The sequence below is a fragment of the Oenanthe melanoleuca genome, unplaced genomic scaffold, assembly GCF_029582105.1.
Source record: "Oenanthe melanoleuca isolate GR-GAL-2019-014 unplaced genomic scaffold, OMel1.0 S021, whole genome shotgun sequence".
NCBI lineage: Eukaryota > Metazoa > Chordata > Aves > Passeriformes > Muscicapidae > Oenanthe > Oenanthe melanoleuca.
In genome coordinates, this window is record NW_026612670.1 from 43245 (window position 1) to 115333 (window position 72089).

A 72089-nucleotide genomic window follows, 5' to 3' on the forward strand; every position below is an offset into this window, starting at 1 on the left:
ATGGCATTTGCAGACTGGTGTGTCTGCAACGGGGTGGGAACAAAGGGAGCCGCAGCCACGGGCGTCATGGCGGCGGCGCCGGGTATTGGGGGAGGGGCTGAGGGACTCGCGGGAGCGAGGGAGGGGGGCGGGGTCGGCGTGACGCCATCAGCGAGGGGCGGGGCGGAGGCGATGACGTTGGCGGGTGGGCGTGCAGGGGCGGAGCCAAGGGGCGGGGCCACGGCAGTGACGGGCGCGGGGGCGCGGAGAGCGGGGGTAAGGGACGGGGACGGGCCAGGACCGGGGGTGGGGAAATCTTACATTAGCATAGCATGTGACATTCTAAACTCTAAGATCTAATCTTTGGGTGCGGGTCAGTCTTTTGTGTCTTTTGGCCTTGCCCTCTGGCCAAAAGCATTGTTTAATTAAGAGTGGGTTAGCTTCATCCAGCCATCCTATTGTGTTTATGGTAATTCAGTAACTAGGGCTTTCCTGTTCTACCTTCCCCAACAATTCCCAGAATCTGAGCATTCATATTTGCAAGATTCCTCAGTTTCATCTTCCTCAACATGTCACTATACAACTATTTTTTCTACACAGATGTCTACTCCTATACAATATTTTTTTCTTATATTTTAGTATGAAATAAAACCACCATTGGATTTACTATCTGTTCATATTTGACCTAGATGTACTGTTCTAGCGATCATCCTGAGCTTGCAAATGCTTTCCTGCACCTATAAAATTAGAAACTTGGAAGAAATAGTTCTTGCATAGTCACAACCAAGAACAGAAATAATGAGGCAAAGTAATGAGCAGAAATTTTAGCTCTGTAAAGGTCCAGAGATGGAGCTTTGGGCAGCATTTATTCAAAATGTCAGCTCTATATAATGAAGAGGTTCATTTTAACACCTGGCCAGTGGAGCCATCTGGACACAACAATGAGAGTACAGCAAGTCAGATGAAGTGTAGCTCCTTGCAGTCTTACTTGTCTCTTCCTTTCCTTCTGGAATCCAGAAAACTAGAGAGGAAGCCTAGCAGGGAAATGAAAGGCCACTCTTGTGCAGAGCTTCCTGATCTATTTTTTCACCAAAGTTTCCAAAGCCCTTGGGGCTGTTAAGATTGAACTTGAAGGACTTAGTGAAAATGTTACTGTTTCCCAACAAATACAGCAGTTTTTAAATTTCCCAAGATATGGGATTTGAAAAAAAGATAAAAGATAAAATTGAATTCAAAATGCTGCTCTTGCTGGAGCTGGAAGTGTTGCTGATATACCATTCCAGCATTTTATCTCCTATAAGAAGAATATCTCTTAAAAACAAATAAACAAGTTTATTGTGACACAGCAGATCTATTAAAAATCAGTCTTTGGGCTCTGATATTATAGCTGTGTTCTGTAGTTTCCCTCTCATTCTAGTAGGCATCTTTTTATACTGGCTTATACCATTCAAATTGACCTGGTTGAGCTGCAAGAAACTTGTGAGAACTAATTGAAACATTCTGAAAAGAAAATTTGATATTTCTTTTAGAAATTCAAAGCAGAAAGAGTAGTTAATTATTAAATGGGGAAAAAATAAAACTCTCTTTCCCTCTAGGAAGTCTTGATCTAACCTAAATTTTTAAATTTTTGTTTTGTAACCTTGTTTTAATAAATAATAAAAATACTAACAATGCTTCTCTGGATTACAGAACTGGAATCAAAATTCTATGATCGAGGACCAAGTGTTTTTACTTTAAAGTGTGGTTTTTTTGTGGGAGATGTGTGTACGTGCAGGCATATTTTGGTTGGGGTTGTGCTTATTTCCAGAATTGACACTGCTGTCAATACTAATTTAGAGAGCACCGTCCTTTACACAGTGCTCTCATTAAGTGTAATGAGGCTCATCTAAAAATCTTAATAATCCTTCAAAATATTATTAAATTCTAATTATTTATGAACAATGCTAGTGTATGTGCTTGAGGTCAGCGTAGCATGTAAGTCATTTAATTAGCCCATCATGTCCTGTTGTATTTACTTGTATTGTTTTAATTAGAATGGTAATTGAGAAGTGAGTATGTATGTTTTCTCTTGCAGTTGCAGTGCCTAAACCTACTTGTTGCTGCTGTAATTGCTACTTGCCCTACAACTTCTACCACCCCTCCATTATTTATTTATTATTAAATTAAGAATACTGAAAGAGCTATTGCACAAAACTTGTTTCAGTGTAACTAGATCGCATAATAATGTAACTGAATGAACAGAGTTGACTGTGAGATGGAGTCTTACCTGTAACCTTCATTTCTTCCCTGCCATGTTGGATCTTTGTCCTGATAAAGCCATGCAAAACCACTGGAAAAGCAAGAAGGTGCCTTTTGTGTCTTTCGGACATTTTTCTAACACTCAATTGATCATGTACTCTACATATCAGCTGTGGTCTTATAAGCTGCATTAGCTGCAGTATCTTGGGGAGTTTTGCCATTGCCAAAATGACTTGAATGTTCTGAGAGAAAGAGGAATGGGGAATAAAAATGTAATTTTTAATTGTAATTTAATTGAATAAAAGTGTAATTTTAAAATGTAATTTTCATCGAAGTGAGGTTTGCAAATACCTGCAGTCTGACTTGGAGTTTGCTTTTAACATTTGAACACTTAAGAGCTAATAATAATTTCTGTTGCAATGGAACATCTGTTAGTTAATCCGAACTTGAATTAATGGAGATCTGAAAGCAATTAGCTAAAGGTTACAAACTAATTAGTGTAATAATATTATTAAACTAGCCCTTTCATAACTTATATTGCAGCCACATTCTGTAATTTAAATACTTTACTTGAAGGGACCCTAAAATCTTGGTTTGGAGAACAAAGTTAATCAATGGAAAACATTTTTGCAAAGTTTGAGATATAAAATCAAATTGCTCTAAGAATATACTTAAAATTAAAACTCAACAACCCCCTTTTCGTTTTGGATTTTAATCTTTTTTGCCACACATAAGGTCAGAAAATGTTTGTTTTCATGCTTTGTACACACCCATATAGTGAAATCTCCCTGGAAACAAATGCTGCAGCTTTAACTGAAGAAGGTACATTATAATTGGAATAAAATGTTAATTTTGTTGAGAATAATATTGAGAGGGATCAGCCCATTTCCTTGACTTCACAGGCTGCTACCAACATGTTGCTGTTTTCACTCAGGTAAAATAATGGTTTGGAGGTTTTTTGTTATTTGAGAATATCCTGTGGCGAGTGATTTCAAAAGGGGACAGGGTTTTTTTCTTTTTTTTTTCTTTTTTTTTTTCTTTTTTTTTTCTTTTTTTTTTCTTTCCTTTTTTTTTTCCTAAGATGATCAGTATGTAGATAGTGGTTGAAAATTCAGAATTCAGTCTGAGAGCGGAAGGATTTTGATTTTGGTGGGTGGGTGGAAAAATGATGGGCAAGTTGACAAGCTCTTTCACAGTTATGAGTATATTGCTCCTTCAAGGGCTGTGCTACCTGGAAATAAACCTTTCACTGAGAAAGCAAACTAAGAAAGTAAAATTTCTTACGGATTTCCTTTTTGTGTTGTGATTAGAGTCATTCTTTAGTTTAATGGAAAGGGAACTTGCAGCTTTCCTGGAGCTAGGTGACTCACGATCCTTGTGAGAATTCTCTTGTGGAAAATAAGTTGCACTCACTCTTCAACCTTTCATTGGGCAAGCATAGGAATAATGCTTGTCATTTATCTGCTTGCTTGTTTTCAAAAAGTGTGAAGAAACTCAATACCTTTGAGACAATTACTGCTTTATTAAAAATATAGGGTCAGGGGTTCCAAAGTCAGTGACAAAGGGAGAAAAGAGACAGTGCACATATGTAGTGTATCACATGATTACATAAGCATAGTTTCATTAAAGATATACTAAAAACTCACTGTTATTTTGGCAGTAAGAGCTAATACATATCTTCCTTGAAGTGCTGTGTTAGACTAGTAGTATGTTTTTCCACTTGTTGTGTGTTGTTAGACTTGTTACTCTTAAGTGCAGGTTGATACGTGTGGTTTAGTGGTGAATGAGATCCTAACCTAACAGGAGTTGCAAGGTCCCAGTAAAAGCTTACCTCTCATTTTGTGCATTTGAAGTAAATAAAGTAATATTTAATGGATAAAACATTTAATGATGATTTTTAAGTGTTTTGAAATAGAAGTACTAAGTGTTTGTCAGCAGGTTTAGCTAAATTACTGGGGTTCGTGGTTTGGGGTTTTTTTTGCGGGGGGGGATTTGGGGGAGGTTTTTTGTGTGTTTTGTTGGTCAGTTGGTTTAGTTTTTTTGTGTGTGGGTTTGTTGATTCAATTTTTCTTTTTCTGGAGAGACCTCTCTGAATACTTTCACACTTTTAAGGAAACACATGTAAGAAAATGGACAGGTGAATTTTATGCACATTGCTATACTTATTTCTTTGTCATCAGGTTTCATTCTTTCATCTGTCTTACTCCCAAACCCACAGCTGTGCATTGCAGCCTTGTGCTTGGTGCAAATCTCTCACTGGTGACTTTGCAAGGTTTGCTGAAGTGACTTATTTGATACAGGCTATAGAACTGACGGGTTTGTTTGTTTAATCAGCTCTTTAAATATCTGCTAAGTCTCTATCCAGAAATTCAAAATAGCTCATTTAATTTTTCTGGGAAAATAAAAAGCAAGGAAGCAAAACAAAACAAAGTAGGTTTGGTGGTAGAGAGTGGTACATTTTATTTATAGTCTCCATCTTGGTTTTTTTGTTTGTCTTTTTCATGGAGGAATGTCCCATCTGAGTAGCAGTTACCACTGTATTAGCTCTCTCACTTTTAACAAAATTGTGTCACATCATTAGCATCCTGAGAGGACACACACCTTTGAGAAAGGAGAAGGATCAAGAGTCAGGATACTTTCATAAGCTTTCTTACAAAGTTTGGTCTGTGTAAAACACTAAACACTAAACACTGTTTGGACTGTAGCCTGTTGGGAACTTGGAGGCAACTTTCCCACCTTTTCAGCAATCAGAAAAAAAGCCTTTTTTCTTTTTCAGTGGAGGTTGCTAGCTCTTTGTTAAGCTGTGGTTAGAAGCTCCTCAAGATCAAGGCTGATGCACACTGGCTTTGTCTACATTTCTCCTGTCATGGACCACCTCCTCAGCTGACTTTGCCTTTCCTCTTTGGAGAGACAGAGCTGCTCAGTATTGGGAGCTGTAATTCTGGCATATGTCATACATGCAAAAAATAGTTCAACCAGTCCTAAAAGCAGAAGACAATTATTCTAATTCTATTCCTTAGAGCATTTAATTACACATGCACTCTCACATGTGCACGGAGTTTTGCATTTTCTCACTGCCCCAGGTCCCTCATGTGTTTGCTGCCTGCCACACTGACACCCTCACCTGTGAGTCAGCAGTCTGGGAGGGAAGGACAGACATTACAGCCATTTTTCTTGCTCCTGTTCAGAAAAGAAGCCTGCTGCTCTGACGCAGAGAATAAAGCTGCATTCCGCAGCCCTTTCTAAAACATACACATTGCACTCAGTGTGATATTTGCTACTTTTTGGCACTGTTCAGTGTTTTGTTCCAGTGCCCTTCCAATTATTACTGTATATTAATTTTGATTAGACAGGAGGCTGCTTTGTGAATCTTGACTTCCTGCCAGTACAATCAAGTGTGAGCCATGGGAATGAGAAGCAAATGTTGCTTTCAAAACCTTGTGAAGAATATATTACTTCCAAGTCACAGTAAATATATATAATTTAAAAAAGAATAAATGTCTTTGTTGGCAGACCAGAAATTGAGATAGGGCATGAACCCTACCCTGAAAAGGGGAGGAATATGTGAAAATTGATGAAGCATCTTTATATACTATTTTGTTTGTGTGTTTTCATTACTCAAACTTTGTATTTTTTAAAATTTTAATCAGCTGTTTGCTTAATTCAACAAGCACTGTGCTATAAATTACACAAATAGAAGCAATGTTAGATAGAAACAAATAGGAATGGCACAGGTTCCTAAAAACCTTATTGGGAAATATAGTAATAGGAATTCAGGTAGAAATGTTTATTCAGGCAAGTTCTATGGTTTGTGCTGCTGGGAATGGGTGAGCACAGTGTCATCCCTCTCTTGTTGTTCCTTTCTCTACACCCTCCCTCCTCTCCCCAACATCTTTGATTTCATCTATGGATTTATGAATTCTGCAAGTTTAACTCTCAGAGCTCAAAAAAGGCAATTGCAGTACACACAGAGCTTTTGTGGGGCCTGAAAAACAAATTTTGAATGCCTTTCTTTTTTTCTTGCTCTGCTTATTTTTCTGGCTGAAATAATTGTCCTTCTTAGTCCCCTTGCTCATCTCACTCTTTGGCTGGCGACTGCTGAGTTGTCATCATACATTACTTACCCTTGAGAGGGTAACTCCAGTGGCCCTGCTTGTTTGTAGCTCAGTCAGCAGCAGGTGCTGGAAGAGCAAAGCATGTCAATATTTCATGCATTTAAAATCAAACACATTGACTCACATATGGCTGCACCAACTAGCACTAATGTAAGCATGCTTCCTTTATGTAGATGCCCTGAACTGGTGTCCCTAATGCACCTTCAGCCTGGCAATGCAAATATGATTGTGAGCAAGCAGTGTGATAAAGAAGCCTTGTCTGGGTTATGAAACTAAATACCCAAAAATTGCAAAATAGCAGATTCATGACTGGGGACTGAACAGGGATTTTGTATGAATCCATTACTCTGACAGGAAAATGACATGTGATCATGGAACTACAGAGTGGGTCATAAGGGAGCGAAGCTTTAGTATGGACAATTCCTAATTTTTTACTCCTGATTTTACAGCTGCAATATTACTTTAACTTAGCTTTCAGATAGAATTTATGCCTATGGGAGTTAGAATGTCATACACTTGTTTTTACCTTTTTCACTGTGCACTGTCCCTTTCTTGAAATCTTCCTTTGGAAGATGATCTTGAGCTCTGAATTTTTAATATCTCAGCATGGATCTCCACAGGCTCTGTCTCTGGAGGGTAAGCATCTGTGCAGATCAGATGAGGACACTTGAGTTACTGGCTATGTTTGATCAAGAAGAAGCAGCTGAGATGTCTGCATTCTTCCAGATGTTGCACACATTTTAAGTATAGTTCTTTCTTCTCTACATTTGCCAATACAGACCTTGTCTCAGCAGATTTGTGTACCTTTGTTCTTTGAGTTGCAATGAGGAAGAGGACTGCTCAAATGGAAATGAAGGAATGCCTCACTTGCCAAACAGCATATCAAGAAAAGCTGCATGTGGTTTATGATTTTCACATTTTCAAGTATTTGGCATTAGAACTTAACAAAACAACAAATCCACCATTTCAGAAAACCTTAGGCTGACTGATTAGAAACTTGGTGTGTAGGAAATGTTAACAGTTTTTGCAGAAAGCAAGCATCCCTTCCCAAAATAAACCAACCAACCAACCAGCCAGTGACAGCACCACAAAGAAGAATCCCAAAAACCTTTTTTATTAATCATGCAGCAAAGACTAGCCTGCTGCTGGAAAAAAAAAAAAAAAGAAAAAGAAACTAGGCTTTGGAACTTTGAAGACAGTTTTTAGTTTTTAATTTTGTTACTATGGGGCTGAGAAAGCTACTGAAGAAATCTGTGAATGTTTAGCTACCCTGGGGAGAAATCAACTCATAATGCATGGACAATTTTTGTCCTCAAATTATTCTAGCTGATTTCTTGTACCATTGATGGGTATGTAGTTTAAATTTAACTGTCTACTGAGAATGAAGATGATAGTACAGAGTACAAAGAAAGGGAAACAGGTAGAAATGTACTAAATGAAAATCTTTCCTCTAGGAAGGTAAATTCTCTGCAAGTTTTTATTTTTCTGGGCTGGAATTTTGCAATTTTGCTTTAGTGTTTCTGTCTTTATAATGATTGAAAAGAATTAAACTTTATTTCTTATTTAATGGGGAGGATATGTTATATGTTATGTGTTATATGTTATATGTTACATGTTACAGGTTATATAGTTATATGTTGCCTTTTTATTTAAAAAACCCCTCCCAATTGGTTTTTAAGTTAGGATATACTAACTGTATTTCCTATATGCAAATTAGAATAGGTTTTTTTAATTGTCATTTCCATTATCTGTTGTAAAACTCTGCTGAAATTTTGAAACAGTCTTGCTTAGAAAATAACATTGCCAGCTAATGTTGAAGTTCCAAAGTAAAAGAGATATAAAATCTGACACTTTATGGAAATATTTTTTGCTTATTTTTTTTCAAAATTTTGAACAAAATAACTTATTTTTCTTATACCTTCCCCTCTCTTTCCATTCCCTCTTTTATCTGTCTGGCAGCAAGAAGTTTGGGGGTCCGAATATCTATCTTGAGGGACACATACTGCAGCATAAATCAAGTTGATGCTGCAAAGTGTCTCTGCTTTGATCGTATTTCAAAACCACAGCAGATAGAAATCAGGTAATCCTCGGTACCATGGACTGAGAGAAGGCAGCAAAGGCTAGACACTGCAAATTAATGTTGCACGCAGAAAGCAGACAAAGGAACAAAGCAATAGAGGCCTTATCAGAATGATGTGCTTTTGGAAAATTTTTAAAGTATATTTTAAGGAATTTTATTCATCTCAGCTCTCCTCTGTTTCCGAAACAACGGGTGTCAGTCTTTGCCGCGATACACTGTCACGTGAAAGCTCCCCTCTGTAGATCCTGCCTCATTTCAAAACCTACAAATATACTTAGGCTCTCAAAATCCTTTCACAGAACCAGGAAACAGCAGCTCTCTGTCACCAGCCTGCTTTGGACGTTTAAAAGAGATTTATTTTGCCACCATGGAGCAATGATTCTGATGTTAGATGTTCACAGGTATATTGAACAAACTGCAGCATGTAAGATTTCTTTTTAATTTCCTCTATGTAACAAATGCCTGTGTAGAGGGAATAAGCAAAAAATGCCTAGCTTTGTTGCTAATCCTTTGTTTTATTATCAGGAGCTGCCCAGGAGTAGCAAAGATTCCCTCTCTCCTACAATGCCCTTCATGCCTTTTGTTAATTTGCTGACTTATGGTCTTTTAATTTACAAGCAGGATTTTCAAAAGTAAATGCCTGATATACAGTTGAGGGGAGTTCGTACATGCAGAGACACAGAAATTCAATGTGGGTTTTTTGAGTGTTTGACAATATTGATCCCACGACTTTCACAACCACCTGGGCAGCTTTGGCAGCAGGAACAAATCGCTAGGAAAATTATCAAATAGGTGATGAATATGTAAATAGTTTACAATGTAGGTGGAGTGGTAGAGATTCCATAATGCCTGACCTGCGTTTTTCTCATTCACTACGCTTAGGTTTTGTCTCCCTTGGGGCAAAACCCTAATTGTTTTTATCATTAAGAGATTGTCTTTTCTGCAAAACAAGCAAACAAACCCCAAATGTGATAGAAATTTTTATAGTAATAAAACGGATATTGGCATTAGACTGTAGCTTTCTGAGATCAACCTTATGCAGCCCTATTTTTCTCAGGGTCAACTAGCAGGAAGGTAACAACGTGTTTCTGGCTGTCTTTTAATGGGAATTTTCAACTATGTTTGTCTAACACACCTGAGGTAATTTAACAGAATAATGCATTCATTTTGGCCATTAACTGTGTTCACTGAGACCACATACTCTGGAAATAATATATTCTGAAGTTTTATCAAATATTAGAGTGGTGGTACCTGCTTTTCTATGCTCTATGGAACAAGGAGTGAATGTTTTGAACTTTGAGTCTCTGTGTACAGCACTGTGAAGCAAGATCTATAAAGTATATAATAGAAAAGGTATGGAATTTAAAATATACAAATGAGATTGAGCCATTTGTTTAAAACATTCCTGAAGGTAGGTTTGTACTTTACTGTAATGCAGTGGTTACAGTCCACCTCCTAATGTGGGATGTCAGGTTTGTAGATGCCTGCTGGCTTTGAGGTGCTCCTGGTAGCCAACACTTAGGTTCTGGAAAAGGCCAACTTCTAACATGTCTTCTTCTTGAAAGCATGTCACAGGAACTGATTTAAATGGATTTGCAAATTCTGAATGCAGACCCTTCAAAACAAAATTCAGTTTTGTAAGTAGTAAGAATACTACGCTGCTTCAAAACAATCTCAAATATTAAAATCAGACTTGCATTAAGCAAGAGTGCTCCATGGCTTTAACCTTCCAGTTTCCTGTGTTGATTCAAAGCTCATTCAAATATTCCAGTGTGACAATCTTTCTGAGACAGGCTGCTGTCTCATGTGTTGCATAATCTGAGGTTAGAGCTTTCCCTGAAGTTTCGCTGGAAAGTTAGAAGGTGTAATGCTGTCCTTTTGTGCAGATGGTCTGTTGAGACTCCATTTCATCATCACTAAAAGTAAAGGAATTTTTAATCAGAATTGATAACTGCTCAGCACAAGGAGCATAAGTAAATCTTTAATGAAAATTGCACGTGGTTTGCTTTACCAGTGGATATGAATTTTGTCACTGAAGGATTCACTGAAATCTCTTTGAAAACCATCTGATTAAATGAGAAAGACCTATAGAACAATTTAAAATTAATTTAACAAACAGCCTGGAGCTTGACCTCATTTGACAGCCAGTTTCATCCAAACTACTACCTTCTGACTTCTAGTCAGTCTGTCTCTTTCAGCTGCCATGTACTCCCTTCCAAAAGGTGGATGCCTTTCTAAGAAGTGGTCTCAAACTAGCCAGTTAGGATCCTGTTTAGGCTTGAAATCTGCACCTAGCAGTCAGCTCAGTTCTCTGAGCTTTAATTCTTTCAGTGTCCTACACAGCAGCTTTTTTTCAGAATGTCTGCACTATGCAAGTGAGGATCATGCGGAAGTACCCGAGATGAATCAAACCAATGCTGCAAAATCCTTGAGCATCCAAGGAGTGGTCTGCCAGATTCCAAAATGACCCTGAAATAGGTATATCTATCTTCTCATGTTACCTTTTAGCAGTAAATCTTTCCTTGGACATTGTACCACAAGGGTATGATTTGATTGTTTTAGGAACTAGAGTTGCCTGAACTAGCTCCAATGGCCATGTTATGATAACAATTTGCAGTTTAGGAGCATTCTATGATCAAGATAAAATCTTCTTTTAATGGCCAACCTATGTGCTAGTCCTCTTAATTATACTTTTAAAGGTATAGTAGTAAACTTAAGGCATGTTTTCTCATAAACTTTCACACTGGAATCTAGAACTATCCATCCACTGTGCATGCAAAAAAAACATGGGGAAAAGTTTTCAAGTCCCTTCAAATCATCAGGATTTACATCAGGGGCAACACTGTGGCTGTGGAACTATGGGACAGACCAGGGATCAGGCTGTTCTGTTGAGGTGCTGTTGCTCTGACTGCTAGGTGCATGAGGGCCAATCTTATTTTTGGCTCTCGGAATAGTTCAATGAAAAGTTTATGCTTGAAATGACAGAGCCCTAAAATATTAAAATTCTTGTATGTTTCCTGCTGTCCTCAGCTCACCCAGCCAGCTGGCAGAGAAAAACTGAAGAAAAATTTTTAGACACTCTCCCTCTTCACTAAGGAAGGATTTATATAAGTGTATATTGGCACGTAATCATATATGAGCACATATACAAGGGTTTGCTGAAAATACAATTACAGTATTAGCTGACAGAAGCTCCTGGAAATTTAGATTTGGTTTTGTGCCTCTGTATGAATATTAGAAATACTGGCTTTTCAGTGCTACAGTTAGGTGTCTGTGACATTATCCTTTTGTGTGCAACTACACTTAACTAAAAAAGATTCAATAATTTCATTTTTTTTTAACAAAAGGTGATTGAAGAAAGTACTATAAATTGCTTAGAAAAGCAGTAAAGATTTTCTTTTTCTTTACAGATATAGAAGATAATCAGGAAGTCTGTGTTATTCAGAACAATGCTTCATAGCTTTCAATAGTTATAAAGGTGTTACACTGCTTGCAGTAGGGTGATTAGCATGCATGCTTAAAATATTTTCAGAGAACTGAAGTATTGCTTTGCAAATTGACTCTAATTAGATGCACCGGCTGCTTAATCTCATTGTTTCTTATGAGATTGGATTCGTAAATTACTGATAGTAGAGCAAAACATGAAGTTTTGTGGTAGTTGATTTGGCCAAGATGCACTGGGACTTAGCCCAAGTTCCCTACATAGAGGGCATAAATCTAATACCCTGGGAGGTGGGCTGTTAAAAAACAAGGCCTTAGATATTAGGTCTGGCCCCTGCTCTGCAGATGCAGAGGCTTTAGCCTAAAACCATGGGACTTCTGGGGACATGCAAGGCTATGCCTTTGCCCTCAGGTATCCCTATGTACTGTTAACCCAACACCTCCCCCAGGTCTCTGAATGCTGCCTCTTGGACTGCATAGTCATGGATGGATTAAAGGATTTCTTAGGCACAGCACCGTGCCTGTCCTGCTCTGACCACACTCTGACCCGGTCAAGCTGCTGAGGTTGTCGCAAAGGGAAACACGCCACCCTTCCCACAGCAACAAAGTGTTTAGCTGGGTAAATGAGGGATTGGGAGAATATAGAGTTGAGAATCCTGATGTGGAAAGGAGCAATGAATTTGAGAATGGAATTGGAAAGTGTCAGATGCTCCACGTGATATCTTCATGCATGATTACACAAGGTATGACAGGACATTGTGGAATATGCTGTGTAAGTTCTACAGATGTGGAGACAAATGGAACTATTGTGCTGAAGACAAATACAGCAAAGTATACAATTAAATCTGAGATTAGGAAACGGTGAAGTAAAAAGTTATAAAAAGTGATAGTTAAAAGATCTTAAAGGCAGCACATTAAATTTGGCTTTATATGATGTTTTAAGGAAATGGGGTTGCATTAATATTAGAAATAGAAACAAAGAACAGATTTATAAAAGTCTTGACCAGATTTCATGTAAGAGATTCAGAGAGGTTATCTAAGGATAGGGTGCCATGTTCACACTTACTATAGATCATGGTTACTAAAAACGAGGTATTTGTCATACATGCATATGTAGTATTTTGATGTCAATGATTATTATAAATTTTAATTTTACTTTGTGTCTCATATTCTTCATGCAGTCTGTTAGTAATGCAATGATGAGCTTTCTATGTTTTGAAAGATTCTGGGAGAAAAATTTTCCTAGATACATTATTTCACTGTTACTCTCCTCCTCATGGGTTAGGGCCTTTCCTTCTATAAGTTTCAGTATCTTTTCTGTGTCATACCTTCTGGCAAATTTAAGGAGGGGCAAATTTGATATAATAGAGATTGAGCTCTTTTTATAACCTCTTAAATAATTAAATCCCCTCTACATCTGCACTGTCCAAGACAGCTTAATCCTCTTTCAGATAATGAAACTTATAATTTCGCTATGTGTCAAGTTCCTTCAAGAGTTTTCCCTCATAACAGTTTTGGCAATAGACTTGTAATCTTTCCTGAATTATATTTTCATAGGTTATACTAGGTAATTGTCTAATTAGTATAATTTAAGATTACATAGTGAGACGTTTATTCAAATTTTTCTTTTATTAGAAAGTATGCACTCAGAAATAACTTTCCTTGTTTACTTAATTTGAAACCGATAGAAAAAATTAAGTTCTAATTACAGACTGTATTTCAATGGCACATAATAAATGTTTAGCTGCCAACCTTTGAAAGGATTATTAGATGTCAGGGACAGAACATCAGTCAGATATTTTAGTATAAGCTGCAGGAGTCAACCTTCAATATATTTGAATTATGGATTTCAAATGGAACATTATTGTGGCATGAATCTTCTTTATTAAAATAAAAATATGGTCTTTATAAAAGCATAACACTTTTTAAGATTTGAGAGAGTGAGAATCCTTGAGTAGGTGACAGCACTTATAGCAAGGAAGGCAGATGTGATTCATGTATGAAAGCTAGTTGTGAAAATAGAGAGCTTTCTCCCAGGTCTTACTATAGGTGAAGGGGGCTTCTAGACAAGTCTTATAGCATGAAAGGATAGTATTCATCTTGACAAAAGTAATTTATCAGGGCATGACGCATGTAATTCTGCTTTCCCCAATGTACTGACTTGCTGGTGAAAATGATTTTTTGATTCCTTTCTAGGGGCTGCCACAGAAGGAAGTCACCAGACTGCTGTTCTTTTGCACTAGTTCATTGTTAGAAAATTATCTGAAGATTTTTTTTTTTTTTTTTTTTTTTGTTTCAGTAGGTTGACACCGAAATAGCATTGTTAGATACTATTCTGCTTTGCATTACCCTTTTAATTTTAGGCTATGTGTGATATTTTGTGAATCTGTTAGGTTGTTATCAGGCTAGGTTTTATCAGCTCGGCTAGATTACTGTGATTCTGAGATTTTCAGAGCAGTGAGAGGCTGTTCTGTCTCAAGATCCCACATATATACTGAATTTGGCCTTATGCCACCCAGAAAACACTGTAGTTTTTTTCCTGATAAACATGGTCTGAAGAAGGGAGGGCAAGATCATTTTTGCAGTTGTAAAGAAATAAATAGGTGAGAGACAATAGGTAACATGAAGCAAAAAAAAAAAAAAAAAAAAAAAAAAAAAAAAGAAAATATGGGAGTGGGGTGGGAAAAAAAGATACTGCTTTTCTTTCAACACCAATTTACAAATGGAGGCGGGGTGCGGTGAGGAGAAAAGAACTCTTCAGAATTCCTCAGAGCTGGGAGATAATAAAGCATTCTAAATCAAAAAGGAGGGCATTATTATTGGAAGAAGGTGCATATTCCTCCCATCTTCAGCGAAGGCAGAATGACAACAGCCCAAATAGCCTCACCTTTATGCCATGAACTGTTATGTCCTTAGAGAAGCCACCTCTGGGTACATGATGGACTGACTGGGGACACCTCTTATTGATGTAACAAGAGCAGATTATACCTGACTGACACTGTTTTCTATAGTGGGATTGGACTGTCTCTCTTGCAAACAAGGCAAGAGCAATGAAAGTTGTATACCACAGCAAGGCTTTTGTTGTGATTTCTCACATTTTTAGTCAAACCAAGGAGACATGGGTTGTGAGTGTGGACTACAAGGTGGCTGAGAAGCTAGCTGGCTTACCAGCCTCAGTGGAGTGCTAGTATTTCAAAGCCTAACTGGTTGTCATCTGGATTTAATAGAAAATAATTCTCCATTATTATCTCAAAGTACTGGAGCAGGGCCCAGAGTGATTTGCAAAATCTTCATACTGGAGTTTTGACAGAACTTGACTACACTATATCCCGGGCAATCAAATCTAAAATTGAAACTGGCCTTGCTTTGAGCAAAAGGTTGAGCGGGATGTCTCCCAAATGTCCCTTTGAACCTAAAATTGTTCTGTGATTCTGAGTTGTCGCAGTGCTTCCAATAGTCACTCAAACCAAGCCTGATTGTTGAGTTTTGTCATGCCCATCCACTGCACGAATCACTCTGAATTCACCAGGAAAACAATATTAAATGCAGGTAATCACTTCAGCATTCAATGTGCATGGTGAACAGTGTACCAGAAACTGCATCATTAAATATGGAAAAGGCCTTGCTAATCACTGACCTTTGTTAAAGATTCATATAGTCTAAATACTTCCCCAGAATTTTAACAACCTTCCTCTTCAATTAAAATAAAATAAATGCATCAGAGCACAGAGAGAATTGTCAAGTACAGGAAAGTACAGTTCAGAATGTACATCCTTGATTGAAAAAGTCACCTAATCAATGGGATCATTGAAGTAATGTATAATCAAGTAGCAGGGAACGTTCAACAGCTTTCCTCTGCACAAAAATTGTGAATAGAATTTAATTGTTTCTGGACTGAACTTTGTTTAACCACCTTGAGTCATATTTCAGCGACACTATTGAATGAACTGTCTGCTGCAATTACTAGTCAACCTAATGAAAAATTTGCTGAAGCCTGTTACAAAAGTCTTCAGGATGAAAACAAAAGGTGGGTTTCATATAGGTATATAAAATTACATTTTTTCAGAGATAGAAAAGCTCCTTAAGAGATAAAAGGTAGTACTTAAAGCTATTCAACCCAGACTCAATACCAGTTGAGAAAATATATTGATGGATATTTACTTTTTGTGCTGGATCATTGCAGTATTTAAGAACCCCACAAAGAAATTATAATAGAAAATATCTTCTGTTGGAACTCATTAAGTTTTGGTTCCGTGAAGGCCTTCTTGATAAATGTTGCTGTTCCCACCAGTGGTCTGGTGCTTCCTTTGCAGATGATTTTATGATGTAACATTATGTATACGTTATGTATCATTATGTATGCATTTATGTGACATAGAATCCTTCCTACCCTTGGAGTAAGCCAATTCTGCTGGTTTTCTATAGCTCTGCTGACTCGCATGAGACTTTTGGATCTACACTAAATATAGGATTGGTACCAATGGGACCATGTGTTGTTTTTGTAAGTCACTCTCTTCTGTAATGCCAGCAGGAGATAATAGCAAGACAATAGTTTTATTTGTCGGTTTAAGCAGCAGAGGTTTGTTTTGGTTTTGCGTTGTGGTTGTTGTTTTTATAGGGTTCTCTGTTTTTCCAGCACTGAAGTAAGAAAAACTTCACAGTAGCTTCATCGTACACTCACCCATGAAGTCGTATTGATTGTCAGGTGCAAGCATTCTGACAGCTGTGAAATGAGTGGATGCTGTGGTGCTAAGGAATGAAGAATTTGGAACTGCAGGAGTTCTATGGCAAGGAGTGTGCTTCTTATTGCTTTTTGTTGAAAGTGGCAGATATGGTTACGACTGAAGGTTACTATTATTTCAGTGAATCCATCCTGAAGTCTGTCACTAGATACAATATGGTATTTGAAAGAAAAGGTTGATGCATGATAGGTAAGGCTCTGAGGGTAAACCATACTATAACAAGGAGTTATAGAGCTTGTACCTGTCTGCCTTTTAAACAGTAGTTATCAGAGTTTTTGAAAAGAGATTTTCAGATATGGATATGGGACTGGGTATTAGAGGCATGTACAATTTAGCGATAGGAGATGAGTCTTTGCCGCTGACAGACACACTTCAGTGAGGTTTTAATTTTATCATACCTTGTCTTTCTTGTGAACAAAGCTAGCAAATGTTAACACTGTACTCAGAGTTTGTTCAGTCAAAATGTTTCTCCTCAAGATTGCAAGTGGTGGACATAGATAAATGGTTTGAGATTAATTTCTGAATTTGAAAAGTAAACTGCAGCAGTCTCAGTCTTTAGTAAGCAAGATCTGAGGGGCAGAGAAGCCTCTTTTGTTGTGTAAAAGGATATGTTTGCTATTGTGATTGACTGTTACGGAAAAGCATCATAAAATGTAATGTAGAATCTTGTAAAATGCTAAAGCACTTTTAAAATGCCACTGAAAAGTTGTTTCTAGTTCTCCAATTAAAAGTTATTACTCTCCAGTTTTACCTTGATTATGTGGTAAATTCCTTGGAACCTTATTTGTTTTATTCCTTTGAATTAATCTAGACTTCTCCATAACATGAATGACAGATGACCCCAAGGGGCCTGAACTTTGCTATTTTTACCATATTGGAGATTCAGTGATTGAATTTCAGTGTCATGTACCAAGAATGAAATCCGTCAAACAGTTTAGAAAAACATGGCTAATTTAGCAGTGTTAGATAAAACAACTCCTTTTGTTTTTTCCTGTGACATTAATAGCCTCTATTTTCAGCACAATTGGCCTTTGGCGACTATTGGTAACATGGGAGGATATTTTTGGAAAAGGGAGGAAATAAAAAAAGGATTAAACCACAGGGAATTGCAAGGGAGAGAGAATGCTGAAGAACAGAATTGCTAAGGAAGAAATAGCTTTACAGCAAGTTCCTGGACTATAGCATTTCATTTCTCTTGTGTTCCCTATATGGGTTCAAAATAGGTCAGACACAAAAATGCACACTTTATCTTAACATTGTGGTTTAACTAGGTACTACACAGATGCTTGCTTGCTTGCTTGCTCTGCACACCTCTCTCCCCACCCTTCCTTGGGATGTGGAACAGAATCAGAAAAATGTAAAACATGTGGATTGAGATAAAAATAGTTTCGTAATTGGGGAGGGGGAAGTAAAATATAATAATAATTTTAATGAAAAGGAGAGAGATTATGAAAATCCAAGAAAAAAGTGATGCATAGTACAATTGCTTGCTACCCACTGATGGATACTCAGCCCTCACCATGGCAGACTGGCACCTTCCAACTAAGCTCCCTCAGTTTTTTATACTGAGCAGACATTTTCTGTTATGGAATGTCCCTTTGGCTGGTACAGATCAGCTGTCCTGGCCACACTCCCTCCAGGCTTCTTTGCACCTGCTCTCTGGCAGGGTATGGGAAACCGAAAAGTCTTTGACTTAAGGTAAGCACTGCTTGTCAACAACTAAACCATCAATGTGTTATCAGCATCATTCCCATCCACTGGCTGCTTCCACCACTGTAAGCACATGGCCCTGGCCCTGGTGGGTTGGTGAGAGTGTGTTATAGCCAGTCTGCGAGGCCCTGCCACATTTATACTGCAGACACCATCCTCCACACAAGCTTGTCCTGCTTGATTGCAGCTCCTGTTTCACATTAATGGATAACCTTTGTGAGAGTGTCCATGCTTTGGTCATGAACCCACCTGTCAGTTACATCCCTTTTTGGCCCAAGGTGTCATGGGCCGAACTGAGCTAAAAATAGTTTACACTTATGGTACATCTGAGCCACTTAGCAGTTGGATTAACCTTTTGGTTAATCTGATGTTCTTCAATGGCCTAGGTCTTGGTGCATGAGCATTCATGTGATGTACCAGGTTTCCCCCTCAGGCAGAAATTTTGCCACAGTCATATAATCATTAAGGTTGGGTAAGACCACCAAGACTATTGAGTCCAACTTTTGACCACCACCATGACAACCTAAACATTGAATAGTTTCTTGAACTCTTCTAGGGATGGTGACTCTACTATGTTCCTAGGCAGACCGTTCCAAAGCCTGACCTGATGCCTGAATAAAAGGCATATGTGACAGGAAATGGATTAATCTTTTAATAGTACATTTTTTATTGTCAGGCTTCAGTGTTGTAACTGGAGATGCCTTGAAAAACCAAAGTTAAGTTTGCAATGCAGGGTGATGACAGGAATCTTGTGCTGGTCATTTCCTACTTCTGTTTTACTGTGTGGGTACATTTCAAAGATATTTTTATTACTTTAGTTGGTACTTTCATTAAGTGAATAGTGATGCTTATGGCAAAATCTGCTCAAACATTGCTTATGGTAGTCTCTCAGCCAAATGTAGGTCTGACTCACTAAATCTTTCTGTAAATTATAACAAAAAGCATATAGGTGTGTCACTTAAGGACATGGTTTAATGGTGGACTTGGCAGTGTTAGATTTATAGTTTTATTCAATCTTACAGGTATTTTTTAGCTTCAATTATTCTTTGATTATGTTTTGAAAAAAGGAAGCATTCCCTCCCCTTTATTTGCTTTTGACAAATCTCCCAATCATAAAGAGAGTGTCAAAGACAAGTAATTCAGATTTGTTCCTCTTTGTTTCCACTCAGCTTTGAAGTTAATGACAATGTAAACTTAGTGTGGAATGTGAACAAAAAGGAAACATATGAGAAAATAGAGAAATAAAAAGAAAGGAATTAGTCTTTCCATTGTTGTGGAGTATGCAACTAGGATGTCTTGAATTTTTAGCTCAGTGATGAACTTCTGGTTTAATTAATTTTTTATATGTTTCTCGGTCTTCAAAAATATGGATAATCTGATTTAATAAGATTGAACCTCTTAATATTTGAACAGAATATTAACAAAGAATTAGTCTTCTCTCGGTTCTATCAACATGAGTCCAAAATAACTCCCTTGATTTCTTAGAATACTTGTCCAGTAATGGAATATCACAAAGAATTGAAAATAAATTATAGCATACTGCTTTGGAGCTCTTCAAAAGTACTTTCTTGCAAGATTAGATTATATTTTAACTGGCTCACTAAATAGTTATTAACTGCAGTTCAGTTTACACTAGAGATTTTTTATGAACAGTTATTAGATTGGGCTTTCGATCAGAATGAATCATTCTTGTTTCATACCCCGTGCCTGTGACTAAACTTTGAAATTAGCCCAGATCTGCAGAATGGCTGTTTAGTGATAATATCTAGTGAGATATTCTTCCTGTTTCCATGCAGAAAAGAGGATCTGACTTGCACACTATATGCAAATCTGGTTTGATGTCAGATAAACTTGGATCCTTCAAAGTATTTTCATGTTAGGATTAAGCTGCACTTAGGCTTTTATAAGAGTAATAAGGGTCTTTCAATAAAACCAAACCCACAAAAAACTCAAACCAAAGGCAAGCCATGGGCAGGCCTCTTTTTCTAGACTTTTTGGGTTTTATTTTTCTTCTATTCATTATCAGAAGCAAGGCATCCTTCCTCATTAGCCAATAGCAGACGAGTGTCTCCAAGGTGCTCCTGGAGTTCTGCTGATTAGTTTCTTGCCATCTTGAGTTACTAATAGTTTTCAGGGCTTTTTCCTTAAGGAGTCATATTCTGCAGGTTTGGTTATAGAATTAGTTGGAGATGAAAAACTACAGGAGGGAGTTGTAAGCAAATAAACTCATAGTGCTGAGCCTCTTTTCAAAGTAAGAAAGTGAACCTACATGGCAGCCCAATGCTGGCAGCTCTGAGAAGCACTGCTTTTTGCACATTTTGACCTCTGTATCAACTGAAGTACACAATGTAAATGACTGACTTTGAAGTTACTATCATAAGGTTTAGGGCTTTTCTGCCTTATTCTACAAGCCGTGAACGATATGCCCTTATTGTGCATTCACAGGCTATTCAGCATCTGCACAACTGGCTGCTTGTCTTCATTGTGGACCAAAGGCATTTGTACAATGTAGATATTGAATACAGTAAAGAACTTAATAGCTTGGGAAGCTAAAAAATGTGATCTGAATTTTGGCTATAATGAGTGACTGCCGACACTTAAAGTCAGACAAAACCATCATGACTTAAACCAGGGTACTCTGTTGATTGACCTACCCAATTGTGGTGGTAATTTATAACAATAGTATAGAAAGGTGAGGTGGTATTTGTACATGACCTTCACTAAAATCTTTTGACAAAGTTACCTGCTATTTCTAGCAATTTAAATAAATTCAAAATAATTATAGATATGAATTATAACATGTTTCCTATGTGTTCTAGATATCTGTAATAATTAGGTGATGGATGGAGATGCACTGATCTCTGACTACTTCTTGAACCTGGTTTTAAAACTGGATAATATCTTAGTAAGATTTCTCTTTATTAGAAAAAGCAAATTTAATCCCCAAAATAGCCCACAAACTGTTTTTTGCAGCTTATTAGAGATTGTCCTAGTAGTTAACTTCCCAGGGCCTTGCCTGAGGCTGAAGCGGTTTCTAACAATCCATCATTAACTTCTGTGACAACCGCAGGTAGGCTGTGATTGTCAGAATTAGTCATGACATGCTGTAGACCTCCTACTGTCATTCTAAAAAATGCAGTTGCACCAGGTTTTCCACACTGGCTAAGTGACTGGGTACAAGAATGAATGTGAAACGAGTTTATTTCACACACTCTTACAGGAAAATCTATGCTGTCTAATCTATGTTTGTCCAAGCCTCTCCTTAGTGTCTTAAATATCTGCTACTGGAATCATCCTTTCTTCAGTATCAATGTCCCATTGTCATCCATGCATCACAAGTTCTTCAGCTTTTAACCCCAGTTATGTGCAAATCCCAAGAGGAGAACTAGAATCTGCAAATAAACCTGATTAACTGGAAATAGTTGTAAATATATCATGAACTGTTGCTCTCTTATTAAGAAGAAAATATGGAAATGCAGCTTTAGCTCCTTAAAGTTAAAATCCATTTTTAAGCATGGTCCACCTAGTAACACATTTCCTACAAATTGTTCCAGCTGCCAGTAATGTAGGCATTTATTGTGCTGTATGTTATAACCAGGACAGAGACCTCATTCTTTGTTGGAATGAGTTTGTAAGAAAATTGCATCGTCCTTCTTTCTGAATGTCCCTGTATGTCCCAAACATAATAAATACATCTGGTAATCTAGATGTTTATATATCAAAATTACTCCAGTGTGAGAAATCATATTATGTCATGTCAAAAAGATCTGATGTAAATTATTTGAATGGGAAACTTGCCTGAGAAAATGTCTTTGTAACTGTATTTATACTATGACATACTATATTTTTATTAATTTATTGTGCAGGAAGAAATGTATACTTTTATGGATTGACTTCATTATTAAATATGCAGAACATTCTTCCAAAGTTTGAAGAAAAAAAGAATTTTAATTTCTGTGAATAAGTGTTGGTATTTAAACTTTTTTTTTTAAGTTGAGAATTTCCTCAGGACAGAAAACTTACCAGTGCTGTTCGTACATTTAGTAAAGATTGACAGGAAGATGATGCCTTTCTGTTCTGCTAGGATGCAAAAATTTGTAGTTATTCATTTGTTTGGGCCAGTTATGCATGCTGAATGGAAGATACCTGAAATGTTAAGGAAGCTGTGATATGATAAACTGAAGAACAAAGCATGCATTTGAGAAGAAGAGAACGCTTCAAGGGCAAACTTGAAGTACTACTTCAAGTGATGTGCAACAGATGAAATTACTTGGAAATTATAAAGAGTACACAGATCATGGTGGTAGATAGCACCATAACCCAGCATCACGTTTTCTGGGAAGACATGAAGAGGGAATGTGGATGTAAAGAGATGGCCTTGAAGGCAGCCAAAAGTGCAACAGGCATCATTTTTTCTATGTGTCTGCGTAACAAGTGCTGAAAAATCATCTGCTTATCTACTAGAATTTTTAGCTGCAGTCCCAACTGTAGCGCATGAAATTGCCAATTCTGACTCACCTTAAGTTTCAAAAGGATCACAACAACAATGTAAGGGGAAGCAAAGAACTGAAAGAACCTTAAAAAGGTTATCTAATTCATCCTTTTTTTGCCAAAGTCCACCAAGACAATTTAAAATAATTCTTAAATAAATTTTATCTCATTTTTTTAAGACCAAAACTTTTCCAGTTGAAGATTCCATAAAGTTTTAAACAATCTGTAAAATCTGTGACCACCCTTACTGCTACAAAGGGGTTTCCTTTCTCTTTTTTTTTCTTACCCTTTCTTTCACTGTAATTTAAATTCATTACTTAACCTCTCTGCAATTAGGATAAGAAAACCAAATTTTCTTTCCTTTCTGCTATGCTTTTTAATTACCCCACTTTTCAGCCTTCTCTTGTCTATATTAGATAACTACTATTCCTTCCCTTTTTCCACATAGGTCATATTTTGCAGACCTCTCACAGACCTCTCACTTTCTTATCAATCTATTCTGGACTTTGTCCAACTGGAACATATAGTTGAGATCTTACTAGCTGCACAATAAACAAGATGATTACTGAATATGACTTGCCAACAATAATTTTATTTATGCATGTCAAGATAGTATTTATCTTTTTTCTTAAAAGCACAACATTCTTGCCTTAGCCTAACTTGTAACTCATAATCACTGACAACCTCTCCATTCCTTCTGCAAAACAGTTAATAAATCACCTTTCCTGTGTTTGCAGAGCTTGCTTACTTTTGTAGGAAGTTGTCTTTATTGATTAGTATCCTTTGTTTTTAAATTCCAGCTTTCCAATATTTTTGAACTCTAACAATGATTCAAACATGCTTAAATCACCTCTACACTGATGTCACTAGCATGTTTAATGAGAATACTTCTTATTGCATCATACAGATTTGATTAATTGTGATTTTCAGTGGCACAGACAGAAGTCTATTGTGAAATTTCATCTTGCAATACTTTGTTTTAGTGCTGAGACATTTATAATTGTTTAGGGCAATTTTCTGTCATGTAGCTATATATACATGTGTATATATATAGTTGTAACTGTTTCATTTAACATGTTTTGTTTTTAATCACATAATATAGAAACACTATATGAGAAAGTGTCAAAAATTCTAATAATAACCAAATGATAGCCATCTTCCCCTGTATTCAGATATTCCTATCTACATAGGTGCACATACAATAAGATGGCATTTGGTATTTATATGGCAGTAGCATAAAATAGGGAAGATGGTATTCCAAGCAGAGCTTTCTTCTCATAGGGGATTTCTGGAACTGTTTTGTTAGTGGCGAAAGGAGTTTTGATAGAAACTGCTAAAAATGCCCTTTCTTTTCTCAAGAAGTTAGGTGAGGTAGTTGAAGTTTGCATCACACTGCTGTGTGAAAGCAGCAACCAAATAAATAACAGCAGTGTCATTTTCATGAGAGATCTCTTTCTCTCTGCTTTTCTATGTGCATTTGGAATTTGATTGAACCAAAGAGTGAGAAGCTATGGATTAGATCTAGAAATAATAACCTTTCTAATACGCTAAAGACAGAGAAAATCTAAAAACTTTTAAAAACTCTTCTCCCTTTTCCTTGAATTTGGAACAGTTTTAGCACGTAAGACGTGCAGAAAGAAAGTGTTTGAGAGATGCAGTACGGTGGGTTAAAGACTTTTCACCTTTGTACCTTTCTAAAAATAGTACACCTTGCACATAATGATTGTGAGGTGTCACTGGTTTAAAGCAAAGCAGGATGGACATAAAATGATAGAATCCTTTAGACTGAAAAAGATCTCTTAGATCAAGACTAACAGTTAACCCAGCACAGCCCCTGTCCACCACTAAACCATTACATCTATGTGACTTTCAAATACCTCCAGGGTTGGCAACTAAATCCCTTCTCTGAGCAGTCTGTTTCAATGCTTTGCAACCCTTTCCACAAATAAATTTTTCATAATATACAATCTAAACATCCTCTGGTGCAATTTGACATCATTTCCTCTTGTCCTTTCACTTGTTCCTTGGGAGAAGAGACTGACCTGGCTACATCCTTCTTGTAGAGAGCAATGCAACTGCTCTGAAGTGACTCCAGGAGGGACATTTGGCCATGTTTGCTGGCTCCACATGGCTGCTGACCCACTCAGGGTTTGCTAACTCTCTACTACAAGTGCATGTATCTTCTGTTTGTTTGGATCCTAAAGTCTGATCTTGGTCTTGGATCCTCTACTGTGAATTTGTGCTGATACATCAGCATAGTAGAGCAGGGGAACTTTCCTGATTAATTTTGAAAGGTAAAATGCTGCTTATAAGTTCTTGCTTCAGATAGAGTCTTAATAAATGTTGGAAAGGTGGAACTGTAACTATAGAAGCATGTATTCTCTAAGCCTTTTCAGAGGCATCTAAATGCAGGTAGCATCTTCACAGCAATTTGTCCCTCTCTAGAATTTCTGTTCTAGATAGGCTTTACTTTGTACATATTTTTGTTAAATCAAAATATAGTGTAAAGTAAAATGCTTAAAAAAGAAAAAACAGAGGAAAAACCCCATAAAATCTCTCATAATTTTTTGGGAAATATACAGTCATGATAATTGCAACTGATAACTGTAGCTATAGAATCCATTACTTTTATCCATTTTCATTCAAGAAGTACTTCACCAGGCATCAAGTATTTGGATTTTTTTTCTAATCTAGTGCTTTTGGAGGCACAAATACTACCATACTCTTTCAAATTGAATATCATAGCATGAAATTAGTCCAATCATCAATATTTATTTGGGAGAAGTTGTTTGAAAAGTGCAAAACTTGTAACAACTCTGATCAAGTTGAGTGTTCTTGCTTATATGGTACTATCTAACTGTAAAAATTAAATACAAGAATTATAAAACCCAGGTGTTTCTAGGTGCTCAGTATTATTTTGCTACCATTCAAAAGTGCTATAGCAAGGGCAGTAATGCGTAAACACTGGGTTATTATCTTGCTTCATGTAATATGCCACAGGGTAAATAAGGTTGTTTACAAGGTGGTTTTGTCAGAGATAAATTTATCTTTCTGCTGTGGACAGGAATATAATGTTGTCCAAGTAACATGTCTGTACTTAGTGCAGGGTAGTAGTGTTGGGGGAGGATTTTCCTGAGAGTGCATTGAGATGGAATTAGACAAAGCTGTTGTTGTTTGTATCTATTAATGTTCTCTTTCTGAAGAGGAGGTTATCTATGGGCAGAGGGCTTGGATGTTTAAAGTGTAAGTTTGCTTTTTTCCCTTTCATTGTCACTTGAGAATGTCTCATGTATGTCATGTGGGCTTTACTTGTTTTAGATTTGATGTGTAACAAACTGCAGGGAAATTTAGCATGACACTTATTAAAGTTATGTTATTAAAGTTTTTTCCACTTTCTCCCTCCCCGTACGGGCCACCAAATAAGAAATGTCCTAGTTTGGACAAACTTAGGGGGAAAAACCCCCAGAAGAGCTCCCCAGGGAATAAACCCCCAATTCTTTATCCCACTGGACTTAAGAAAAAAATATTTCACTCAGGGGGAAAAGTGGAAAAAACCTATTTATTAACACATACAAGAGAAACACTTCCCAGCACAGATCCAGATGACCAAAAAAAAATTCCACCGAGAGAGAAAAAGAGACGTGGATGATTTGATTTTTACTAGAAGGACGAGATGCTTTTTTGGCCGGTGTTTAGAGGCAGGCTGCAGGGTTTCTTTGGAGCGAGCTGGTGCTGATTTTCGGGAGGTGGGGGGGGGGGGGGGGAGAAGGGAGAGGGAGAGAGAGAGAAAGGAAAGAAAAAAACAGCTAGCAAGCTTTAAACAACAGCGAGCTAAAACAAATAATTCAAGCAATATAAAGCCAAAAAATCAAGAAAAAAAACAGCTAACTAACAAACCAGGCAACGAACTACTACCACAGCAGCAAGAGCTACAAGCAGCAGCAGCCAGAGCCAAGCGAGCCACGGCAAGAAGAGAAAAAAACTAAGGCCAGTTCCACAGAGTCGAGCCCAGGCGGCCCCTTCCCCGGGAGCAGACAGCTTCATGGCCAAGGGGGCAGGGTGAGGAGTCAGTCAAAACACCAACCCAGGACACTTATTAATTACAATTCAGATCTCTCTATACCACAGAGTTTAGAGGTCAGACCATAAGGATACTACAGAAGTTCAGGGCAAATATTCAGACTTTCCAGAGTTCAGGATTGTGGTGGAGCTGAACAAACTTCTATTAATCTGTAACATTCCATATGTGTTGCTTCCAGATGTAAAATTTAAATACTAAATGAACTTTGCTATTAGTTTAAGTTCAATTAAGAAATAGGTAAAGCCTTTTTACATGTAAATTTTTTTTCTTGTATATCAAGTATATTAAGCTTGATGCACAGAAAACTTGAAACCAAGATTTACTGCTGCTTCCAGATTTCAGTAGGTGGATAAACTTCAATCACATAGTCTACATATAGTTCTGAGAAAATAATGAAAGATGCTACTTTTTTCCACTTCTGCTTCCAGCTTATGCTAAAAGTCTTGGCTGATGGAACTTCTATAGCTTCCCACAATTGAATGTCTCTTACTCTAAGAAAAAATAAACACATCTTGCAAGTCACTTAAAATGCAGAGCCCCCATCTTCTTCTGCTGTTTTGAATTTCCTGGATGGACAAAAAATGTGAGAAAAATCTGGATTTGATGATCTGGCCAAGCTGCCCCAGTTCCCTGTGTAAGATGTCTGTACCCCAGCTGTGCCTGTGACCCTGACAGAAATGCAGCTGCAGCACTGGGGGTTGCCAGCCACAGGGAAATTAGGAATCCTGAAGTGAAACCAGGTGGAAAGCAGTCTGTTAGAAAGCTTGGAATCTGCTGCCAAAAATTACTTAGACTGCTCTGATCATCACGATTTTTAACAGCAATTAAATGAACAGCAAGGTTATAATAACACTCTTCAACAGTGTTTATGAGAGGAAGCATGAGGAGCACCAGGTTAATGAGAGAACAAGCAAAACTGTGATATTGTTATTGATGACTGAATTGTGACAGACATTAAAGTTAATAATTTTTTTCCTTAAAAGGGTGATATTAGTGAAGTTTTGGAACAAAAGCTTTGGGAAGTGTCAGAAATGAGCAATGTTTTGTCCTTTTTTTTAGTTTGTTTTAGCTTTTGTGATACATTATGAAATCTTCTGGTATAAGTTTGTTTCCATTAGTACTTGGTAGGACAGCTATGAGAGCAAGGGGAATGTTTATGGTTAGAACACAACCCTGAGAAGAAAGGGTACAATACAACTCCAGCTCATTCTGGGTAACTGACAGTGTCGAAACGGGTTGTTCTGTACTGAGTGAACATCTCAGCAAGAGTTCCACCTCCTGTCTGGAAACCTGGTAGTTAAGCCAATTAAAAGTGCACAGAATCAGCTGTAAAGTGCTTCTAATGCATACCTTTAAATTGAATTACTAGCCTTCGAGTGTGCTGGAGCAGCATGTGTTTTGTTAATCAGGCACTGAGTAGCTCTGGCCAATTTTGTTCCTTTTCTCATTCACGTCATTACAAGCAGAAAAGAAAAGTCCTTCATTTGAGCAACTCATGTGAGGAGGCTTTCAGATCTCATAGATTATGACTGCTAATTTCACTGTTACTTTTGCAGTGTGTCATAAAGTGCAGCATCCAAGAGCAAGGATTGCTCAGAAATTATCAGAGGAGAAACTTACACTCTACAGATAAACAGTGGAAACAAACCAGAGGATAGATGCCATTGTAAGGGCTGTAAAAATTTGAGTCGATGGTCATTAGTAGCTGGATTAACTCAGTTTTAAGAAAAATAATTTAACATAGCTCTTTTCTGCATCTGCTGGTTGGCAGGATTGGTATTTTTCATATGCAGTAAGCCACTGTGTGCCACAGAGTAGTGAGGCAATGAAGTAGGAGAAACTGAGCTGAGATTTGTGAAATGGGCAAATATTTAAATTAGTAAAGGAAAAGACTTCAGCAGAATCTTCTGAAATATTTTATATGTAGGGAAGTGTTAGGCCAGTGGCAAATCTATTCCTGGGAGGTGTAACATACTGCCAAACTCAGGAAATGAAAAAATCCATCTACTGCCAGTTGTTGCCTGGTCTTACTCCCTCTGTGGGTTTGTGTTCATGTATGAAAATACAGATCCTCAGGTTGCTTGTGAATAAACATTAATTCATTACTTTCAGCATGTTTCCACCAATTTTTCCCAAGTGAAACATTGGCCTGGATTTAGTGGAGGTAGAAATATCAGTGATATTTTCCTCCATTCTCTTTCCCAAGAAATGTATTCTAACACCTGAAAAGTTGGTAAGTCATTTGGAAAGATAAAATATAGGTCATGCTTCCAGAACTTATTCACTGCAACCTCTAGTGTTGCTGCTGCTGCCTCCTGCTCAGTGGGGAAATGTGTGCAAATCCCCTGTGTAGATAAAGCCCAAGTGATCTCAGATCAGTAACATCCAGTATTGACAGGGCAGTCACATTTTCTTTACTGAGAGAAAGAAATCAAGGTCACCTCACAAAAAGGAAGTATTGCTTTCCCTATATTTATGAGGGGATTGGTTTTTTGCTCTGCTAGTGAAGGGTTTTATTTTTGATTAGTTGGTTAGTTGAGGTTGATTTATTCATTTATTTGGTGGGATTTTGTTTGTTTAGTTTTTTTGGTTTTTTTGGTTTTTTTTTTTTTTTTTTTTCAGATAGCTCTTGCCAATTGAAGGCCAATTAAAAACAAGGCAAACTGAGAATGACCTTATTCTTCAGCTGATGACAGAAATTGCCAGGCAGGGTTCCCAGTGACTCAGAAGCAGGGATGAATCTATCTGACATCCCAGAAACACTGCTTTCCTCTGACAGAAGTTTGTATCACCCCCCTTGTTGCAAACAAAATAGGTCAGGGTCAAGAATTTGGCATTTTTCAGCAAAACTTTGTTCCTCTGAGAATTTCCAGATAGATTCACTTTGAAGTGAGGGAGTCAAAAGGACTAAATTATCATCTTGTCAAAGCTACTTCTCTTCCAAATGCCTGTTTAAAATACAGTGGCACAGATGCTCTCTGCCGTAACCAGAATGTTTCAGAGCAGGATGTTGTTTAAATTTCACTTGTTCTCTCAATGTTCTTTCCCATAATAATGTCAGTCCTTTTGAAGAAACAAACAAAGGAAATAAAAGCTGAAATAAGGCGGCTCTGTAAGCATTTGTGGGGGAATCTGTTGTGTTCCATGCTCAACAAGAAAGCCTTTGAAAAGAAGCAACTTGTGGGAATGCTTGGAGACCAATCCCCCTCCTTCCCTTCCACGTGCTCTGTCCTCCTGGCCTCACCTTTGAAAAGTGGTCAGCTAGAATGCAGCAGGAGAGAAAAGGACAAGCACCTGGAAAGCCAAAGAAGTTTAACAATTTCAGTCTCAGACTTGAAGACTCATCCAGGCGATGTCAGAAGAGCAGCAGACCAATTTCTGTTCCTGGTGGGAGCACCAGGGCCAGGTAGACAGTATCCCACAGGAAATTATGTCTTCTTCAAATTATAAAGGACAGAGGGAGAGAAAGGCCACTTTGCTTCTTATTGAATACCTCCTTTCATGTTTGTGCTCAGATTTGTTGGATATTTACGGATCAAGTCACAAACTACTTCCAGTGCATTCCATCCTGCAGAGGCCTTTCTGTAAATACAGGAGAAAAAGGAGGAAGATGCCTATTCCTCATCTAGCCTTTTTTCCATTTTTATTTTGTCATACTTTTGGTTTTGCACTGTTGGTTGACATACAGTGACTTAAAAGGGAAAAAAATATATATCTCAGTGTATTAATATTTTTAAAGGAGATTCTGTTTCCCTCTGTGTAAAACAGAGTCAGGTGTCACTTCCTGCATGACCCCATCCCTCTTCCTTTTCTTAAGTGTTTCAGCACATGAATTACTGTCTTTCAAATATTAATGCAACTAGTGCTTGAATAAAATAAACTATCCAGGTGGTTTTAGTGTTGTGTTGTCCTTCAGTGCTCATAGTAAAGAGGATTTTTAATCCAGCTGAATGGGGGCATCCATTAATGTAAAAGCCTTGCAGCTCAAAATCATTTGGAATAAATAGGAGCAAGGAAGAGAAAAAGAAAGAAAAAAAAGAGACGAAACAGCACTTTCCACCTAAATTCAACCATACACTTGAAATGCATTCATTTTTGAATAATGTTCAGAAGCTACAGAAAAGAAGTAAAATAAGACAAGAAATGCTGTTACCCATTTACCAACTGGAGACCTCATTTTGGCACATTTAGGAGCCATTTTTGCACCTTCATTTCCTTCACATTAGAAAGTCATTCTCCCTCAAAGGAAAAAAAACTGTATATGTATTATATTTCTAAAAGAAGATCTTTTACTTCCAGTCCAAGGCATAGAAAATCATAGATGCATTCATGTCTGTTCCATGTTCCTTGACCAGGAGGTTGATAGGTTGATCCAGCTGTACTGCAGAAAGGTTCTGTATTTGCTTTTCTTCTTCATTAAAATTGACAGTTAATTTTAATGTTATTTTGGTGCAAATCCTCGTTTTCTTCAACTCTTACCACCTTATCCAATACACAGGAATTAGAAACCCCTTAGAAATTATTAAATTTTAAATTATTAAATTGGTCTTTTTTTTTTTTATTATTTTTATACAATACTTTTTTTTTGCTTTCATTTTATTTCTGTTGATTGCAGGTGCTTTTCACCAATGTTTATTTTTGCTGTTGTGGATATTTGGAATCAGCTGCTTCAGTAGGTCTCTGATATATTGGTTTTATTTTAATCAATGTAATCAAAGGCATGGAGATCAGGAATGGAATGGAAGGGGGGAGCTTGCCAAGAGGGTGAACAGTGCTGAGGGTTTGAGTGCAATGTAAATCACAGGGCATTCCAAAGTCTGGGAAGCAAGAAGGAAAAGATAGACCAGTCTTTTCCCATCTGACTGTTAAATAAGCTTATTTTGAGAGATGTTCAGCAAAGGCCTTTCTCCCTCACAGCTCTGTTTTTTCTATGCCATGAGCCTGCAGCAAAATTGCAATCCTTTCAGAACGCCTGCACTAGCACAGACGCCTGCAGGAGGGAGGATAAAGCCCAGTAGCATTTTCAGCAGGAGCTCTGGACCAGCACAGTGTTCCAGTGAAGATGCTATTAACATCTGTTTGTCTGCTGTTCATGGTTTAAGTCTCAGTGGGAGCTCATCTGCTGGGGGAAGGGTTTCAAGAAAGGTCAAGTGAGAAATACACTCTGCCCCACCCCAGGTTTTGAAGGGTTTGTTTTCACTGTGGCTTTGTTGTTTTTCCTCAGGCTAAAGTACAAAGTCATCTGGACTGAAAAACACATGTTGCTCGTTGTGCATAAGAGATGGGCTTTCCATGTGTGGGAAGCAGCACTGCCATTCACCTTTCTCTCCTTCCAAACAGTAGGAATACTTGCAGAGAATCTCTCTGAGCAGAAAAGTTAACCTGCACTTCTTCCTGCTGTCTTCCAAATACAGCCAATTATCTTTGCCAGTATTGGAGATTTCTCTGTATAGGTGATCAGTCATTTCTGCTGAGCTGTGGTGGGATTTCCTCATTAAAAGAAGGGACAAAGAGAGAAGCAAACTATCATTATGAGTCTAAACAATACAAACTTCAACTAGACCAGAACACCTCAAAATTGGGATATTTTGCCCAAGGTTTTTCATAGACTCCAGGGAAGGAAAGAGTGGTATTTATTTTAATGTTATTCTTTCTACACATTGGTAAGTTTCTGTTTGTTCTAAGGTGGCAGAAATGGAGCTAAGCACTACTGTTTATATTTGCATTTCAGCAGGTTTGACGGTGACCTTCCTCCCCCAGTTCACCCAAATGAAATTAAAAGATGCAAGGGGAAAAGTTGTAAGTTCTCGAAAAGGACTGTCTTCAAAAGTCATGCAATAATGCTGTGGATGGATTTTAAAATAGGCCTTGCTAAATTTATGATCACTAATAACATTTGTAGTTACAGTATGCAAGCAAAGATAAGGCCACTCTAATTTCATGCTCCAGGAACTGAGATGATTGCCCACGGGGGGTCAGGAAGGATATTTTCCCTCCATGCAAATCCAGCACTGCACAGCTGCTTGGGACCCATAATCACCCCTCCCATCCAAGGAACATGCCTGGCTTTAGGACATGCTGAAGTGATGGGCTGGGCTGGGGCTCTCAAGGCTTCTTATTACCATGGGCAACTCCAGAGCTCTTCAGTTTCAAATGCTGTAGAAATACTGAACGAAATTCTGCTAATTCTCACAGCAACTCCTTTCATTTGAGTGTGGTATCTCCAGGATTGCCAATGACCAATGTTGGATTGTCTGCTTTGTTACTTAACATATTCTCTAAACTTCTCCAGAACTACATATGTGAAACACAAGTAATTCAAGGCACCTAAAATACTTTGAAATCCTCCACTAGAATTTCTCTAATCTTAGGTTTGTGATCACTTCTGAATTTCTGAGGTAATGAATCTTTGGTGATGAAATTATAGCTAACATATATATATGACCTATGTGTTTATCATTTACCTATGTGAATGCCAAACAACAAACAAATTAAAAAGACCATCCTTATCTAAAATCTAGTGAAAAAGCAGAGAAATGGATGGGAGAAACTAGCCTTTGATTTCAAGGATGTTAAATAAGTTTGTCAGGAATTGAATATAATGCCATTTTTTTTAAAGTACTTCTAAAAGTGAATTACAGTACATACTTCAATATTCTCACTCAACAGATGAAAAAAAAAAAAAATAAGACAAAGCAATTAAGTGAATCAGTCAAAACCTTGGAGTATTTTGGGGAGATTTTGACATTTGCCCAAAAAAGAAGAACATAATGTTTAATCTGTCTTAAATGGCTGGTCCTGCCTGTTCACATGGAGAGAGAAAAGAAAGTAAACCACTCATTTATCTATTCATATATCTAATTATTTCATATGAATATAGATATTTTCATATCTACTATTTTTATAAAAAAGGTTTTCACTGTTGAAAGTAAATGTTTTGTAATATAAATTAAATTCCTATGGTTATAAGGAGAAATTTCAGCAATTTTAGTCCAGCTGGATTTGGGATAGATGCTATGAAGTTTGGAAGTTTTAACATCATAAATAAAATACTTTGCCCAAGTATCTGCTGCCTCTGTTTCTCAGTAGCCCAGACAGCTGGAGAAGAACAGCATCTGCCTCCACATGTCAGTCTTTGGATGGAAAAAGCAGACATTTTGACATTGTATCCAGCAGAGAGATGCACCTCACAAAGGTTTTGTTTGATAGGAATCCATTTATTTATGTTGGAGTGCTTGATGTTAGCTTGCTCTAATTTTTTACCTCGCTCATGTGCTCCTGTTGCTACTCCCCTGGGTTCCTTCAAGGACCAAGACTACAGTTAATTTCAGTCTCATTAAAATCCAATGTTTACTGGTTTCAAAAGCTGAAGATTTGCAGATTCCAGGCATTTGATTCAGATTGCCAAACAAGCCACATGCTACAGACAGAAACATCTCTTTACTCTGTCCCTGAGCAACAGCAGGAGAGGAACTGAGAAGACATTTGTGTGCCCTCAGCCTTTGATGAATTTCTGGGTATATAATTTCCCTGTACCATGTCATGTAAACTAGGTGATACAGACAACACAGATAGGGCTTGCAAAAATAGTAACCTGAAAATTTTTCCTTCAGAACTGCACAAAGTAGAAGCCAGAGTGGTCCAAAACTATTTTTGACTGTTCTTCAGAGTTTTGTTTTATCGAGTAAATGCTATGTGGTGAGCCAAGAGATGAGCCCATTCACACAAAGAGGTGTATCAATGCACCATGGGCAAAGCAGCACATCAGCAGGTATATTTTGGCAAGGGTAGGAATAGAGGGCCTGGTGGGAATAGTGGGGCTAATCCTACCTCTGCCTGCCTTTGTTAGTAAATGCCTGCCTTACCTCTGCATTTTCAGTCTCTAAATCATCAGTGACAAACCAGGAGATTGACAGGAGCTGGCTGAGATGGACCCCATTGATAATTTCCTGTGTAAGAGCCACAGGTACTATGTTTTCAGTGCACTGGAGGTGACAGCCTGATATTAAACCACACAAAGAAATTAGTGAAACTAAAGCTCAGTGTCTAGTTGATTCAGGCTGGTCCAATTTTGAGCAATTTTCTCAGCAAGCAGCAGTGTTTATCCTCCAGAGCAGCCATTCATTTATTCCCATTACAATTACATGGAGGTAAAATGTAGTAATGTGGCAGAAGCCAATTACCCACTGTATGCTTGGGTACAGGGGTGTTGGTGAACACATGCCATCCATCTCAACAGTGATTCTGTCCACTAATAAATACCCAGGAAAGAAATTTACAACAGACCCATGAACAATCCCTTGGTACTGAGACCCATTTTAAAGTGATTTAATTGACAATAGCCAACTGAGAGTGTAGGTTTTAAGGTTTTTTTGATTATTCTTGTTATCATCTTAGAATATTTGCAGCTGGTTTTTTATCTCTGACTTTCCTTTTTGTATAGATTAATATCCAGCTTTTTTGTATTGCCTTGTATTTAAATATTTATAAATAATTGAAGATTTTGAACAAAGGAGAAAGCTTTATGCAGAATAAAAGTTGCAGTAGGCTGGGAAAAATAGGTCTTAAACCTTCAACTCAAAACATGGTGGGAGTAGATGTCCCACATCTGTAATAGTGAGTCTAATTATGCTTTTGTTAGAGATACTGAAATTGGATACTATGCCAAAATAGCAGATTAGGCAGGGAAAAGAGTCTATATTTTATCTTTAGCATTGGCTGTATTAAAGTCCAAAGGAAGTTCAATAAATACCTGTCAAAAAGCTTTGTATTTGAAACTGTCAACAGTATTTATATTTTTTGCTCTGTCTTTCACTCTGTTTTTGGTTTTTTCCTCTTTATCCTTCGCTAAGGTGTAACCAGTACCTCCTGATTTTATGATTTTGTCATTAGTTGTGTTTCATAAACCTATGTGTTGGCAGTAGTGTGCCTCAAAATGCAGTATCCCAGAGGAAGCAAGCATTTATCCTGTATTACATGGCATCATAATGCAACACAACACAGCTTGAATTGCACTCTCCAAATCCATGCCCCAGAGGTGAAGTGTGATTACCCAAATAAGCATAGAAAGAAAATAAGGACACTTTAGAAAGTAAGAATTAACTGGCATCTTGGGAGAGAACCGATTTTCCCGTCATGCACTCCTCTTCAGCAGAGAAGCAAGGAAAATAAAACATTGCTGGTGTGATATAAAATAAAACACTGCAGGTGTGATGTCCTGTGCTCTGGGTGTCAGAGCAGCTGGGATATATGGAGTTATGCTGAGAAGGGCACAAAATCCAGACAGGGACCCCTATTTTAATACCTTTCTGTCTTGATAGTGAGCTCTGTCACTACCAATAAGCTTGTGTCAGAGTCAGGAGGAGACCTACATAGTTTCACCCTATTCAAGAAGTAAGTACCCATTACATCTACACTGAAGTCCTAGTGTAAGGGAAGGAATGATTGCCTAAAGTTTGGGGCAAAAAATTGTGATTCTGGAGCTATGAGTTCAATTGTATCCTCTGTCTCAATGCTGATGGTTGATTTTGAGCAAGTTGCTCACATCATCAATTCCCATTTGTTCAAGGCACGTAATAGCAGATTCCTGCTTCCCTTGGGGGGGAAAAAAAAAAAAAGTGTGAGAGATTATAAGAAACAGGGGCTTTTAGAAACCAGAGGGGTAGGCAGAGGACTGAAATCTATTTGTGGAAGCCCTGAGAGGTGTCCTTGAATTTCAGTTACCTGGTGCTGATAGCCTGGAGTATTCCTGGGTCTTGTTTTTCTCTCTGCCTCAGACATGCTCCCAGAAGAGGCTCGGATCAGGGTTTTGCTGCAGTAAGTCCTGCAGTGGCAGCAAAGAAGGAGGATTAATGGCAAATTGCTGGGGGAGGGCAGGCTCGTTTGTGTAAGCTCCTGATAGACATCCTTATTGCTGAGAAGCTCCTCAGAGCATCTCAGCAGACTTAGCAGTGTTTCTTTCAAGCCAGACTTGACTTTTTTGATGTTGGGCTAGCAAGAGAATATGAAGCTGAGCAGCATTTCTCTCTACAGTATGGTCTGAGCATTCCTTCAGCTGTTTTTTTTTTTTTTTTTTTTTTGGTAGAAAGTTGATCCAATGTTCCTTCAGTGCTTTTCTATCCCACAGGACAGTGTTTCTCAGAATCTCTGTGTATGCCTGCCACAAGTGAAAGGCAGCTGGTTTTCAGCCCCGAATGTCACCAGCCCCAGTGAGAAGACATTTGATCTGCCATTTGCCCAAGGACATTTAGAGGAAACCCCTGATGTTTTGAAAAGTGCCCTGGGAACATTCATCACCAAGGCTCAGAGCAAAATGATTGTTGATTGTGCACAGAAGTGTATGGCAGTAAGGAAAATATGTCTTTCTCAAATTTTCCTGAGAAGTACTCAGATGAACATTCTCTCAAAATAGGCTGTCCTTCCCCTGGCTTCCTGAGCTGCACAAATCACAGGTAAATCCACCTAAAGGCTACAAAACATTAAGCCAACATATTTCCCCACGATTTTATTAATTCTATCTGTAAAAAAATAGATGAAAAATAGCCCTGCTATAAAGAATATCTGTGTAGAGAAGGGTCATCAAACATCAGCCATTCCTTAGCTATAAGCATTTGCAAAACAGGTAGATAACATGGAAGGGAAATTCTTATTGGATAACCTTGAATAACCTGATTTTAAACCTTGCTTGGCTTAGACTGCAGTAATAATGTAATTGATTGATTTATTAGAAAAATAAGGATGTCTCTTTATTGTTTTAGGTATGTCTGTAGGATTAACCACGCAATAAATAAAATGAAATCCTGTGTCAGTAGATTTTAATACCAGCTGTCCAGCTGGCCTCTTCTTGCCATCATTATCTAATGTGCACACACTCTCTTTTGTAGAGACCCTCCAGACTGCTCTTAGTTCTGTGACAAAATCTGTAAGGACAAATATGAGTTTTTAGTGCACCAACAGGTACTATTAGGAGGAAAAAGAGGAAAAAACCTGGCTTACACAGAAGGGAGGAAAATTTCATTATTTTCCATAATTTCTATTTCAGACTTGGAGAAAGGCTGGACTACATGGTAATTTATTTGGTTTTACTGATTATATCAGCTATTTGGATCACATTCAGAAACTCACCAAATCCAGGCTATTTTGAAGAGCATGTTAGAGTGTTTTTTGCAGGAAACTTCCTTTCAGTCATCCTTTCCTACCTGGAAAAAGGAAGGAGACTTCAGTTCGCATGTCCCTGATGAATGGGCTTGCTGGAGCAAAGCATTTCCTTAAGAGTTGTTCTCATGCTGGGACTTTACAATACAAAACTTCTGTAATTGCCTGAGAAGGGACAAGGCAGTGCTCCAAAAAACACTGCTGAGAGGTGATGGAAAAACTTTAATATTTGTATTATATCATCCCCAGGAAAGCAGGAATCTCAAGGCACTGTGGAAGTGTAGCAAGTACTTATGGTTTAGGTGCTCAAGCTGAGCAGATCAGATCAGAAAGTCAAAGATGAGTGCCTCAGCTCCCTGTCCTTTGCAGCTGGATGTGTCAGATGAAGGATCTGCAGGTCCCTGTGACAGCAGGAAGGGCTCAGAAGAAGGATGTCAGCCCTTCCTGTGAGAGAGAAGGCAGGGAAGCATCCTGGAGGTGCCTGGCTGCCTGGGAGACGTGGCACATAATTACTCATGGAAATCAAAGTGCAGGAAATACATCCTCCCTAAAACAGGGAATTGAGAACAAAAAGCAGCAAATAAATTAAAGCAAATCACAGTGTATAGCTGGCTTTTGTGTGACTCAGTGGTAGTCAGGTGTAACAGGCTACAGGGGGTTCAAATTCTTGTGTTCTGCTTGCCAGGAGACAACCCTAACATGAGGTGACAAACACAGCAGGCTGGAAGAGAGGGCTTGTCACCTGCCCATGGCAAAGGGCATTTCTGGCCTGTTGGAAGAAGATTACCCCTCTGTAACCATTCTCAAAACCTTCTACTTTGTTAGCCAAAAAATAATCTCAGGAGGACAGCAGCACTCCAGTGTCTCCCCAGCAGCTTCGGTCACCTGAGAAAAGTTCTGTCAGTGGGATTATTTCTCTGCTGGTAAACTTCCCACCTGACATTCATTTACATGATTGAAATGTAGACTTCAGATGCCTGACTCCATTCCTTTCTTCACTGCTTGACTCCCTGTGTAGCCATGGCTCCCATGGGGAAGATGTGTGAGGTGAACACCAGAAGGAAGCACCAGCACAGGAGTTAACCACATGGTGAGCTGCCATACAGTGGGGAAAGGGTGAACTCAGTCTTAAAAGGTATAAAACAGGTGGGGAGGGCAGAGGAGGAATTGCTATTATCCTACACTACCTTTATTCTATATAACCACTTTATATAACCACTTTAACTTTACTGGATTTATTCCAGGTTTACATAAATGAAGGTAGTACCAGGTTTAGGTGAATCTAAGGGTGTCTGATAGTATCCAAAAGGCAATGCAATGTTGAAAGCCCAGTCTTCAAATAAACCCCATACATTCTGCCAAATCTAGCAGTGAATTTTAAGAAGAAAGGAGCTGCTTTAATGCTTTTGAGCTGGAAACTTTGGAGATGCCTCTGCTGTTTCTTTGTCTAGCATTTTCATTATTATGCTATATAGTAAAGAGTTAGCTAGTAATAAAGAGAGATTAGAGGTTGAATCTGTGATAGCTCTAAAATCAGAAACAATTGTGATGTATAATTAAGTTTAAAAGGCCACAAAGGAAGAGTTTCTAATTTTAACATAAAATGCACAGCTTCAGTTATTAAAAAAAAAAACAAAAAAAAAAAACTTGGCAAATTTTACAAAAAGTAATTGAAGAAACCACATAAGACTCATAACTAATACATATCAATTTTCAAAAGTCATAAAGATTGATTTTTTTTTTAACAGACTAGCTAAAGGTCTGGTAAGTATACTTTACATTTTTTTCTGTGTTCCAAGAACTCTAACCTTTTAGTGCATGTAATTTTTTACCTAGTATTTACTCAGTATGGGGAAGTGTAACACACTGAGTGCTACCTTTGTGTAATTGTAGATTTAATCACTGATCATCTCAATACCCAAATCCATTCTGACTAATACTAATGCAGATAATTCTCACAAATACATCACAGCTGTGTGCATGAGTAAAGACACACTTGATTGCTTCACTTTGAGATTAGTGTTTAGCTCTTCTTTCACAAGAGAATAATGCAACTATTCACATTACATGTAAAATTTTCAGTGTCTACTGACATTAAAGCTACCAATGAAGCAAAACTATGATTGTTTTGAACCCCTTATTGTCAGAGATTGGGAGGGAAAAAGTTTGAAGTTTCAGTGCAGTATGAAGCTCATTATCTATTTCTGTGTTAGGAAATTGGTTTTAATTCTTATACTGTTCTAGAGTTTTTCAATACAGCATAGGAGAGATAAAGACAAATAAAAATTTTGTCATTTTTCAAAAGTATGGCTTCAGTTAGACTGCAGCAAGGTAGAAACAACTGTATTATTGTGGTGTGCATCATTAAAAATACAGTAACCAATACTTGCTGCACTAAACTTACAAGATTTTTTTCCCCCTTATGATAGAGTGACAAATTTAACTGTGGAGGTGAATATTAACTTAGTGATTAGGGTCCTTTCAGTAATGGTGCCTGGTTTTACATGGTTTTTGCATAGCTTGTATCAGCTGCACACAGTAAATCTTCTATGTCTAGTAACAGTAAGAGCAGAATTCTCCTGGAAGGGCAGAAGAGTGGCTGTGTGAGTCAGGTCAAAGTTCAGTCCAGACCAGGATCCTGCCACTGCCAGTGATTAACTTGTTGGACTTTTGTTCCATGAATTTGTCTATCTGCTGTTTTGAAATCATGTGAACTTTTTAAAGAATGCACAATATCCTGTGACAATGATGTGCATTCTCCATGGATAAATTGTTCTGTTTGGGATTTGCTTCCCTAAACTCAAACATGGTGTGCCAAATGGTTAACAACTCTGGATTTCAAATACCCTACCACTGAAAAATTATTTGTTATTTTTAATGCTAAAGCATAGCAGTTATTTCTGAGCAAGTCCCAGTTAGCCTTCAGTTACCAGTGTAAGGTACTTGAGAAGTTTGATGTGGGATCTCCCAAAAACAGATATATGCAAACATTATCTACCTAATGCTATTAGGAAGAGGCAGATATAGCAATTTCTACCTCTGATAATGGTGTTCCACTTGCTTACAGTTTGCTTTGCAACTTTTCATGCAGCGGTTTTGAAGACTCCCTTGTTTAAATGTGCTCAGTACAGAATAACTACTGTGTTGCTTCACAGGTATAACAGAGTCCCAGATTGACCCAGTATAATTTTAATTTCCTGAACTCGTCTATAACTGTGTTCTGTTAAGCAGCTGCCATGTTTCACCACAGTAATAGGTGATGATAATTCTGTGTAACATGAGAGATACAGAGCACTGAAAATAAAATATTATCATGCTTTTGGAAAATAATGCTCGGGCAACAGTGGATTCTCACCACAGATGCAGTGAAACGGAGATTGCAGATTTGTCTAATGTTGCCAGACACCATCCCCTGAAGAAGACACCAATAACTCAGATTTGGCTTGGGTGAAGACTCTCAGTGGTGGCTTTGCTAAGCCCTGGAACTGAAGGATTGAACTGCTAGTCTCCAGGTCCATATCAAAGGACAAGAGAGACTGTCACTCCCTCTCCCCCTTGCTTCTCCTTTCTTTTGCCTTCATGTTAAGCAGGAAACACATCTTCATTCATGGCTCTCCAGCAGTGTGGTGATGCTTTATTGACAGAGCATTAAAACAATACTCTATTTTTCAAATCAAACTAGATCCCCAGTGTATAACAACAAGACCACAGTAAAAATACTGGTTCATTAAGCTCCTAGGTGACTTTATGTGCCCAACATGAACTGTGAGTGACAGGTTAAAAGTTCAGTGCAGGTACTGATATTAGCAACATTTCAGCAATAACCCTTTTCCACAAGTAAATTGCTCCACTCTATTAATTAAGACAAAAACCCATTTTCTTTCTGTTGTTGCTGGATGTATCATTCACCTTAAATTCCTGGTTATGCCTATGTCTGCTGATCAATGCAGAAGGAAGAATGATCCTATTTATAGATGAATCTCTTCAGTCCAACACATGCATTATTCTAGGCTGATAGAAACCCAGTAGAAACTTCTCCCCTGCAGAGTCCCTCTTGTGTGCCATCAGTCAGCAGCTGTTCTATGTCTGCTGCTCTTCTTTATGCATTTTTATTATTTTTCTTCCTGAAGTAAGCAGCAAGTTCAGAAGTACTGTGTTTCAGCAAGTTGCTTATAATCTCTACACTGAATAGTCATAGACACATATATTTTAAATAAAGAAGTGTGTATATATGCACAAAAATAGGATTACCCCCAGGGAGAGTGTTATTTTCCACCATCTGAAAAGAAGTCACGGGTGTCTCTGATGCCTGGAAGTTCTGGACAGGATACATTATTCCTTTTGACCATTTCATCTTTTTTTCCTATGTTTGCTTACCTGTCAGTCTTCATGTGCTGAGATATTTCTGAAGAGGTGGACTATGATCAGTCTAGGAAAATGCAAATATTTGCACATTTAAATTTCTCTCCCTAATGGTTGAAATCCACCCATGTTGTTGAAGGGCTCTGGAGGGCAATGGAGTCACCTGTGGTCACAGATATCTGGTGCCAGCAGAGCAACGCAGTGTCTCAGGAACGTGTTCTGCCCTCCTGTCTCCTGTGGGTTTGCAATTCAGCAATACTAATTGTTCAATTAACAATATAAATGAGCTGACGGCCTCTATTAGAACAGTTGGCAGAGTTCACATATTCATTATGTGTTTAAATCTCCTAATTAACCAAAGATTTTATTCTATTAAGGTAGGGAAGTATTGCTTACTGACCATTTGCACCACTAATTACTACATGCAGAGAAAAAAATGTATTCCTTCTATAAATGTAAAAATTATATGTCTTTTCCCCCCACATTTTTTTGTCTAAGACAGCCTAAGATCATTATACAGAAAAAGAAGAAGCCTTCATTACTTTATTGCAGATGTGATGACCTCGGGTGAGAAAAACTAGAAAGAACAAGTAGAAAAAAAAATATGAGAAGAGACATACTGACTTTTATCATTCCTACAGATTCAGGTTGCTTTGTCCTTCAGCAGCTATCATATATTGTTTGCCATGAGACTTGCAATTAATCAAAGAAGGTTTCCTCTGTATTTGGTGTGCCAGTGACTCTGGGAAAGGCTCTGTCTCTGGATGGAAGGACTTCTGTTTGGCAACTTACCTGCTACTGGTGCACAGTAAGATCTGGAATGATGAGCAAAGTAAGAAAGAGGGGAATGGTAAAGAAAGGATACACTTTGAGGACAGAAAGAAACCACTTGAATCCTTTTACCCTTGTCTCTGTTTTCTACCTAGAAGGGAATGTGAGGGGAAAGTTAAAAGACATGTAGAAATTGCCTATAAGCAAGTTTCCTGAGTCTGTTCTCTAAGGCCCTGTCATGTTGCTGGCAGCAGAGAGAATAATCTACAAGCTTGGAAAACACAGTTACAGTGTTGAAGTTTTTGTTGTTGTTTTTCTTAAATTTTCAGTAATAACCATGACAGTATCAGTGTGGTCAGGGTATAATGAGAAGGGATATTTCTTCCTCTGTGCTATAAAATATTAATGGTTTTGAGCTCTGTGCTAATAAATATAAATTAATAATACTATAGAAATCAACTGTCAGTCTAGCTTGTGTTCTGGCAAGATAAAGGGACTTCAAATGCCATTTTTGTCCCATCTGAGCCTACTTGGGTGGTATTTTTGCATTTAAATATTCAGGAGAGTCTGGGCTTTTTGAGTGCTGTAAAAATATGTATTTTACAAGTTTAAATTCCTGGGCAATGGATTTTAAAAGCTACCTTGGGACTTCTGAATGCTGTTTCTCAAGGGCAGTAGGGGAAGTCATGAGAGTGAAAAATTGCCTGGATTCTGATGGAAATGAGAGTGCTTATTCCTCTTAGAACTTTGCATAATATTTGGTTAAAGTGGCCTTGCAAAGGTTAATCTTCCTCCAACAAAAAGGAGAAGAAGGTTGTCCTCTAAACCTTTCACCTAATACCTACAGCAACAAGTCAAGTACAAGTAGAGCTTTAACTCAGTGGAAATAGTTTACTGTAATGTTTCTGCAGTGCAAGCACTACATATTGCCATTTTTATTCTCCAGTTGTTCCTGCCACCCTACCACCATCAGCTGCCTGGAAGACTGCAGCCTTTCCTTTTGGATTTGGCCCTCAGTGCACTTACCTCTGCTTCTGTCATGTTAATGTTAAATGTTTGCTCTGCCCTTCACAAATGAGCTAGATTAGATTTGGAAATCCCAGCTAATGATGAGTGCAGCTTTGTTTTATGGGAAATATTTTGCATGGGCAAATGTGATCCCAGTGCTTTGGGTACTGTGGGCACTTGGAGCTGAGATTGAAGCTGCTGGGTCTGAAAAGAGACTTGATAGGTTGGAAAATTTCTCCTCTGAGTCATGCTGTAGAAGCTGTAATCCTTAAACTGGAGCTTTCTCATTTTGCAAGAGCAAACTGAAATTGCTGCCTGGCCTGGGATGAAAAGTTGCCTTTCTGTGGTGAATTTTCAGGCTGAGTTAGAAGCCATTGATTTGAAGAATACTTGGAGAAAGCTGAGAATAAACTTCTCACGGGACAGAAAGTAGCATCTGTACATTGTTGCTTTCCCACTGAAATTATTGGATTAATGGTGCTGGATTTTCTTCTATTGTATAAATTGATAGAATTGTGGAACCCTTTAGATTGGAAAAGGCTTTTAAGGATCATTAAGTCCAGCTGTAAATAAACCACTGCCAAGCCCACCACTACACCCTGTCCCCTTGTGCAGTACCTACACAGATTTTAGAGACCTGCAGCAAGGCTGACACAACTGCTTCCCTAGGCAGCCTTTTCCAGTGCCTGACAGCTCTTTTGGTGAAGAAATGGTTGCATTTAGAAATCTAAACATGCTCTGGCACAACCTGAGACTGTTTCTTGTTTTCCTATCACTTGTTACCTGGGAGAAGAGACCAACCCTACAAGGCCACCAGCTCCTTTCAGGGATTTGTAGAGAGAGATAAGGTCTCCCTGAGCCAATTTTCTCTTCTAGTCTAAACACCCCAGTTCCCTCAAGTGTTCCTCATAATCTTGTGCTCCAGAACCTTCACTAGCTCCATTGCCCTTCTCTAGAAAGCCTCCAGCACTTGCCATTTCTCTCTTGTAGAAAGCAGCCCAAAAAGAACAGTCTTTGAAGGTGCTATGGAAGCCTGGAGCCACAGATATGTATTTTTGTTATTATAATTAGAAACAAATTTTGTGGGCACTGCAGGAGCTGCATTAATGGCAAGGGAAGTGATGAAACTGGATGAGGCTGTCTCTTAGCTGCAAAGCAACAGGTACAGGCAAGGAGAGTTAGACACAGATTTCCACAGATTTCCAAGGTCTGTTTTCCTATGATCTCAGCATCCAGGAAAATACTCTTTCATTAAATATGCATTTTGATTTCTCTAGGGTGATAAATTGATATTACCTCAGCCTAGCTTAATCTTAATTATCTATGATTTCCTTCAACCCCCAGAAAAGGTCACATCAGTCGTCACCAGACAAATGTGTTTCACATGTTGTGAAGGAAGCCCTGTAATGCACAGGGTGTTTCCTCTGGGAGGTGGGCTCCAAGCACTGTGCTCAGAGCAGGGTAGCTCAGTATGGATAGCAGAGAAAGTAGCATGATGCAGAGGGAGCAGCATGTTAGGACAGGCTATTGCATGGGTAATATTTGTCAGAGATGGGTTCCTTTGCTCTGAAAAATTAGAAAGAGGTTCTCATAGGAGTGACACTGAGAGACCTTTTATGCAGAACTGGCTGGATTTATGTTTCTCAAAAGATGTGAGCCTAGGGCTGGATTTCTGTGACTCAGATTGGTGCCTTGCAGCCCTGCCCTGAGGGCAGCTAAGAAAACCAAACCATGTGAGGAGGAAGCCAAGGGAGGATGACATCCCAGTGCAGTCATATCTTTGTATAGAAGATTACTTTCTCTTGAAATAGAAATGACAGGTGTTGTTTATTACAAGCCTTTCTACAGTTCAGCACTAGCCCAGCTTCCTTGCCCACTGTGTGTATTCAACTACATACAGAAAGTCAAGCTGGCAGCAGGGGATGTATATGAGTGATTAAGACAAGTGATAAAACTGAAAGCTACTGACTTTGGTGAAGATTACCACTCAGGAAACATTTGGTACTTTCTGCAGTTCACCTCTTGGTCAGATGGTTAGAAAGTTCTTGCTGCAGCTTGTGCAATGTGTATGCACAGGTATCATCCTTGTACCTTCCCAAATATGTTACTGGATTAGTAACAAATTATTTGCAAAGTGGAAAGCAGTACAGTCACTCTATGAGTTCAGCTATCCAACTGAGCATACTTTAGATACAGTTCATAGCAAGTAGTCTATAGTTCTTTTGCTGGTAATTAATATTCTTACAGCAAATGAGCACTTCTTTTTTACTCCAAGTGGATAAATAGTTGGAAAAATAAAAATCAAAATATTTTCACTGTACAGTGGAAGTGGTGGCCAGAGAAGTTGTGCAGCCTCCCTCCTTGGAGATGTTCAAAACCCCTGAGCACCCAGCTCTGGCTGATGCTGTGTGAGCAGGGGTATCTGGACAGGATGATTTCCAAAGACCTCATCCAACCTCAGCTATCCTGTGGTTGTGTAGTCAAGTGAACATAACATCTCTTAGTACAAGAGAATGCAGGCTTTTGCATTGCAGATTAATTGTTGATACTTACAGGCTTAAATGCTAAAGGCTAGAATTTTGAACTCTAGCTCTGTTTAAATTTGGAATCCTGGGTCCGAGTCAAAGGAATATACACATATAAAGAACTGTAGACTTCACTCAGGAGAAAGACTTGCAAATATTTGAGAAGGGAGCTGAATCACTTCACACTCACATCAGTGAAAAACTGAAGTAACTGTAGAGGGTGGAATCTGTTCTTCAGTGTCTTATGATGAGCAAGTAAATTATTTAGCACTTTTTTTAGATGGAAAAAATCAATACCAAGAATGTCAGGGGAAAAACAAAGCTCATCCTCAGCCTCAGTGCAGGATACTAGCTCTTCCTATTTCCACATTTCATTCTGCAATTACAAGTACCTGGACATGCCAGAGTTAAGAGGTTTGCCATGTGTGCAACCCTTAGAAGAACAGATTGGTGCAGCATATCTATTTTCTCAGCAGATAAACATGATTTTTTTTCCTGGCGGGTGGTTTGGAATTGTATTTGGGCAGTCAGCTTTGCATATGGATGCCAGAACACCTGTCACTCAAGAATGTATTTATAGAAACTGTAAACTAATTAATTCCCTTAAACCTCCCAGTGGTTTTTGATGGCATGTTATGATAGTCTGTCCAGTGGGGATTACATCACTGTTTTTCTGGATCTAATTTGCTTATCTGCTTCCTTTTTCCCTTCTACCTTTTCTGTCTTGCCACCTGCCTCTAAAGCAAAGATAGCAAAGCTCTGTTCCTGAAGAGCAGTGTGCCAGCTCCTCTCTTTGAGACTGCAGGGCCTTGCTCTGCCTGCCAGCAGCTCCCTGGCTCTACCTGGAGATCCAGGTGAGACCTGAGCACAGAAGGCTTTCTATGAAACAGTTTCAGAAGGCTCAGTGCTGGCAGCTTGCTGTCCCCCCAGCTTGAGCAAGCTGCTTTGTGGCTTTTTGCACACCAGGGTCTTTGGTACCCCCTCTCTCTGTATGGGTACCCACCAGAGAGCTCAAACTGCTGCTCCTCCCTCAGTGAGAAGGAAAAATGTGCTGCAGCCCTGCTGCTCACCTGCACGGAACTTGCAGGGGCTGTTAGCCTGTCAAATTGGGCAGAAATTGGCCAACTTCAAGCAGTCACAAAGAGGTAAATTGACAGGCAAGAACATGACTGCATAAAATCATTTCATGGGAATTACATGTGCCAGGCTAAAGATGAGGAATATTTCAACATTCTCCCATTGATAAGAAAGTATTGTCCTCATCCTCTGGGATTTCTTCAGCTGTCCAACAGCTCTGTGGCTCCATGCCTACATTGTTCCTTCATTTCCTGATCCAATGTTCAAGCCATATTTCATTCCTGGGAGCAGAACACTGTAACTCTGCCTGCACGTGTGCTGTGGAATAAAGGGGCTCTCAAACTTTCTTTTGGGAGTGGTTTCATATTGCATGATATAACTGTGATTTTAGTGGGCTAACAGGAGAATCAGCATCATCAACTCCTCAGCCTAGTGATGATAAACTTTCTCTAGGAATGAGAATATCTTGGACTTAGTCCCATTCTTTTTTGTATGACTACAGAAGAGGATTTGCAAGCAAAGGGAGAAGGAAAAAGTGGGAAAGGTAAGCTGAGTGTTACATGTGCGTAAAGTTATGTCACAAATGCAACTGTGCTTTTTTCTACCTATTTTAATTTTTATTTCCAGTCTTTGACACATACATACAGCCAGACTAACTACATCCACAGGTAAATGTTCATTCTGGATAAGAGCTTGCATCTGACATAAGTGAAGCCTCAGTTCAGCTCTTTCAGAGCTTGGATTCACTGTCTTCCTTTGCTTCAGACTTTCTGTGTACTTTTGCAATGCTGCTACTCAGGAGAGGTCTCCAATTTCCTGCATCAAGGAGGGAAAGTAAGGAGAAAAAACCAGCCATGCAGTGGACACCTTGAAATGACTGGCTGTAAAGGCCTTCTTCTGTGCTCTGTGGCTTCAGTTCCTGGCTTTAAAAGGGAGATAATGATTCACTGATGAACACTTACAGGCTGTGAGTTGCTCATATAGTCTTATCCTAAACTATGCTAGGTTTCTGCCTTGCCTACACATCATGCTTGGGCACTGTACAAGCAGTTGATATGAGCTTTCTAGAATAGTCTCTTTTGTGAGATATTTGGTTACTTGTGAAACACAATGAAAAAATTAGGAAGATGTGCTGACTGAGAAGGTATCAACAACATTAAACCATTTACTCACATAATAATGTTAAAATATCTGAGACTTTATTTAGACATTATTATGTATGACTCTCATTTAATTACATAATTATTTATCTAATGAATTATTTCATCAGATATATATTCAAATTATAGGATTTAACATGCCTTAGTTAGTGTGGTCTAGAATGAAGTACCTAATGGAAATGTACCAGTTTCATCTAATTTTCAGAAAACAGCAAAGGCAGTTCATCATCTTAACAACATCTTATTGATGTTGGTAACAATACATTTGGCACCAAAACACATAGAGAATCACTTCTATGTGAGAAAAAAAATTATTTAACTGGATAACTAATACTGATTATAGACTTTTCAGATGGCAAGATCTATTAATGAGTAAATTAGGATTAAGATACTTGGCCTCATTTCTCATTTCTATCTGAGATTTTCTGCATGACTTTGGACAAGCAAGCTGAAGATTTTGTGTGCTACTTAAACATTTCCTTACACCCCAAAGTGGTGATGTTGCTTGTATAATTCTTGACCACTGGAAGCACCTTCAAAACCAGAAGGAGAAATCAGCAGAATGCTGATTTTTGCAATCATGTGGAACTGGCTTAACTCACTAGACTATGAGAAACTGTTTCCTCAGCCACAGAAACCCCACCAATATAAAGCCAGTAAACTTTTAGAGGAGAAGGATATCTTTCCTTTACACATCCTTTATTCCTCAGGAGTTTCTGTGAGCAGTGATACCCATCTGAGCAGCAGCACAGATCTGAAGCTCTCATTCCTAGCTGGCATTCATCTTCATGGTCATGTGTTTGTATGTCTTGACTACCAAGAAAATGAAATTAAAAAACTTATTCTGATTGATTTACTTTTTTGGTGTCACTCCTTATTGTTTGTAATACTGCACATACATCTGTTCTGCAACATTAACATTTCTCATATTTTTTCTAGTCCTCAATGTTTGACTGTTCTATATAAGCTGAGATACAAAATTTTCTTCCTGGGTTAGGTACCCAGCAAGTTTTTTTCTACAGAATATGACATATTTCGTTACTTTTGTTTCTCTCTTCTTCAGTAGATTAATTTTTCTTCCTTTGAATGTTAATTGAGAGATAAATTATCATTTTGAATGCATTCATCTTGTTTACTGACGTTTTAAATAATTTTTTTTTTATTCTTGCCATTGTCCACATTGTAAGGTAATGATTGCTGAAGAAACTATTACATAATAGCTGCATACACAAAATAATATTATTTCCAAAATGTTCTGTCATGTTTTGCATCTCTGGAGCAGTACTGTGGATATTTCTCAAAACAAGTTGACCATTATGGATTTCGTGTTATCAAAGCCATGGTTGCAACTCTAGGCTGTTTGGACTCCAAATCATCTCATATTCTTCAGATTCTCTGGAATGAGTTAGCAGAACAGCTTTTACTGAAAAAAAAATCCAGCTGACTGAAGAAAAGCCCTCAGGTGAGTTCAACCTGGTTTTGTGTTAGCCATGTTTAAACAATTTACAAAGGTTCATAGGTGTAAATCAATGTCCATAACTCCTGCTGAGTTTCAGAAGTTGACTAAAAAATTTGAATTTGTGTTTTGGCCATCCAGGCCAGGGGCTGAGAAGGAAGGTTTTAAGTAGGATACTTATTTGACAGCTGGATCCTCATGTGCAAGCATGTTTAAATGAACTTTCACCTGAATTGACTGTAGATCACAGACCCTTGAATGCTTTGAGTTGGAGGAGATGTTAAGCATCACCTAATTCTAAACCCCCACCCACCCACTGTGGGCAGGGACACACACCACAGGGGCACTTGTCACCCTCACAATTAAAAATTTCTTCCTAACATCCTACCTACATCACTCCATATCCCTGGGAAAAGTCCTTCTGTCTGGCCCTTCAGGGGTCCCTGGAGCCTCCTCTTCTCCAGGCTGAGGAATCCCAGCTCTGTGCTCATAGCAGAGGTGCTCCAGCCCTCTGATCAGCTTTGTGTTCTGCTGCAGACCCAGCCCAGCAGGTCTGTGCCCTTCTTGTGTTGGGGGCCATTCAGCTGAACACATCCTTCTCTGGCCCCTGTCCTATCCAGACATGAAGCTTTTAAGGGGGTTTTGATTTTTTTTGTGCCAGAGAATTTAATAGAATCTATTCATCCTTATGTTTACCTGTAGATATGCATGAATACAACACAACTTAGGCCTTTCTTGCTTTATTCAGAAGCCTTTTCTATTGACTGTATAGGACAAATTTACTTGTGCAAGACAATGTCTTGACTGAGTAGGTGAATCTGACTGGGTAGCTGGAGCATACAACAGAGGTAGAATAGAGCTGGGGAGGACAAACTGAAATTTTCACAGGCTAAACCAGCACACTTAGAATATTAAAAGTAAGTAGAATTTTGAATTGTAATCTTTAGCCAAATGGCTACACTTCAAATTTTTACAAAAGAACAAGTATCAGTTCTGCAATGTCACAAAATAACCTTAGTTTTTACCACTGCTTAAGCTAAGCATCAGGTTTTGGGAGTGTTTTTAAACTTAAAAAGGGATGTCATGATCAGGTTCTTCATTCCAGCTGTACATTGTTCATATTAGTTCTTAATATTAATGTGCTTCTTCCAGATACGTTTGTATGTTTGTGCTATTTGTTGTAAAGTATGACAAGTAAAGATGCTGACTAAAATCTAAAATGCTAGAGAGAAAATTAAAACCATCTAAGTATTCATTAAGTGTCCTTTCAACTTGATGAGTTGCCAAGTGGAGCTAGCTGGTAAAACCATGACTAAACGACTTGTGTCAGAATTGTCTCACTTTCTGAAGCTAAAATTTATCACCAGTAAGGTTTTGTTGCAGCAAAGAGTATTTTCTTGCCAGTTTCTCTCTCTTCTTCTCAGCAGTCTGCCAAAAAAAAAAAACCAACCTAATTGATGTTTCATTTGTGATCTCAGAGCTGTTGAAAAAGTAATAGGTTATTTCACTCATAGAAAGTCAGGACTCTGTTTCTTTTTTGCAGATGGGACTTTCTTCTGCAGGCAAACAGATTTCAAAATATGAAAATTCTCTGAGAGAGAATCCTTCCTTTTTCCACATAGCACTATTTCCAAGGTAACCTGGCCACAAAGAGTACTTCAAAGAGATTGGATGGTGCTGTTTGTTTGAAATAAAAGCACAATCAATAAGGATATCTAAGCATGAAGTGGTGAGAATGCATTGCTTTATGGAAAAGCAATTTTTATTTTGATACATTGAGAAATGAATGTAAAATAAAAACCCTCAGGGTTGGCTTAATGAAATCTCTTAATGCCTGTGAGATCATTAGACTCAATTAAGTGTTTGACTGGCAGTTACACTCAGCCCTTAAGAGAAAAATCATGTTAACATACTGGACTACAAATATAAGTGAAGTTACCTCATATTGCTCCATGGTTAAGAGCTCACTACTGCAGAGCTTTCAGACAACAGGAAATTATTCAAAGACTCATTTTACTTCAAAAAGCATGTTCCAGCAACCAGCAGAAAAAAAAATGCTGATGGGAAATCTGTGACTTGTGGAAAAGACATGGAGTTGTGCAAAGCTTCCTGCAGGGAGCAGGGCCCAAGGGAATCAGGTTCTCATCTGGTTTGTTCACTTCTGGGCAGATCAGCACACCTGTGTCACAATGCTTGGTGTGCAAACTGCAGCAACGCTTTTTCAAAGGAAAAAACCTCAAACTTGGAAGAGAAATTATTGTATTTTCTGTCCTTATGATGAGGAGACATCCAGATTTTGTGTTAAAATGCCATACATGGTGAGAAACTTTATGTAATTTTATTTGTTCAGGAGCTGGCCACCCCACCAACCAAAAACATCTGAAATGTTCCTCTCTATCCAATGGGTTGTTCCCTGACATGAAAATTTTTGACAAAGTTTCTCTTAGGCTGTTACCATTTGGCCAGTGAGAGTGTCTCCTTGACTGGTAACAAAGGAGTGCTTGTCAAACACAAACAGGCTAATAATTCCATTTCTTTGAAGTTTGTTTCAGAGAAGCCACTATGAAATCCAGGAAAAAAAAAACAAAAACAAAAAACCAGTAATACAGCTGTCAGTGCCTTGAATGAAAATTACATGAATGATCTTTGACTGTACTTCAAGGAACCAGTCATTGAAACTGCAGAACTTACTTTGAGATGAAATGTTTGTGCCAAAAGCATGACTTTTTATTTTTTAACTGAATCTTTTGTTTGTTTGTTTTTTTCTCAGAAACTGCATAGCCATGTTGAAGATCTTTAAATAACCACTGAATACTTCTGTTCTACCAGCAAAGTAATGTTGTACTTTTGATTGTCAAAAACATTTAGATAATGAACACCCATTGATTCCTCCATAAAGATATATGGGGGGGGGGGGGGGGGGATGGGGAGATATTCTCAGTTCTGGATTTCAAATCCTTCCATTTAAATCACAGCAATAAAAAGAGCACATTGGACATGGCTTAGTTAATTCATTTTGTATTGCTTTTATTTTGATTTAATGAGAATGCTGTTAAGGAGAGCACAATGCATAAGGAGAGCTGATGGCTGGAAATGGGATCTATTTAGGTTAGAAGTCAGGTACAGATATTTAGCAGTGAGGTTATTTAACCTTCAGAAGAGCTTACTCTTACCAAAAACTGTGGTGAATTTTTCATCCCTGCAATTTGTTTTTTTAACCCAGATTGAACATAATTTAGGGCATCCCTATTAACTGGGCTATATGGGACATCAGGCTAATGAATAGGAATGTTCCTTCTACTATGTATGAATCTATGTTGGTGGAAGCACAGAAAATTCTACCTCTGTAAAAATTAAGAAACATTCAGGTACCTGAACATGGACTTTGGCTAGAGGTAGTTGGGAATTTTTCACTGAAATGATGTTCCACCTTGCAATTTCCAAGGCAGACAAAAAAGAGTAGGATAGCATTTTTTAAGTGTCATACCTTTCTGATGGAGAACTAAAATTAAAATTGCTATTTTATTTTATGTTAGTTGACCTGAATATGAGTATTGATTTTGTTTTGACAGTGATCTAAACTATTTTCCTTCAGATCAATATTAAATAAATATAATATAAAATAGCATTTTGCCATAGATAAATTTTACCTTTCTAGAACCTGAATTCTTTTATAAGCTGAGATTTTTGTCAAACACATATTCAGGAATGCATTGTTTGGAATCATATGACTCAGCTAATGTGTGCTCTTGATGGTTTTTATTTGGTCCTAAGGCCTGTCTGTCAGCCTGCTATGGAAGCAGAAGACAAAACTGGATTGAGAGAATAAGAAGATGAAATTTTATGCTGGAATAAAACTGAGTAACAGAACCACTTATTTCTAATAAATTCAGATGTTTTAACTGAATATGTCAAAATGGGACCTCTTGACATTTCTGAATGCATTTTATTTCTTGGAGTTTGTTCAGTGTTCTCATTCTGCATCAGAATGATTCCAAGTTTTGCAGAGGTTTGACTGAATTTTGCCCAGTTTCTGTTTTCAGATAAATTTTTGAAACTTCATCATGGAAGACTGGGGCTCACAGAAATAATATGGTTATGTTTTTTCTTTTTTAAAAAACAACTTTTCTGGATGGAAGGGATACTGACTCTCTATTAAGACATATAAAAGCAGAAAAAATGGATGAACTTTGAAGGCTGAGCCATAAGCAAGTCACAAAAAATTCTTAAATATCTTGCTTCATCTTCCCTACAGTATTTTACTCACCTTTCAGTATTAACTATTTCTACTCCAATTGAAAATTCAACAAAATTCATTTAAAATGCCTCCATTTCATTTTCCTTGAAAATACTGTAGATATTGATATATATAGATATAGATACAGATATAGATATAGATATATTGGTATATAGATAGAGGCTTGACAGTCTCCCCAGGAATGAAGGCAGAGTTTATTGGGTTTTTAGGGAACACAGAGCATTAAATGTTATTGGGTGCTTCACAAAGCACTCTTGGAATAGAGACTGGTATTAAAAATGTGAAGTGTAGAGATTCTGATGGTGGATAATAGAAAGATAAAGAGAGAGAGAAGAAAAAAGTTGTAGGATAACTGTTGTGTTAACCAAGCCTCAAACAGCCCATGGGACTGGGGGAGGAGTTGAAGAGTAAAAGTGAGATTACTCGTGGGTTGAGATAAAAGTAGCTTAATAGAGAAAGCAAAAAACAACCACACAAGCTGTGAAAAACAAGGAATTAACTCTCTGCTTCCCATCTCCAGGACAGCAGGGCCCCATCACCTGTGGTGGTTAATTGGGAAGACAAACACCATCCCTGCAAACATTCCCCCCTCCTCCTTCTTCACCCCACTTTTTACACACAGCAGGATGTCACAGGCTCTGGAATATCCCTGGGGTCACCTGTGCTGGCTGTGCCTCCTCCCAAATCCAGCCCCAGCCCTCTCAGCAGAGCAGCACCAAAGCAGAAAAGGTTTTGGCTCTGTGCAAGCCCAGCTCAGCAACAACAAAACATCTCTGTGCTATCAGCCCTGTGTGCAGCACAGCACAAACACAGCCCTGGCAGGAAAATCAACCCTGCCCCAGCCAGAGCCAGCACACTGAGTTATAACATTATTCCAAGGAGTAGTGATGGTGGTGGAAGAGATGGCATAAGGAAAACTCATATTAGAATTAGTTAAGAAGAAGAAAATGTGAGTTTTAGAATAAATTAGCGTATCTAATATCTGTTTCCTGGAGAAAAGTATTCTTTTTTTTTCTTTTATTTATCTCTCCTTTTTTCCTCTTTTTCAACTTTTTTTTATGATTTCAACTAAACTTAAAATGGACAAGAATTTTAAAATTCCATTTTCAATTGAAACACAAATCATATGATATCTCTATTGACTCTGTTCTTAGACGCAGATTTGGTAAGAACCGTCTAATCTGAAGAAAATCCAAAGATTTCTTTTATTTTTTCTTCTTTTAACCTTATCAGTGTGACAAATTTTTGAATATTTTGTGAAGCAAAACATTCTGATTTTTTATTGTTATTATTTTAAATTACCTTCCTTATCAAGAATAAGTTAAATGTAAAATTAATGCTAAAGTTGCAATCAATGTTTATTTCATGGGGTTTTGGGGTTTTTTAGTTTGTTTTTGGTTTTTTTTTTTTTTTTTTTTTTTTTGTTTGTTTGTTTGTTTTTGTTTTTGCTTTTGTTTTTTTCCTTTTTTTTTCCAGTTTTAGGACAGATCAGTGGTAGGGTGCATTTTGGAACATTTTGAATTAGTTATTGTTCTTGTTCAAAAAGTGTTCCCTTATATTCCCAAAGATCTAGTCTAAAAAACATGTTTTTAAGGTTCCAACAGAAAACAATGCACAGAATGCAAATGTGGAACAATTTAGTGTGCAGCAAAGGAATATCAATCAGCTTACTTGACAGGTTATAATTTGCAATTTATCTGGTCATATCCTTAGTCTTAGTTTTCCTAAGATACTGTGAACTATTCTATAGTGTCTTTTGGTTATTTTGTAAGCAACTCAGGTCACTACTTTTCATTAATTTAGGGTTTTTTCTTTCTTGTGGTTTAGCTATTGAAGTAAAGAATATTAATTATGGATTCCACTGTTTCTTCTGCTTGTGAATCATTCATGAATTAGTCCTGATTTCTGTGAATGCCATTTTTATTTGTCATTAGTCCCTGAATCTCTTCAATGAATAGCTTACCCCTTCAGAGTGTTTTTGAGGACTGTTTGCCTTGAGATTATTCATTATTGATGTTGAACTGTGAGAAATATGACATAGTTTAAGCAATTTTTCTGGAAGACCAGCATATTTTAATTATGGAAAAACAAACAAAACCTTCCCACCTAAGGGGAAAAAAAAAAAAAGCCACCAAAAAGTTGAATCTGGTAAAATGCTTCAGTACAATAAACTTATTTGCAGCATGGTGAACAGAGGGTGCATCTGCTCTCAGAACATTTTCTGTGAGGAATTGGCAGCTTTTTTCACAAACCAAATCTCATCTTATTGATCTAATAAATTGTTATAAATCATCTATCATTGCAAATTTTCTTTCATGGCAGCATGTAAAATATGTAAATATATTTTAATAATAGTATTTGTGCAAACTCTTTTGTATGATCAGGTGTTGATTTAAGACTCCACTGAGATCCCCTTTGGTGTTTACATTTGCTTGCTCCTGTTGTTCTGTGCCTAATTATTCATTCAAATGTGCATTATTCAAATGATGGCCTATTGCTTTCATTTCTGCTTTACTTTCTTCCTTTATAGTTAATAGCACCATGACAGTTTTGCCAATGAAGGAGTCAGGCATGTTTTATTCTCCTGTGTCAGAATGACACTTCACTGTCCTCATCCCATCCCTCCAAACGCAAAACAAAAGCAGCATCTGTTTAAATCCAAACTTTAATTTCTAAAACACAGAAAATAATGTGACTTCAGAAGCAATCTGCTCAGCAGAGGAGAGGCTGGGATTATTTCCTGCTACCTGTTAAAGCTATTAAAAAAATACACCACTTAAAGGTTCATAAATACTTCTAGTGTTAAACCTGTTGCATGTGGTGTCTGCTTCAGGGTATTGCACAGCCTCCTGAGATGTGACCCAGTGATTTTTAAAAACTCTGAGTGCTCTAGGAGGTTCAGGCTGCATTCTATTATCTACCAAGCTCTGCCAAGACACATGCACAGAGGGAGCTTGTATCCAAGAACAAATCTTTGACTGTTGACACTAGAAAACAACTCTCCAAAAGATTAAAAAAAACCTAGGCACTTTCTAGACATGCAAAGCATTTGCTAGATATCAGATGTTTTGAAAATGTTTTGAAGGATGTTCTTCTTGTGATTTATTATTTATTGGAGAATTGTATTGGAAATACCTGTTGTGGGAAATAAATAACTTTCAAGTTACATTTCAAGTTGTATGAGAGTATTTTTTTTTGTAAGGATTGAATCACAGTGGGTATGGATTTTTCAAAAGTCTTGATCATTTACAGTTCCATTAGAAATCGATGAAAACTGCAGCTGCTCAGCACCTCTATAAAATCAGACCCTTTAGGAATCAGAATAGTAATGGCAATTATGCTATGAAGGACAAAATTACTAGACCTATAAATCCCTTTGTTTCACTGTTATTCTCTAAAAAGTGATTTACAAAAAACTCCCGATGTCTTGGGAATTTCCATTTTTCTGCAACTCAGTGACTTTGTATTTAACTTGTTCTTTTCAAGGGAAGATCACATTGTTGCTGTACCAGACACCTGAAAATTAATCTGTCCTCCCTTTTTGTCTCAGAAGTACTGTCAATAGAAGCTTTGGGGGATCAGATTCTATCTCCTAGTTGTACCCATTATCACTGGTCTGTTACAAGGGAAAATAAATAAAGGGCTGTAGTTAATGGCACAACAAACATGACAGTTCCATGCTTTGCTAAAAAAAAAAAACAAAAAAACAAGAAGACTATAGTACAGAGGTAAGCAAGGGTCATATTTGTAAAGCACGTGGTGTAGTTCTGCCATCTTCTCCAGAACTGGTGAGGCAAGAGCTAAACCAGAGATTTGAATCAGGAGATGATCTAGGGAAAAGTGAAGAAAACATTAATTGGAACATACTGAAGGAAAGGGGTTGTTTAGCTGCTGCACATTGGAGCAGCTGCTGGGAGGACCATGCAAGTAGAACCAATCCTACCTGGAGAGATGGAGTTTTCCAGATCAGCTTTCTGGGTCCTTTCCAGCCCTGTATTGACTGGTTTCTACAGAAAAGCCTTCCATGGACAAATATTGGAAAGGAGATTCAGCAGAGGGAGGAGGAGTAAAATCTGTTCCTTATCTGAACCTGACTTCTCATCCACTCTTGCTACCCTGAGCTTGCTGTTCCTCAGCAAGTACATTTTCTCCCTCTGCTTCATTTCCTCATGAAAAGTTTTTAAAGATCCTGGCTATATCCTTGATCTGTTTGCCATTTTTTTCCCTATTTAAAAAAAAATAAATAAGTAGAAAGAACCCCTAAATTGGGACAAAGCTAGTTTCTATACTGCTCTGAAATGTTAACAGCAGCTCTGTTCAGATGGTTCTGTTTCAAACCAGCTCTGACAGAGCTGTGCAGTGTTTAGTCACTTGCAGACTGTGAAGGAAAACAATTGTGTGTGAAAACAGACTTTCTGGCAACAGTGGAAGATCCTCAGTAAAACAAAACAAAAGTGGGCTTCCTATCCTGAAAGGTTTCAGACTAGTTCCTATTCTGAACAGGGATGTAATGCTGAAGTTCTCAAAAATGTTTCTGAATTACTAACCTAGGCAGAGGAAAGGACTTGGTCAGCAGAATTTTGTCTTAATTTCCTGGGAGTTCAGAGTACAGAATCCTTTTCACATCAAACCTCCAAGTGCTTCTGTATTTTAAGGCAGTCCTTCTGAACTAGAATACCTCCACAGTAAAAATAATAATAAAGAAACAGCTTTTAGGAGTGAGGATCCTTGTAGAAACTGGATCCTTTGCTTGCAAAGAGTTTCAGTTTTGATGAGCCAACAAAAAGTTTATTGAACTCTCTGACTTTGTACCTAATCCTGAAAGCTTGTTTCATTAAAATAGCAGACTCTTAACACAAGCTGAGGTACAGGCACCCTCTTGACAACACATGGATTTGTCACCTCATTCATTTCAGGGGGTGTCTTGCCAGCAGGATGTTGATTTCCAGATTTTTGTTGCAAATTACAGCTCTCCAATGTCAGCTTTAACCCTGCCTCTGTCCTTTTGTATTCTCTCTCTTCTTTTTAATTAAGTGGTGCAATTTATTCCTCTTAAATCAGTGTGATGTGGTAAAAGGTCCATACTCGGAGCCAAAATGTTGTTAGTAGAATTGCATTTGATTCCCAATAAATTCTGTTGTCCTTTCCTTGTCACAGGCCAGCCCATGATAGTTCAGACAACATTTCTGCTGACTTCATGCTTTGTTATGACAGCTTGTTTGTCCCTCCCAGACACAGATATCAGCCTTTTTCTTATCCCTAGTTATTCCATGGCATTTTTGAATTTAGATGGCAGCTGTGTTAAATACACACAGAACCTCTTTGTGCCATTGTCAGAGAGACCTCTCCCTCTCTGTGATCATACTTGTTAAATCAGGTTAATCACACTTGTCTCTGGGCTTGGCCTGCAATTCTTTGCATATTTGGTTCATCTCAGGGAGCATGCAAATGTTACAGGAAATCTCATTCCCAACTAGCATTAATACAGAACATTGTTTTACTGCCCTGTTTACAGGTCACTCATATTTCTTATTGAATCAACTGATAGAAGAAAGGGAACAAGAGGTACATGCACATTCTTTCACCACAAAGAATGCATCAAGCAAAATATCCCAGCAACAGATGGCTTAGAAATAGTACAGGGATGTGATTCTGCAGATGGTCTAGCTGCTTTGAGGAGGGCCATCCTGAAGAATGGAGTTATTTATATGTTATTATTTATAAGTTCTGCCCAAAGTTGGAATTAAGATGGAGCCAAATAGCAGCAAGCACCCAATGTGAAAAAAAAAGAAAAAATATGAATATTTTTTCCGGTATTTCCCATCCCATTGTTTGTCAGGTTGTGTTATATTATCATGTTGAATACAAAGGCAATATCATGTAATACACAGTGACTTGGGAGGGGGAGGAAATGGAGAACCATGCTGTGTGTCCTAAACAAAACTATTTTTGTTACTCAGAATTGAAATAGATACCATGAAGTTACTAGTAGTAACTCACTGAGTTAAAATACATGTGAAAGCTTGTTGGATTTGGACTTCTCAGATTTCTAGCTTGGAAATGCACATAAAATGATTTACATGTAACCACTGCATTTCTGCCAGTTTGATTAGAAGACTGGATGTAATACCTCTAATTACAAAGGGAGATTGCTAAGAGAAAATCTTGCTGAGTTCCATTGTGATAGATATTGGGATAGTGAAACAAATGTGACTGCAGCCCATATAAATGTCAAAATAAATTAATAAACCCTTGCCAGTGGAAGTTATAATGCTGTTAAACAAATGAGATTAAATCCTGAAAGCAACTAACACATAAAAATTCTGCAGTTCCGATCAAAGTAAGGAAACAGGACTGAAACTGTTGGAACAGCCTGAAAATGCTTTTAGTGAATATTGAAGCTGCCTCTCATTCTAGACCTGTATGTGAATTGTTCTAAAATGGACCATCTGGTACAATAATATGCCTGGTTTCATTGTTCAGCGCCTCTCATTCCTGTGATTGTTAGAACAGGACTGATCTAGAGTGATGAAGCAAAGGACAATCCATTATCTCTGCCCCTGGAGCCTGGCAGGGACACTGTGTATGCCTCTCTGAAACAACTCCCAATCATTAGCCTTTATCAGCTCCAGGAGAGACTTCCCAGAAAGCAAATCCCTGTGGATTGAATCATCAATGCCTTCATTTAGCAGAAGAAAACCAGCTGTGCATAGATCATGGTGAGAAGATTCCTGGTTGGCAGCATGTGTTGAAGAAGATTGCATCCATGCTTTTTTAAACCTGTTCCCACAACTTGTGGCCAGGTGTTTAGAGGAGGTACATTGCTTTCTAAGATGTTTTCTTTTTTTTTTTTTCTAGCCCAATAATCTTTTATCATGCAATGGAATATGTTGGATTCCAACGTTACAAATACTTGGGGGGGAGGGCCAAATACACCAGTCTTATATTGCTGTAACTCTTATCTAGAAAAGCACTTCCAGATTTAGTTCATAAACAAGGGAGGATTGGGAAGGCAGAAAGATTCGTTTTTCAACAACCCCCTAATTGATATAACTAGAATTGTGACATTTTAAACTTTTGAAGGCAAGTGAGGTATGAAACATCCTCTCTATTTCATACTTTCCTTCTCTATTATTTACTCAAACCTAGGGGGTCTTAATGTGGTAAGACTCATGGTAATTTTTCATTAGAATTCCACCATGGGCTAGCTTCAATATACTGAGATTTTCAGGCATGTCAGATTTTTAGTCAATTCTTAAAAAAACTGTCTGGAAAGCTACAGTTACCCAGATAATCCATTAAGGTGCTCAAGCATGTGCCTAACTGGAAAGATGCAAGTTGTGATGGTGGTGGGAGTGGGCTTGCCTTCTATCAATGCTCCACCAATTTTTGCAGACTTCATCCACTATCTGGGCTGCTCTGGCAACTTGGGTTTTCAAAACTGGGTGAGAAAACTCTGCAGACATTATCAGCTCAAATAAGGTGCACATAGCTTTGGAAAGGAGCCCTTTAGGACAGATGTATTTAGAAACAGAAAACTGGATCGTTTTGAATTCTTGGATTAAAAAAATCTGTGGGCATCTGAGATTTTAGGAGGCAAGCAGGTGCTTTGAAAGAGCCTTTTGAACTTGAGATATAACATAAGTACCTCCTGAGTTGTATTTCTGGAAATGGCTCTTATCAAGCTTGCACCTGAATCAGAACCTATTTAACTGAAAAACTTAGAAATATAAAAGCATTAAGGGTTAATGTTACAGCAACTTCACTTAATGATCCAAGACAATTATGCTTAGTTACAAACCATTATAAAGAAGATGCAAAACAGCTGTTATATGCAGTCACATATAATAGTGTTATTTAACATGTGACCCAGCAGCATATATTATCTAGTGCAGATGTTTTCAATTGAAATAAGCCCATAAAACTTGCCATCTCCTGGCACAACTGGTAGAATGTTATTTCTGCAAGAAAAATAAATTCTGCACAGACGTTTCATCTGTCACAACCATGATCCATAAGACTGGAAAAGTTTTCTCTGAAAACCTGCCTAACTGAAAAGGAATGAGAACAAAGTGCATTTTTCACCTTTATCTTTTATTTCTAAATGTCTCTGACATCTCAACATATACAGGTGTAGGATTTCTTTATGTAGTAAAAGATCAAATACTGCCAATTTTGTTGCAACTCTTTTTAAATAAAATTTCATCTGAAAAATTATGTGGCTATAAATACTGGAGCTTAGTTCCCCACCTATGTGAACCAGCTTGAAGTGTAATTAGTGTGATGTTATACAAAAGGCAAACGATTAATTAAATTACTATTAAGTTTTTCATTTGCTTCATATTTTCTCTCTGGCTCCTTGTTCCAAAGTTTAACTCATTATGGAGTGGATCACTCACAAAAGTGGCTGGATTTCTGAGGGGGTAATGCTCTGCATCAAAAATGCCATAAGATCTTAAATAAAGGTGGAGTTTAAGTGTTGAGAGTAATTTTTAATTATAGGCAGGAATAACACTATATACTTGAAATGACTGATTATATTTTAGTAGGCAATTGTCTTTCCATAAAATAGCAATAGTGAGCTATTTAAATAAATTGCTAGTTAAATATCAGGAATATTTTTCTTCTAATTATTTTGTTTTGTCCCACTGAAATGGTGAGCAGCTGTGTTACAATACTGCCAGCTCCTTTTCAGTAATAAGGATGTTTCAATGTGCTAACTGGTAAATTCCTGAATTTTTGATGACTTAAATTAGGATGTCTGAGAGCACAGGGGAAAAACATCTAAAAAAAAATTAGAGGAGAGATTCTAATGACTGAACAGATACCTGTGTGTGTGCTAGGAAAGACAGGGAATATCTGTATGCCACAATGTAATGCACATGTTCTTCTGGTGACACTTGTGTTCCCAGCCTGAATTGCCACATGGTGATGGTGTATGAAAAGACCAGTGCTCAGCTCAGTGCCTCCCACCTGGTTTTTCATTTGGAGCATTGTTGGGCTGGCTGTCACTAAGGGAAGTGCACAGCAGGCTGCAACAGGAATTTTCAAACCACAAGTTGCACTGTAACTTGACTACCTTGGGGATTTATCAACTAGGTTTTGGCCCAGACTGGCATAAAATGGATTATTAATGTTCTGGTGGCAGTATCCTGGGGTTTTGGAACAATTGAGACAATTTTTAGTTAAAATTCTTGGATGAGTTTTGGGAGTGTGAAACATGTGGGGGCTTGTAGGAGAAAGATACTTGAATAGTTATTTTTATTCCAGGTATAACACCTCTATACCTATTTATACCTATCTAAGCTTGTGCTGTAGCTCTCTGCCTCAGGTCAGGAATAGGTACTGGAGTAAGCAGTGTTAGAAGCCCTTATGCACAGCAATGTTACATAAATATAAGGACTGCAGGTCAGGTCAAAAATTCCCATGGATCTGTATCTGCCATTGCTCTCACCTCCATATGTGTGACAAGAATTTAGATGCACCATGTCCTTGGGTTGCAGAGAAAAAAATGAGTGAGTGTGAAGCAAGACAAATCTAGAGGCACTACAAAAACAAAAATCTCTGCTTGTTTACTTGAGGCTGGGAGATAAATCCAAAGATTCTTAACTCTGGAATTTTCCTATTTGATGTTGCCCTTTGTTGGCAAATGGGCTGTCAAAGTTATCTGTGGGAGTCCAGAGTATTCCTCTGGCTTCCCTGGGAGGTTTAAGACCCCCCTGGCGGGGTCCCCAAGGACCCTCGAATGAGACCCAGGTGTCTCGGGGGCTGGATTTGGCTCCTTGGAGCAATTTACCAACATTGAGAGAAGAAATGCAAGCCACAAGAGTAAATAGAGTGTAAATTAGACTGTTAGAATGTAGAATTAGCAGATTTCTAGAATGTTTGTGATAAGGGACATGTGGCCAAGATGAAGAATTGGGGGTGTGGGTACCTCTTCCTCCTTCTTCTCCGTGTCATCCATGCTGGGTGACACGCTGGCACTCTTAGATTGGATGAGAACAGATCTGGACCATGTAACAAGATTGTATTATATTGGGGGTCATTTGTAAATACCTAGTACGTAGTTTAGAGTATAAAAGATAAGTCCTGCCTCTGCCAGGCAGATTCTGCCCTGGACATCTGGCGAGCAGACTGCTGTTCGCTGGACCAAGCATTCCTGAGATAAGAAACAATAAACAACCAAGAAAACCTCTAAGAACAGCCTCCTGCAGTCTCTCATCGATGGGCATTGGAAAGAGCTGGGTTCCAAACCACCTGCATGTCCTCCAGAGGTGATCTCAGGTCTAAGGAGACACCTCAGGATGTGACATTTGGCGTCCTCTGGGTGGGCTGCAGCCTGCAAAGGTGGGTGCAGACCCCTGGACCCGGAAAACCCAGCTCGAGAAGACGCCATTGAAAAGGACTGTGGAGGAGATTTTTGGCCCTCTGCCAAGAAAAGCCGCGGTCCAGACGCGAGTCGGAGAGGAGGTGTCCCGGGAAGCCTCGCTCCTGTGCACTGCTGGTCGGTTTCAGGAACCTCCGAATCGATTTTGGACAAATTGCTTTTGGGTAAGACGGTTCAGATTCAGATACATCATAGGAACACTATAGGCAGAACTCTCAGCAAGGAACAGCTCACTTTAGCATCCACTTTGAAAGTTTTAGCTTTTGTTCATCCTGTCTCTGTCACAGAGAAGGAATTCCGAGATTTGTGTGGGTGAAGCTTCGTTACCCACAGACAGAAACAAATGTGCTATTTACAGCAGGATTCTGGCAAAAAGTTAATTGTGATTGATATCAGTCTGTAACTCTGAGAGATAAGGGAGTGAAGGACTCCCGAAAGTGTAGCTTTATCCAGTCTCTCCTTGGCAGAAAGCAATTAAAGTCCCTCAGAGACTGGGGAAGGATTCTCACTTAGCCATGAGCTGGGGGAGGGAAGTTTATAGCTGCCATGCCAGCAGCAGCCGGTTCAGCAAAGGTCTTGCCAGCAGCAAGGTCAGGAAAAATTAAGTTAAAAATATTTCCAAGTGAGTTAAAGAACTCGGATTTTTTATTTCTTCACCCCTTCAGAAAACATGACCCCAGGAGGTGGGAGGGCGCTATAGACGACTCCCCGGGCCGTGGGGGACAGAGGGGAGGGGGACAGGACCGCGAAAAAAGCGGGGAAAAAGCGGGGGGCTGTGACTCCGGTTTCGATCCTTATAACGCAAGGCAGTGCGGCCGCGGCGACGGTGCCGGCACCCCGGGAGCGCGGGAAAAACCGCGCGGGGGATTCGCGGGAAGCGCGGAACCCAGAAATAGCGGGCTCGGTGCGTGGAGCCGCAGGCAGTGTTCAGGGAGGGACAATCTGCGGCGGCGGCCGGGACGCAGAAACGCAGGACCGTGAGGGCGGCTCTCAGCCAAAAGGGGGGTGGGGATGTGAGCACGATTCATTGTCCGCGGAAAAACCCCGTTGGTCAGTGGCGCCTCATGGGGAACCCAGGCGGAGCGACCCCCCAGGGGCGGCGGGATCGCTCTCAGACGCGGCGGGCGGGGGAATTTCTCGCGGCCGGGGGGAGGCGGCTCCGGGCGGGACCGGCGGGCGGGATTCACGGGGGTGGCGCCGCCCATGCCGGGGACGGGGCGGGTCTCGGCTGCCGGCACAGGAGCGGCGGCGGGGCCAGCCACGCCCGGGGGGGCGGGTCACAGCCGGGAGGGGAATCAGAAGGACAGCCCGACCCGGGAGCAGCCAGCGACGCATGCGTGGTTCGACCTAAGCGTAGGGAACACGCAGGCGCAGCGCCTGGAGGTGCCAACATCCCCGAACACGGAAGTGACAGGAACAGAACAGGGACACTCAAATGTAGACAGGCATCACAGCATGCGGGCACGAAGGCCAAGATTTAGTTCACAGAGCAGTGATTCCAGCGTGGAAGGGCCAGAAATGAGTCACCACAGGGCGGGGCCGGCCCGTGCCGGACGGAGGCGCGGCGGACGGGCTGCGGCTGCAGCGGCCCCGGCCCCGGCCCCGGGCAGGGAGCGCGCGGGAAACATAAAACCAGCTGGAATAATACAATGGGAATAACTCTAAGCTAGGAAATATGAACACAACTAAAAATGTGGAACGCTTCACGAATTTGCGTGTCATCCTTGCGCAGGGGCCATGCTGGTCTTCTCTGTGTCGTTCCAGTTTTGGTATATGTGCTGCCGAAGCGAATTTTTTGGAAAACTGAAAAACATTTATATTTTAGTTGACATCATTTTATGAGCAAGTTTAGAAAAACAAAAAAGGGGGAGACAGAAGCTATGCCTCACATGTGGTTGAACAAAAGTTTTATTATGTATTAAACTTCTTAAATGGTTCTTTTTTAGAGTGAACTCCACCAATTATAAGACATTTTACAAATGATACAAGAGCAAAGCTAAAAGAAAATCCTTTGGTTTTGATCAGAAATTTAGAAGCGGGTAAAACTGAGGGGCCTTTCAAGCTAATCATGTGGGGAGAAGATTGTGCTTGTGTTTTCACAGATGAAGGATTGAGATGGATTCCTACAAAATACATGAAACCATATTGGGCCCAAACGCAACTATGTTAGATAACAAAGCAGATTTATCAGTGATGCAGCCAAGGGAGAAGGGTTGGGGAAATTTAGCAGAGACAGCGGGGTTGGACACAATTTGTTTGGGACATTCCAGGCCAGGAGAGCCATTTTCGGCATGTTTGGTGGGATTGCCAGTGAGAAAATGGCCCATTCCAGAGGGCATCCCTTCATGGGTGATGGGAGTTGTGAGAACTCCTGTGGACAGATGACATGTGTGGGTTCAGTTTCTCCCTGTGGCCTCTTTCGAACCAGAAGAATTAGAAATGTTTTGCTTCAACAAGAATGGACTTCTGTATTGTATTTAATGTTTCAGGAGTGACAAAGAACCAAACAATGAATGTTACTCTGAATCAAGATGTATACAATAATTGTACTGTAGTCTCAAACAAACCATCCTTCCGAGTTTTAGCACAGTTACTGCTGGGAACATTTTTTGTAGGGACAGAATTTGGCTGCTATCCCTGCCTGCATGAACTTGTCTGATCATTCAAAATCAACTCAGAAGAACGTAAGACAGTTGCAGAAAGGTGTGGCAAAGCTTGAAAAAGTTACTGGATCAAGGATGGATGGTCTGTTTGACCTTTCTGATCTTTTACCTTTGTAAAAAGAAATTTTGAAAGTAGGATTTTATATATTAGTGGGGCTTGTAGTTCTCGTCATTTTGCCATGCATCATTCAGTGCACTTGGCATGCCATGGACAAAGCTGTAAAAGAGGTGTTTTTAGTGCAAACAGAGAGGGGAGATGTGGGAGTCCAGAGTATTCCTCTGGCTTCCCTGGAAGGTTTAAGACCCCCCTGGCGGGGTCTCCAAAGATCCTTGAATGAGACCCAGGTGTCTCAGGGGCTGGATTTAGCTCCTTAGAACAATTTACCAACATTGAGAGAAGAAATGCAAGCCACAAAAATAAATAGAGTGTAAATTAGACTGTTAGAATGTAGAATTAGCAGATTTCTAGAATGTTTGTGATAAGGGACACGTGGCCAAGATGAAGAATTGGGGGTGTGGATACCTCTTCCTCCTTCTCCGTGTCATCCATGCTGGGTGACACGCTGGCACTTTTAGATTGGATGAGAACAGATCTGGACCATGTAACAAGATTGTATTGTATTGGGGGTCATTTGTAAATACCTAGTACGTAGTTTAGAGTATAAAAGATAAGTCCTGCCTCTGCCAGGCAGATTCTGCCCTGGACATCTAGCGAGCAAACTGCTGTTTGTTTGTTTTTCCTGTAAGCTGAGCCCTTTTAAATCTCTTCATGCCTCCATTTCTTGTTTCCTTTTAATAGGACTGTGTTTCACTTGAAGACTCAACAAATATTGGACTGAAGACCCCCCAACACTTTTTGAATCGACTAAGTGAAAAAACTTCAGGACCAATGCTACAGAGATTCACTTTTTCACAAGTAAATGAGTTGTCTTCAAATGTTTTTAAATTATTTCTGGTATAGGTTGTTTTAAATTACATTATTGAATATCAAGCACACTGTATTTTTTTACCTTTATAGTCTTTAAGATTATAAACTAAGAGAATTTAAAAGATTCTTTAAAAGTCTGTAATAATTACTCAAAGTATAAATATTTCTTGGTAATACTTAGGTGTTTGGACCTGAAACAGCACAAGAAGAATTCTTTGAAGGTACCATGAACCAACAAGTACAAGATTTCCTAGATGGATATAATCGTCTTGTTTTGAAACATGGTGTTACAAATTCTGGGAAAACTTACACTTTCCAAGGTAAAAGTAGAAATGAGTTCTTCTTGCAAGGAGGAGGGAAGGGGGAAGGGAGAGCCTTTGCCGGCTCCCCGATCCCCCCCTGCTCGGCCATGCCACATGGAGAGGGGAGCTCCGGGCCGTGCGGGGCCATGCGGTCAGGGATGAGGGGTCTGGGACCATGCGGCCGGGCCGGGCCCCCCGCAGAGCCGGGGCCGGGGTCCCAAGCAAGCCGGGCCCCCAGCAGAGCCGGGGTGCCGAGCTGGGCCCCCCGCAGAGCCGGGGCACCGGGCCGGACTCCAGGCCGAGCCCAGAGCTTGGACCAGCGCCCCCCATACCAGAGCGGCTTCACCCGCTTGGCTTGCTTGATGGCAGCACACGTGTCACAGTCGTGGATAACCTGGGAGATGCTGTCCATGGTTAGATCCACCCCTCAGTCTCGTGCCTACTTGTAGGTGGCATCTCTGCCCTGATGACCTGAGGCATCGTGGGCCCATCGAGCTAGGAACAATTCTCCCTTGTGTTCCCAATCTAAGTCTATCTTTGAGACCTCTATCTGTGCAGCCTGATCTACCTGCTCGTTATGTCGGTGTTCTTCATTAGCCCAACTCTTGGGAACATGAGCATCCACATGACGGACTTTCACGGGTAGCTTCTCTACCCGAGTGGCAATGTCTTTCCACTCATCAGCAGCCCAGATTGGTTTTCCTCTACGTTGCCAATCAGCCTTTTTCCACCTCTCCAGCCACCCCCACAGAGCATTGGCTACCATCCAGGAGTCAGTGTAAAGGTAGAGCTTTGGCCATTTCTCTCTCTCAGCAATGTCCAAGGCCAGCTGAACAGCTTTGAGCTCAGCAAGTTGACTTGATCCACCTTCTCCTTCGGTAGCTTGTGCAATCTGCCGTGTGGGGCTCCATACGGCTGCTTTCCACTTCCGGTTCATCCCCACAATGCGACAGGAACCGTCGGTGAAAAGGGAGTAGCATTTTTCATCTGCTGGCAGTTGGTTGTACGGTGGGGCTTCTTCAGCCCGGGTCACTTGTTTCTGCTCCTCTTCGTCAGCGAGACCAAAATCTTCACCTTCTGGCCAGTTTGTAATTATCTCCAAAATCCCAGGGCGATTCGGGTTACCAATACGGGCGTGCTGCGTGATGAGGGCAATCCACTTGCTCCATGTGGCGTCGGTGGCGTGGTGGGTAGAGGGAACCTTTCCTTTGAACATCCACCCCAGCACTGGCAGTCGGGGTGCCAGGAGAAGCTGTGCTTCCGTGCCAATCACCTCTGAGGCAGCTTGGACTCCTTCATAGGCAGCCAGGATTTCCTTCTTTGTGGAAGTGTCATTGGCTTCAGATCCTTTATAACTTCTGCTCCAGAGTCGCAGGGGTCGGCCTCGGGTCTCACCAGGCACCTTCTGCCACAGGCTCCAGGACAGACCATGGTTCCCGGCTGCAGAGTAGAGCACATTCTTTACCTCTGGTCCCGTCCTGACTGGGCCAAGGGCCACTGCATGAGCGATCTCCTGCTTGATCTGGGCGAAGGCTTGCTGCTGCTCAGGGCCCCAGTGGAAATCGTTCTTCTTGCAGGTGACCAGGTAGAGAGGGCTCACAATCTGGCTGTACTCAGGGATGTGCATTCTCCAAAAGCCTATGGCACCTAGGAAAGCTTGTGTTTCCTTCTTGCTTGTTGGTGGAGACATTGCAGTGATCTTATTGATGACCTCAGTGGGGATCTGGCGCCGTCCATCTTGCCACTTCACTCCCAGGAACTGGATCTCTCGGGCAGGTCCTTTGACTTTGCTCTTTTTAATGGCAAAACCAGCTCCCAGCAAAATCTGGATGATCTTCTCTCCCTTCTCAAATACCTCCACTGCTGTGTTGGCTGATCCCCATTATCTAGGTGCCTCGTTTTGATCTTAGATTTTCTAGTTTCCACAGGGGCAACTGCTACTGGCTGTGGCTGCCCCTGTGATCCGGCTGGAACCTGGACAGATACAACATCTACGGGTTCCACTGCAGCACCATCTGACTCTCCCTCTTTAGGGCAGGGGGAGGGTTTCTCACCAGCTGAAGAAAAGTGCTCCTTCAACATCTGGCTGTGCTCCTTAAACATCTGGCTGTGCTCCTTCAACATCTGGCTTTGCTCCTTCAACACCTGGCTAATATCCTTCACTAGAGCTCCCACCCACTCTGGGTGGTTCATTTCTGCAGTGGGCTGTGGGGCAGCATCAGGCTCTGGGGCAACATCCCTAGTCCCTGGAGCAGAGTCATGTTCTGGGGCAACATCCCTGGTCCCTGGGGCAGGGGCACACTCTGGGGCCACATCCCTAGTCCCTGGGGCAGGGGCAGACTTTGGGACAACATCCCTAGTCCCTTGGGCAGGGTCATGTTCTGGGGCAACATCCCTAGTCCCTGGGGCAGGAGCAGACTCTGGGGCCACATCCCTAGTCCCTGGGGTAGGTATCAGGGTTGTTAACCAAGCCAATATTCCCTTGTTTCTGAATGCTAAGTAGAGCAGGCCTATCAACAACGCCAGCCACTGTATAATAACGCTAGGAATTAAAAACAGATCTGAAATCCTTGAAAACTGGTGGAGTTGCCTCAAAAAACTGGGTGATGGGTTGGAATTCTTTTTCAAAATCATGAACATTATTCCAAATTATTCTCCAAATTTCAGTAGGAAAAGTGGTTTCCTCCACTTCTCGTATAATTGAGGCAGCAACTGACTGCATCCACAATTGAACCTGGATACAGCAGAGAGCTAAAGAAATGTTAGCCAATTTGTTCATTAATACTTCTAAATCAATACTATTCAAAATTCCCAATCTTGTTCCCACAACACCGGTTATGTCTCTTGTTTGTTTCTTGAGAGGATCCTCTTGGTCTTGCATTGGCAATTTGACTTGTTTAAAAGACCATGCTGATTTAAACAATATTTGCTTTTGGCTAGTTTTCCAAATTTCCTAAGGTCCAGTTTCAAAAATTTTCAGGCTCAGTATAACCAGTGGTTGGGTAGTAGGTGTTATAACATTAATATCAAGTTCCCCTCAGTATTTTATATTGTTTTTACCACACATAATTTCATAGGAAAATTGTACAACAGTTCAATTTTGATTTTGAATCTTCACGAAATATACAGGTTTGATGAGGGATTCAGCAATTAATCTTCAT

At 39.2% G+C, this 72089-nt stretch overlaps 2 long non-coding RNA genes and 1 other non-coding gene across 6 annotated transcripts; 1 reads left to right on the forward strand and 2 right to left on the reverse strand.

Annotated features, from left to right (window-relative positions):
- Positions 1 to 31430: 31430 nt before the first annotated feature.
- On the reverse strand, positions 31431 to 42889 carry LOC130266341 (uncharacterized). Its single transcript, XR_008842838.1, has 4 exons — positions 42409 to 42889; positions 38002 to 38075; positions 36601 to 36700; positions 31431 to 32367 (listed from the first exon to the last, which is right to left on the reverse strand). It is a non-coding gene; the product is annotated as an uncharacterized LOC130266341 (long non-coding RNA).
- On the forward strand, positions 38813 to 54711 carry LOC130266340 (uncharacterized). Of its 4 annotated transcripts, none has more exons than XR_008842836.1 (6): positions 38813 to 39121; positions 39780 to 39795; positions 48228 to 48318; positions 50217 to 50396; positions 51934 to 52025; positions 53161 to 54711. It is a non-coding gene; the product is annotated as an uncharacterized LOC130266340 (long non-coding RNA). The 4 variants fall into 4 exon arrangements; XR_008842834.1 differs by having other exon boundaries at positions 38816 to 39121; positions 48277 to 48318; XR_008842835.1 differs by lacking the exon at positions 48228 to 48318 and having other exon boundaries at positions 38943 to 39121.
- Positions 54712 to 66722: 12011 nt separating this feature from the next.
- LOC130266342 (U6 spliceosomal RNA) lies at positions 66723 to 66825 on the reverse strand. The gene has a single exon (XR_008842839.1). It is a non-coding gene; the product is annotated as a U6 spliceosomal RNA (small nuclear RNA).
- Between the last annotated feature and the right edge of the window lie 5264 nt (positions 66826 to 72089).